Raw genomic sequence first — 51655 nt, 5'->3', positions numbered from 1 at the left:
GAGACAGAGTCTCGCTCTGTCGCCCGGGTTGGAGTGCAGTGGCACGATTTCGGCTCACTGCAAGCTCTGCCTCCTGGGTTCATGTCATTCTCCTGCCTCAGCCTCCCAACTAGCTGAGACTACAGGCCCCCTCCACCATGTCCAGTTAATTTTTTGTATTTTTAGTAGAGACGGGGTTTCACCTTGTTAGCCAGGATGGTCTTGATCTCCCAACCTCGTGATCCGCCCGCCTCAGCCTCCCAAAGTGTTGGGATTACAGGCGTGAGCCACTGCTCCCGGCCCTCAGTTCCTTTTACAACAGCATATCTGGGAGCAATGTCCAGCCCCATTTGACACATAACAAACTGAGGCCTGGAAAGGTCGTATCATTTACCTGAGATCATATTATAGTAAGAGTGGAGATTAGGGTTCAACACTGTTAGATGTCAGAGGTGAGGTGAGTAAGAGGCATGGAGAAGGGGCTGCTTCGCTCACCTCTGCCCTGATAGAATGGGCCCTTGTAGGGAGGTATGGTTTGTGCATTTCATTCCATTTCAACCAGCCCAAGGGCCACTCATGGTATTTGTTTGTTGTTGGCAGTGCCAAAAAATGCTTTACTGAAGTGTGCTCAAAAGGAGCAGGTCATCCGATGAAATCTGGAATTGCCTGGGCTGGAGTGCAGTGGCGTGGTCTCGGCTCACTGCACCTGGACCTCTGGGCACAGGTGATCCTCCTGCCTCAGCCTCCCAAGTAGCTGGGACCACAGGCACACACCACCAAGCCTGACTACTTTTTGATTTTTTTTTTTTTTTTTTGAGATGGAGTCTCACTCTGTTGCCCAGACTGGAATGCAGTGGTGTGATCTCGGCTCACTGCAACCTCCGCCCCCTGGGTTCAAGCGATTCTCCCACCTCAGCCTTCTGAGTAGCTGGGATTACAGGCTTGTACCACCACACTGGGCTAATTTTTCTATTTTTAGTAAAGATGGGGTTTCACCATGTTGGCCAGGCTGGTCTTGAACTCCTGACCTCAAGTGATCCACCCGCCTCGGCCTCCCAAAGTACTGGGATTACAGGCATGAGCCACGGTGCCCGGATAATTTTTAATTTTTTTGTAGAGATGAGGTCTCTCTATGTTGCCCAGGCTGGTCTTGAACTCCTGGGCTCAAATCATTTGCCCACCTCAGCCTCCCAGTATTGGGATGACAGGCGTGAGCCACCACAGCTGGGCCCCATTGTTTTCTTAACAGCTTTTATTGAGATATGGTACATATACCATATAATTCACCCATTTAAAACATAAAATTCAACAGTTTAGGATATTCACAGGCATGTGCAACCATCACCACAGTCCATTTTAGAACATTTTCCTTACCACAGAGAAACCTGCCATCCTTTGGCTCTGACCCTGCTATTCCCTCAGACCTAAGCAACCACTAATTAACTTTCCATCTGTAGAGATTTGCCAATTCTGGATATACAACAGGTGGTCTTGTGTGACTGGCTTCCTTCACTCACCATAATATTTTCAAGGTTCATCCTTTTTTTTTTTTTTTTTTTTTTTGAGATGGAGTCTCACACTGTCATCTGAGCTGAAGTGTGATGGTGCGATCTCAGCTCACTGCAAGCTCCGCCTCCCGGGTTCAAGCGATTCTCCTGCCTCAGCCTCCCGAGTAGCTGCGACTACAGGCACCCGCTACCATGCCTGGCTAATTTTTTTCTTGAAGGCTTCATCCATGTTGTTATATGTATCAGTACTTAATTTCTTTTTATGGATTAGTATTTCTATTGTATATATACATCACTTTTTTGTTTTTTTCCGAGACCAAGTCTTGCTCTGTCACCTAGGCTGGAATGCAGTGATGAGATCTTGGTTCATTGCAAACTCCATCCCCGGGTTCAAGTGATTCTGGTGTCTCAGCTCCTGAGTAGCTGGCATTACACATGGGCACCACCATGCCTGGCTAATTTTCGTGTTTTTAGTGAGACGGGGTTTCACCATGTTGGCCAGGCTGGTCTAGTCCTAAACTCCTGCCCTCAAGTGATCTGCCCACCTCTTGGTCTCCCGAAGTCTGGGATCACAGGCGTGAACCACCACATCTGACCTGCGAGCATCTTTTCATGTGCTTATTGGCCATTTGTATTTATATTATTTGGAAAAAATGCCTCTTGAAATCATTTGCTTTTTTTTGTTTGTTTGTTTGTTTTCTTTGACACACGGTCTCACCTTCTGAATAGCTGGGACCACAGGTGTGTGCCACCCAACCTGGCTAATTTTTTTTTTTTATTTTTTTGGTAGCAGTGAGGTCTTCCCATGTTGCCCAGGTTGGTCTCAAACTCCAAGCCCCTTAGATACATATGATTTGCAAGTATTTTCTTCCATTCTGTGAGTTGTCTTTTCACTTTCTTGATGGTGTTCTCGTTAGGCCTCTGAGCCCGAGCTAAACCATCATATCCCCAGTGACCTGAACGTATACATCCAGATGGCCTGAAGCAACTGAATATCCACAAAAGAAGTGAAAATAGCCTTAGCTGATGACATTCCACCATTGTGATGTTTCTGCCCCACCCTAACTGATCAATGTACTTTGTAATCTCCCCCACTCTTAAGAAGGTTCTTTGTAATTCTCCCTACCCTTGAGAATGCACTTTGTGAGATCCACCCACTGCCCACAAAACATTGCTCCTAACTCCACTGCCTATCCCCAAACCTGTAAGAACTAATGATAATCCCACCACCCTTTGCTGACTCTCTTTTCGGACTCAGCCCGCCTGCGCCCAGGTGAAATAAACAGCCTTGTTGCTCACACAAAGCCTGTTTGGTGGTCTTTTCACAGGGACGTGTGTGAAGTTCTTTGTTGCAGAAAAGTATTTCACTTTGATGAAGTACAATTTATTTTTCTGTTGTCACTTGTGCTTTTGATGTCATATCTAAAAAACCATTGCCTGGCCAGCTGCGGTGGCTCATGCCTGTATCCCAGCACTTTGGGAGGCCGAGGCAGGCAAATCACTTGAGTCAGGAGTTCGAGAGCAGCCTGGCTAACATGGTGAAACCCCAGTCTCTACTAAAAATACAAAAAATTAGCCGGGCTTGGCGGCACGTGCCTGTAATCCCAGCTGCTTGGGAGGCTGAGACAGGAGAATTGCTTGAACCTGGGAGGCAGAGGTCACAGTAAGCTGAGATCGCGCCATTGCACTCTAGCTTGGGCAACAAGAGCGAAACTCCGTCTCAAAAACAAAAAACAAACAAACAAAAACATTGCCTAACCAATGTCACAAAGCTGTACCCCTGTTTTCTTCTAAAAGTTTTCAGAATTGCCCTGGAAATGCAGTTTCCCATTCTTTGGGCACACCCCTGAGCAGGCCCCAAGCTACATCCCAGGCCATAACTCCCCACACAACTCCCACCCGAACCCCAAGCAATCTGCTTACATTTCAGTCTTTCAGTTTCAAGGTTCCATGTAGGGTGGGCAGCTGTGGACAGGCATCAAGGCAGCAGTTGGGGTCGGCCTGCAGGTTTAGGATGCAGGCTAGCAAGAGAAGAGTGCTTGACTCTGGGAACAAGGCGACGCCTCTGAGACAAGGGCTTCTGGGTTGAAGAAGTGTCTGCTGGGGCCAAGAGCACAACCTACCTGGACAGCTGTGGCAGGTCCTTAAGGGAGGGGCTGGGCCCACTGCTGGCCACTGCCACCCTAGTCCAGTTCTCCACTGCTAGGAGCTGTTGTGTGTTACCTAGAAAAGGAGCTTGTAAAATTGACTCTCTGGTCACCACCAAACTTGTCTGTCTTTTTTTGTTGTTGTTGTCAGACGGAGTTTCACTCTTGTTGCCCAGGCCGGTGGGCAGTGGAGTGATCTCAGCTCACCGAAACCTCTGCCTCCCAGGTTCAGGTGAGTCTCCTGCCTCAGCCTCCCGAGTAGCTGGGACTACAGGCATGAGCCACCATGCCCAGCTAATTTTGTATTTTTTAGTAGAGATGGGGTTTCTCCCTGTTGGTCAGGCTGGTCTCGAACTCCCGACCTCAGGTGATCCGCTCGCCTCGGCCTCCCAAAATGCTGGGATTACAGGCGTGAGCCACTGCGCCTGGCCCAAACTTGTCTATCTTTATCCCTACTTATAATGAGTGTCAGGTCACCCTCTTGGAAACCGGTGATCAGAGGCCGATGACCTCTCACAGCTGCTGGCCCTGGGGACCTAGGAGATCCCCTTGGGAATCCCAGGTCAACCGGGTGCCAGCTCCATTGCTCTGGCTGTGTGGGTGGTTGTGGGTGGTGAGGCACATAGAAAGTCACCAACGCCAGGGAAGGGCAGCTCAGAAATCCTGGTCATGCCAAGTGCCACTCAGGGCTATTCTCAGTCTAGTGAGTGCCCATTGGTTTTTCCCGAAGTCCAGAGAGAAGGACACCATCGGGGGCGCTGTATCCCACCCGGCGCCATCAGCCCCTGCCACCCACCACCCAGCAGCTGGATTCCAACGGGAGTTGCGGGTGGGGGCGGAACCGGCGGCGGTCTGGGGGCGGGGCGTCCGGGCGCGGGGCGGGGCTGGCGGGAATGTGCGCACCCCCGCGCGTGGCCCCGCCCGAGCATCCCGCGCCGACGGGGCTGTGCCGGAGCTGCTGTTCAGTGCTGCAGGCGCGCGTCATGGCTGCTTTGAGACAGCCCCAAGTCGCGGAGCTGCTGGCCGAGGCCCGGCGAGCCTTCCGGGAGGAGTTCGGGGCCGAGCCCGAGCTGGCCGTGTCCGCGCCGGGCCGCGTCAACCTCATCGGGGAACACACGGACTACAACCAGGGCCTGGTGCTGCCTATGGTGAGGGGCTGCGCGGCGAGCCCCCAGCCCGCCGCCGCCTGTCCCGGCCGCCGAGGAGGGCGGGCCTCGGGGGCGCTGGGGGCGAGTTCTTCCCGCGGGAGATGTGGGGCGGGCAGCTGCGCCTGGAGCAACGGCGCACGGAAGAGTCCCCGGGACGGGCTGTTCCCCACGTTGGAAGGGAGGAAGCGAGGAAGTGGCTGGGAGAGGGTGCGCGGCCGCCTCTTCGCTCAAGCCCGCCCTCTGTGGGCTGCGGCTCCTGGCCTTCAACCTGGGAGCATGTTCCCCTTAAACTGAGGCCCTGTGTGCCACGCAGAAGGGGACACTCCACGCCTCTGGCCACCGTGGGGCCCCAACTGCAGACTTGGGCGAACGTAGCCTTCTGGCCCAGCCCGTTCAATTCACAGTGGAGGAAACTGAGGCCCAGAGAGGCCCAGTGAACTGCTGGAGGTCACAGCAGGTTCTTGGCGGGGCTGCGACTTGGGAGTGAGGACTCCCAGCTTTCAGTGTGGGGCGCTTTCCGCCCCATATGTAGCTTGGGGAGTGCACAGGTACAGGGTGTCCAGGGCCACCCCAAAATGTAAAGGCTTTGGAGCTCCAGTGATCTGTTTTCCCTTTGGGCTAGCTCTCCCCCTTGCCCCACAGCTCAGGGCAGAGTCCAGGTCTGTGCTCCAGCAGCAGCCGCCCCGCCCCTGAAGACCCAGGGGGGCAGGGCTCAAGCCCCCAAGGCCAGCTGGCCCTCAGGATCTTCCCTGCGAAGCTGAACCTGGAAGTTCAGAACCTGATGACTGCGGAGGCATCAGAACCTCGGCTGGAGGCGGTGCCATTGGAGGGGCTTACTCCATCAGCCTGCGAAAGCCTCACCCACTGCTTGTCTGTCCTGCCAGGCCCTGGAGCTCGTGACGGTGGTGGTGGGCAGCCCCCGCAAGGACGGGCTGGTGTCTCTCCTCACCACCTCTGAGGGTGCCGATGAGCCCCAGCGGCTGCAGTTTCCACTGCCCACAGCCCAGCGCTCGCTGGAGCCTGGGACCCCTCGGTGGGCCAACTATGTGAAGGGAGTGATTCAGTACTACCCAGGTATGGGGCCCAGGCCTGAGCCAAGTCCTCACCGATACTAGGAGTGCCACCTCACAGCCACAGAGCCCATTCATTTGTCTGATACACTGTGGGGAAGACTCGCAGAGTGGAGCATCCCGTTGTACAGATGAGGAAACTGATGCCCCCAGAAGGTCGGGAACTTGCCCTGGGTTTCCCATGACCTGATTGGAGGAGCCAGGATTCAAACCCTAGCCTTTTTTCCCTCCAGAGCCCTAAACCAGGAGGACAATTAGAAGTGTCCCAGCAACCTCAGAGGGTGGGAAAATGGAGGGCAGTGGGTCCCTTAGACCAGCAGGTTGGTGGCTTCTGACAACTGAGGCACGCACCCTAGAAACAGCTGCTAGGCCGTTGCTGCCCTTCCCACCAGGACACATGCCCTTCCTGTGCCATCCTCCCAGGCAGCCCCTCTTACCATCACCTGTTCTTTCCCCTGCAGCTGCCCCCCTCCCTGGCTTCAGTGCAGTGGTGGTCAGCTCAGTGCCCCTGGGGGGTGGCCTGTCCAGCTCAGCATCCTTGGAAGTGGCCATGTACACGTTCCTCCAGCAGCTCTGTCCAGGTACCAGCTAGGCTGCAGCCCTGACCCAGCCCTCCTTCCCTGAGGTCTCCAGGTGGTCCCAGCTTCTACTATGCCTTATGGAGGGGGTGGCAGGGAATCTCTGGAGTGTCATTGGAGCCACTGCTGCTCCCACCAGCCCTAGCCTCCCCACCTCACCCTGTACTACAGACTCGGGCACAATAGCTGCCCGCGCCCAGGTGTGTCAGCAGGCTGAGCACAGCTTCGCAGGGATGCCCTGTGGCATCATGGACCAGTTCATCTCACTCATGGGACAGAAGGGCCACGCGCTGCTCATTGACTGCAGGTTGGGCTCGCTCCCCTCGTCCCCTCCCGCCCTGCACTCAGGTGCTCCTGGGTGGAGTATGCCCACTGCCTGGCGCAGCAAGTACACGCTGGGCCTTGTCATCTCCCCCATTGTAACTCCACCCCAGGTCCTTGGAGACCAGCCTGGTGCCACTCTCAGACCCCAAGCTGGCCGTGCTCATCACCAACTCTAACGTCCGCCACTCCCTGGGCTCCAGTGAGTACCCTGTGCGGCGGCGCCAGTGTGAAGAAGTGGCCCAGGCGCTGGGCAAGGAGAGCCTCCGGGAGGTGCAGCTGGAAGAGCTAGAGGGTGAGAACTGCCGGGGTGCTCTGTCCTGGAGGCGGCTGTGCTCCCTGCTGGCGCCTCAGTGTGGCCTTGACCCTGCCTGGGATCCCGATCTCCAGGGCCTTCTGCCATGCTCTCCCCAGTCCCTTCAAACGCTGCAAACCCAGGGTTCCAACCTCAGCAGGGCTGCTTGAAATCCTAAAATGGTCTTATCTAATCAGAAAAATCATATTTCCATTGTGGAAAATGTAGAAAAGTACAAAGTAGAAAATAACAAGCTATAAGGCCACTACCCAGAGACAGCCACTGTTGACATTTTCACATGTTTCCTTTCAGTATTTTTCCACATCTGTTTTCAAAGCTGAGTATATGTAATATGTCATCACTTGCCCCCCACCCTGCCCCCTTTTTTTTTAAGAGGCAGGGTCTTGTTCTGTTGCCCAAGCTGGAGTGTAGTGGTGTGATCATAGCTTACTGCAAATTTGAACTCTTGGGCTCAAGGGATCCTCCCAGCTCAGCCTTCCAAGTAGCTGAGATTACAGGTGTGCCACCATGCCCGGCTCATTTTTATTTTTGTAAAGACAGGGTCTTGCAATGTTGCCCGGGCTGATCTTGAACTCTGGCCTCAGGTGGTCCTCCTGCCTTGGCCTCCCAAAGTGTTGGGATTATAGGCATGAGCCACTGGGCCCAGCCTACTTGCCATGTTTTTTTGTTTTGTTTTGTTTTTTGTTTTGGACACAGAGTTTCAGTCTTGTTACCCAGGCTGGAGTGCAATGGTGCAGTTTCAGCTCACTGCAACCTCTGCCTGCCAGGTTCAAGCGATTCTCCTGCCTCAGCCACCAGAGTAGCTGGGACTACAGGCACCGCCACTACGCCTGGAAAATTTTTTGTATTTTTAGTAGAGACTGGGGTTTCACCATATTGGCCAGGCTGGTCTCAAATGCCTGACCTCAGGTGATCCTCCTGCCTCAGCCTCCCAAAGTGCTGGGATTACAGGTGTGAGCCACCGCACCGGCTTTTTTTTTTTTTTTTTCAACTTAACGTAATCTCAGAACCCTATCTTTTTTTTTTTTTTGAGACGGAGTCTCACTCTGTTTCCCAGGCTGGAGTGCAGTGGCGCGATCTCCACTCACTGCAAGCTCCGCCTCCCGGGTTCACGCCATTCTCCTGCCTCAGCCTCCCGTGTGGCTGGGACTACAGGTGCCCGCCACCGCGCCCGGCTAATTTTTGTATTTTTAGTATAGACAGGGTTTCACCATGTTAGTCAGGATGGTCTCAATCTCCTGACCTCGTGATCCGCCCATCTCGGCCTCCCAAAGTGCTGGGATTACAGGCGTGAGCCCCCGCGCCCGGCCTCAGAACCCTATCTTATGCCACAAAAGGCCCATCTCAGTGTGGCTTTTTCTTTTTTTTATGAGAGAGAGTCTCGCTCTGTTGCCCAGGCTGGCGTGCAGTGGCACCATCTCAGCTCACTGCAACCTCCGCCTCCTGGGTTCAAATGATTCTCCTGCCTCAGCTTCCTGAGTAGCTGGGATTACTGGCACCCACCACCATGCCCAGTCAAGTTTTATATTTTTAGTAGAGACGGGGTTTCACGTTGACCAGGCTGGTCTCGAACCCTGACCTCGTGATCTGCCTGCCTTGGCCTCCCAATGTGCTGGGATTACAGGTGTGAGCCACCGCGCCTGGCCTCAGTGTGGCTCTTTAAAGCTCCATAATATTTCAGCATTCAGGTGCCCTGTCATTTACTTAACTATTTTCTGATACACCTCACACTGTGATGAACTTTTTTTTTTTTTTTTTTTTTTTTTTTTTTGAGACGGAGTCTCGCTCTGTTGCCCAGGCTGGAGTGCAGTGGCGCGATCTCGGCTCACTGCAAGCTCCGCCTCCCGGGTTCACGCCATTCTCCTGCCTCAGCCTCCCGAGTAGCTGGGACTACAGGCGCCCACAACCGCGCCCGGCTAATTTTTTGTATTTTTAGTAGAGACGGGGTTTCACCGTGGTCTCGATCTCCTGACCTTGTGATCCGCCCGCCTCGGCCTCCCAAAGTGCTGGGATTACAGGCGTGAGCCACCGCGCCCGGCCTGTGATGAACTTTTTAAATAATTTTTTATATTTATTTATTTATTTATTTATTTATTTATTTGAGACGGAGTCTCGCTCTGTCACCCAGGCTGGAGTGCAGTGGCACGATCTCGCTCACTGCAACCTCTGCCTCCCAGGTTCAAGTGATTCTCCTGCCTCAGCCTCCTGAGTCGCTGATATTAGAGGCATGCGCCACCATGCCCGGCTAATTTTTGTAATTTTAGTAGAGATGAAGTTTCACCATGTTGGTCAGGCTGGTCTTGAACTCCTGACCTCGTGATCCGCCAGCCTCAGCCTCCCAAAGTGCTGGGATTATAGGCATGAGCCACTGCGCCTGGCCATCTTTTTTTATTTTTTAAAGAGATGGGTTCTGCTATGCTGCCCAGGCTGGACCTGAACTCTTGGGCTCAAGTCATCTCACCTAGTCTCCTGGGTAGCTGCGACTAAAGGCACCCGGTTTATCTGCATTCTCTTTTTTTTATTTGAGACTGAGTCTTGCTCTGTAGCCCAGGCTGGAGCACAGTGGCATAATCTCGATTCACGGCAACCTCTGTCTTCAGGGTTCAAGCAATTCTCCTGCCTCAGCCTCTCGAGTAGCTGGGACTACAGGCGCATGCCACCACAGCCAGCTAATTTTTTTGTGTGTGTGTATTTTTAGTAGAGATGGGGTTTCACTATATTGGCCAGGCTGGTTTTGGACTCCTGACCTCAAGTGATCCGCCTGTCTCGGCCTTCCAAAGTGCTGGGATTACAGGCACAGGCGTGAGTCACCACGCCTGTCCTATCTGCATTCTCTTAATAGTTTCTTAGGAATGGATTCTTAGGAGTAGGATTATAGAGTCAAGAGACACAAATATTCTAGGCTGGGTGCGGTGGCTCACGTCTGTGCCTGTAATCCCAGCACTTTAGGAGGCCAAGGTGGGCAGCTTGATTGAGCTCAGGAATTCGAGACCAGCCTGGGCAACATGGTGAAACCCCATCTCTAAAAAAATACAAAAATTAAACCAGGCGTGGTGGTGTGTGCCTGTAGTCCTAGCTACTAAGGAGGCTGGGGTGGGAGGATCGCTTGAGCCCAGGAGGTTGAGGCTGCAGTGAGCTGTGATTGCACCACTGCACTCCAACCTGGGCCACAGAGTGAGACCCTGTCTCCAAAATAAAAAAGATACAAGTATCCTTAAAGCTCCTGCTACCCATGGCCAGGAAGATAGTCTATTGGACAGTTTTAAGGTCATATCAATATTATTTAATTCCCCCCAAAACTCTGTAAAGCACATTCTGTTACCATAATTCTCATATTTTTGATGGGGGAATCTACAGTGAGAGGCAGTGCTGGGATCTGAACCCTATCTGGACAGATTAGCTCCAGGGCCCATGCCCTTGACTGCCTGGCCATGCTGCCCACACTGAGTTGTTCCTTCCTGGCAGTGTAGGTGTGCCTATCTCAGGGACATCAGACAGCTCCGAGGGACCTCCCTGTCCTTTTTCTTTGTGAACTGTGTCACGTTCTCCAGAGCAGCGCTCAGCCCTGCCCTGCCTGCTCCGTGCAGATGATCTTGGCCAAGGTTTTCACACTGGAACAAGTTGGGCCCTCCTCCCCACCCCAGCCTCCCCTTGCCCCTCCTCCAGGTCTCCTGCCTAGGAGCAGCTTGCCCTGTCTCCTCCAGAGTCCTGCCCTAGAAGCCCCAATCCCTCTCCTTCCATCCCCTGCCTGGCTGCCTGGCTCCTTCCCTCAGCCTCCAAGACATGCTCAGTTTTCTTCCCGCCTAAAACACTGCCCACTCTCTCATTTCCATTCATTTCTTTCTTTTTTTTTTTTTTTTTTGAGAGGGAGCCTCACTCTGTCACCCAGGCTGGAGTGCAGTGGCATGACCTCCACTCACCGCACCCTCTGCCTCCCAGGTTGAAGCAATTCTCCTGCCTCAGCCTCCTGAGTAGCTGGGATTACAGGTGCCTGCCACGATGCCTGGCTAATTTTTGTATTTTTATTAGAGACGGGGTTTCGCCATGTTGGCCAGGCTGGTCTGGAGCTCCTGACCTCAGGCAATCCGCCCGCCTCGGCCTCCCAAAGTGCTGGGATGACAGGCGTGAGCCACCGCGCCCGCTCATTCATTTCTTAGTCCTTTGCATCTACTTGCCCCTCTATCCCGCCATGCCACCTATAATAAGCTTCCCCCTTAAACCTGCGGGTTTGGCTGGGCGCAGTACACTGAGTCAGTACCGGTACTGACCCAGGTACCCCTCCAGCCTCAGCTCCAGCCAGATGGGATGGCCTGCTGGTCCCTGGCTGCTCCTGCCCCCTCTTCTGGAGTCCCAGTCCTCCAGGCTCCATGTAGCTCAGCAGAATTTCTCCTCCTGTTGTGGGGGCCTCTTGAGGGCAGCACTCACCTTGGGAAGCGTGGAGTGTTTCACCCTCAGTGCTCCCTGAAGGACCAAGGTGTCCCATTTTACAGTTGGGGGAGGAGGCACTGTGATAAAGGGGCTCTTCAGACCCATGTCTGAGAGAGCCAGGCTGCTGCCCCCGCAGCCTCCCACCCTTCACTGTCCAGCCAGGGCCACTGCCATCACCGCCTGCCGGCCCTCACAGGCGTCGCGGTCCCAGGCAGTGAGAAGGTGGCTGCTGACTCCTTTTTCCTCCCCAGCTGCCCGGGAACTGGTGAGCAAAGAGGGCTTCCGGCGGGCCCGGCACGTGGTGGGGGAGATTCAGCGCACGGCCCAGGCAGCGGCCGCCCTGAGACGCGGTGACTACAGAGCCTTTGGCCGCCTCATGGTGGAGAGCCACCGCTCACTCAGGTGAGGCTCTCTGGGCGCCCCGCTCCTGCCAGGCGCAGGCCGGCCCCAGGCCCACCCCTTCGATATCCTCTCTGCAGAGACGACTATGAGGTGAGCTGCCCGGAGCTGGACCAGCTGGTGGAGGCCGCACTCGCTGTGCCTGGGGTTTATGGCAGCCGCATGACGGGAGGTGGCTTCGGTGGCTGCACGGTGACACTGCTGGAGGCCTCTGCCGCTCCCCACGCCATGCAGCACATCCAGGTGGGTGGGCACCAGGGCCTGGGCGGGCAGGAGCGGCGGCTTCCCGGGGCCCTGCCACTCACCCCCAGCCTGCCTCTCACAGGAGCACTATGGCGGGACTGCCACCTTCTACCTCTCTCAAGCGGCCGATGGAGCCAAGGTGTTGCGCTTGTGAGGAGGCCCCAGGACAGCACACGGCGAGGGTGCAGGGCCTGCAGGCCAGTCCCATGGCTCTGTGCCTGGTGCCACCTTCCGTATCTGGGTGCTCAATAAACTTGTGCCTCCAACGTGGTACCTGCCTGCCTCTAGAGGTGGGTGTATGCTTGGGTGTCAGAGAATGGGGGATGTCAGAACCGCTCCCCCACCCTCGGCGAGCACCTCTCAGGCCCCAGAAGAATGGGCAAGGCAGGGCCTAGCAGTAGCAAAACTGTTTATTAAGTGCAGAACAAAGGCTGGGTCCTTGTGCTGCTCCCAGCTCTTTGGTTACAAATAGGTTTGGGCCCAGAGAGGGGGTCCTTGCCCCCTTCATGCCTCCCAGGAGACACCTAGCCCCTGCTCTGTGCATGTGGGTGGGCTGGGCGGCCAGGGGTGCAAGGATGGAGTAGCTGAGGAGGCTCTGGGAGAGGAGTTGGAAGGATGCCTAGTGGGACATGGCGGGGGTGAGGCAGGGTGGGATCAGGTTTGGAAGAACTGTTGGTCCACCTGGGTGCTGAGGGTTCCGCTGGTGGTCAGCGTCCGGCTCACAAACTCCTGGGTCACATGCCGGGTGAGGGAGCCGCCTGCCTCCAGGTGCTGGGCCCCCAGGGTCAGCCCATCTGTGGAGGAGGAGGCATTAGATGACCTGGCCTGGGGTCTGCCCCTCTCCCTCTGCTAGCTCCCTGTCCTGGGAGAGCCGGGACCCCCTGGCCCTCAGTGCTCACCCACTAGGAAGGGCTCGGTGGCGCTGGTGTGGGTGGTGGTGATGCTGCTGTACTCACTTTGCAGTGGGTGCTGGAAGAGCCCGGCATGGCTGCCCAGCTGTGGGAAGGGGCCTGGAGTGGGCAGATTGGCTGGTCAGAGGGTGGTGCCAGGAGAAGGCACGGCCCGAGGAGGAGTGGGAGGTGAAGGAAAGGACAGGTGCCTACCTCCATCCTGGGACTCTATGGTGATGATGCCCTCGCGCTCTGGCCCGAAGCCCTCAGTGGTCCTGGCCTGCACCTTGAACTTGTAGGGCACGTTCTCGCTGAGGCCCGGCACGGTCAGCCGGCTCTCGGGGCTGTCGCCATCCACCCGGAATGTAGTGGCTGGCCCTGAGCAGAGAAGATGCCTTCAGCCTCTGTGGCCCCTCTCTACCCCTCCCCTGGCCACCCCTGCCCCCGGGGCGGGCAGCACCTCCTCCTTGGGCCATCTCACAGGTCACCAGGTAGCCGACGATATCCCCATTGGGCCTCCGTGGCCGCTCCCAGCTCAGCTGCAGCGAGTCTGGGCTCAGGGCAGTGAACACCAGCGGACCTGGGGCGCTGGGAGTGCTCAAAGTGAAGGCGGAGCCTGGGGGCAGTAGAGGAAGAGCGTCAGCGTGTGGGTGGGTGGTGGGCATGATGGGGGCAGCTGTGGGGCTAGGGGAGGCAACTCACCTGGCAGGGGACAGAGTGGGCTCTGCGGGTGCACCTGGGATTCGATGGTGATGACACCCTCACGCTCTCGGCCCCAGCCTTCCTGGCTCTGGGCCCGCACGCGGAACACATAGGAGTGGTTGGGCAGGAGGTCTTCCACCACCACCGAGGTCTGGGCAGGGTTGGGGATGTTGAGCCGATGTAGCTCGCCTGAGGGGTCAGGTGGGGGCAGAGAGTAGTGCAGTGTTACTCCCACCCCTGGCCTGATCCCCCTCTTCCCTAAGCTGCCATCGAGACCTGGTTATCACCCACCCAGGACTAGCTGTGGTTTGGGTACAGGTTGGGTACAGTATGGTATGGCTGGTTGTTCAGGTTGTGTACTATACAAGAGTGGAGCCTGAGGCCGGGCGCGGTGGCTCAAGCCTGTAATCCCAGCACTTTGGGAGGCCGAGGCGGGCGGATCACAAGGTCAGGAGATCGAGACCACAGTGAAACCCCGTCTCTACTAAAAATACAAAAAATTAGCCGGGCGCGGTGGCGGGCGCCTGTAGTCCCAGCTACTCAGGAGGCTGAGGCAGGAGAATGGCGGGAACCCGGGAGGCGGAGCTTGCAGTGAGCCGAGATCGCGCCACTGCACTCCAGCCTGGGCAACAGCGTGAGACTCCGTCTCAAAAAAAAAAAAAAAAAGAGTGGAGCCTGTAATCCCACTCATGTTTGGGTAAAATCCTGCGCCCTGGTCATGCTGCTTTGAATGTGCCTGCCCAGGGAAGTGAAACTTCCTCGTTCCCCCCAAAGGCATCTCAGGCCAGCAGAGGCCCTAGGATCCCAGCCCAAAGAGGCCTTGTTAGGCAAAACCTAGCAGAGAATGACCAGGAGAGAGGCCCAGGGAGATGGGTGAGACGTCAGAAGAGGGGAGGCAAAGAAGTGGGGTGGGAGACCCTCTCGGGCTGGAGGGGGGCTTTAGCGCTCAAGGGATTCGGGTGGGTTCTGACACAGCTGGTGCCCTATGTGTCACCCTGGGGCCAGGCCTCACGGGGCTGCACCCCACAGCCCAGCAGCCACCATGTCTCACCGCCGTTCAGCAGCTGGTACTCCACGCTGTAGCCCTGCAGCGGCCGCTCGCACCGTGGCTCCTGCCAGCTCACTCTGAGAGATGTGGGTCCCAGGGCAGAGAATACCAGGCGGGTGGGCGTGTCGGGCACACCAGCGGTCAGGCGAGAGTCTGGGGACAGGAGGCTGCAGTCAGTCAGAGATGCAGGGCCTGGGGTCTCAGTGGGAGTCACAGTGCTGCCCCCTGACCTCCCTCCCTCAGCTGGCATGTCTACGCTGATCACCGGCTGGACAACTCACCCTGCAACACCCTATCCAGGCTGCCCAGCACCTACCGCACATCCTCCAGGAGGGTGCGGGCCCTGCCTGTGCCAAGAGAGGGTGAGCCCTGTGAGCCTGCCAGCCCCACCCCCTCAATTCCTCAGCTGGCCTGGCCCCTCTCCTGCCCCAGCCATAGCCCCGCCCCCTGGAAGGGCAGAGGCAGTGTTAGGCATCAGCACTGATGGTAGGGCAGGTGGTTAGCGCCTGTGGGCAGGCGGGGGTCCTGTGGATGGAATGGAGGGGAAGCAGTGGGCACAGCTGGCGGCTGCTATGGTGGCTGGATGACAGCTGGATGACAGATGGAGCAGGACAGCTGTGGAGACAGGATGGCCACCCCTGTACTACCTGGGCCCCAGGAGGGCGCTGCTGGCCTCCCAGCCAGGATTATAGAGTCTCGTGGGCCCCTGGAAGGGGGGAACCCTTTCATCTGAGCCCGACTCCGGGACCCCAGAGCCCAGGACAGCGGAAGCCTGCTCCTCCCGTGTTCCCAGATGGGAGGGAGGCCTAGGGCAGGACAAAACAAGAGTGAGAGGATCAAGGAGTGTGCATGCATAAGTGTGCATGCGTGCGTGTGTGCATGCATGTGTGCGTGTGTGTATGCATGTGTGTGTGTTGGAGAATGGACCGTCGGGACAGCAGGCAGAAGCCCGAGGCTCCAAGAGCTGGAAGAGAGGAAGGGTTAGTGGGCGAGGCAGGGTTGGCTGAGGTCACTCACCGTGGGAGGAGACGGAGGTGAGGGTGGAGTAGTCCCTGGGCAGTGTGGTCGAGTGTGAGTGTTCTGAGCGGGTCAGCGAGTGGTAGTCCCGTGTGAGGGTGGAGGATGTGCTTAGTCCGCGGTGGGGCACGTGGGGGCTCAGGTGGGTTCCATAGGCAGCGGCACCGGTCGTGGTCATCCTGTGCAGGGAGTTGGCACTGCCCGGGAAGGCAAAGTCCATCCGGCCATTCACTAGGTGCTCTGCAAGGGGAGAGCAGGGTCCCTTAGTCAGGCCTGCCCCAGACCCAGGCCCCAAGGAGCAGGTTGGCCCTGCGCATTCCTGGTCACCCACCCTCTGGGTGGCTTTTGCTTAAATACAACCAGTTTCCCTCAAACCACTAGGGACAGAGGCCCTCTGTCCCCGGAGGAGCCCAAGGGCCACCCAGGCTTCCACAGCCCATGTCCTCTGGCTGGCCACTATATCGGTATGAGCACAGCCCACCCTGGCAGTGGTGGGGGATTTGCTGCCCCTGCAGTCAGTCCTGCCTTGGGGAAATCCCAAAGCCTTCCCTCCTGTCCTTTGAGGCCCCTGAGCAGTCTACTTGGGTGCCAGGGTCCGCTCCCCGAGCAGACTTCTGAATTTGCACCCCCTGGCCAGGCAGGCACCATAAGGGCCCAAGCGCCTGCCTCGGGTGTCCTCTGGCACTTGGCCCTGCCTCTGAGCAGCTGTGTCCCCAGCCGCCAAGGCCCCAGCCTGGCTGAAACTGGGGCCCCGAGGCAGCGCAGACACCCACCCCAGGCCCCCAGGCCCGCGGGCATGAGTGAGGCTGGTTGGGCGCGGATCGGGGCGCGGCGGGTGAGCCTGTCACCTCCGGGGGGCCCGGGTGTCGCACTGCGGGGCAGGCTGCCCCCCTTCCCGCCCGCGCCGCCGTCCTCCGGGGGCCCGTGGGGCGCCTCGGCGTCGGAGGAGCGCCCGCTGCTGGCCGACAGGCGCGGGATGAGCTCCGGGGGCAGCCGCCACGTGACGCGCCGCAGGTCCAGCTCCTCCCCCAGCAGGGGCTCGAACTTCCAGCCGCAGCCTTGGGAACAACGAAGGGCCGCGTTGGCACCGCCTAGGAGCGCCAGGCCGAGCAGGGCCAGGCAGGGGAAGGCCGGAGGCGCTGCGAGGGGAGCCTGTCTCCAGCCCCCGGAATCGCAGGGAGCTGCGAGGGTAGATGCGCAAGGCCGGATGGGGAAGGCCTGCGGCAGGTGAAACCCTCGCGCGGCTGGAGGCTTTCCAGATGAGCAAGTGCAGCCTTGGCACAGCTGGGGAGGAGAGACCCCCTGACCCGCCAGGAGACCTGGGGGAAGCCTGGGCTCTGTCACCAGCTGTGAGGTCTCCCTTGCCTTACTTAACCTCTCTGAGACTCAGTTTCCCATTTGTACAATGGAGAGAGGACTCTCGCCCCTGCCTGCCTCCCAGGGACTGTTCCGCAAGCCACCGAGCGCTTCGCAGGTAGTGTCAGAAGCAGCTGAGCTGGGGTTCCAGAGTCACACCAGCTGCGCTCCACCTGAACCCCTCAAAATGGCTCCTTAAGCCCAAGCTCAGCCCCGTGGGGGCCAGTATGTGTCCACTGGGGGCAGCTTGAGGCATAGGCAGGGACGGAAGAAAATACAAATGATATACGTGCCCCGGAGGCTTTTCCACTCATGGTACTGTGTGATTGGTATCCCATTATACAGAGCAGAAAACTGACACAAGGAGAGGATAAGTGATTCATCTGATGTCCCACAGGTGGAGCCAGAGCTGACACTGAGCACTCAGGAGGCCCAGCTAAGGGCTCTGCACCACTTTGTTCTGGGAATCAAGGAGGAAGGACAGAGCCGTTGGGGGGTGTTCTTGTCTCCTTGGCTCCCCTACCCCTGCCAGGTGGCCACCTGGTGGCTGCCCAGGGCTTCTGGGCCTGGCCCCGGGGGGTGGCCTGAGTGTCCTGTGTGCATGGCAGAGCTGCTCAACCTTCAAGTTGTGAAGTTGTGTTTCTTCATGGTCCCGTGGGCATGAACTCGTGTGTGCTTGCACAAGGCTGTGTGTGTCTGTCCCCCAGGCACTGGTTCCTGTGCCCCGTGCACAGATGTGCACACCATTGCATCTGTCCAAGGCTGTCTTAACCTCCATGTCCTCTAGTTGCTGGCCCCTTTGCCCTCTCTCTGGACCCAGTGGACTCCCTCTGTACCCAAGACCCCCACTGTCTTCTTGTGGGTCCCAGGTCTCCACTCACCGGTGTCATCAGAGACGCTGGGCCTCTGGCTGCCAGATGGAGAGCGTAGAACATCATCGCTGTACATAAGGAAGCTGTCGTAGTCCTCCCCGCTCTGGGCGTCCACGATGGGGATGTCAGGGATGATGGGGACTGCAGGGTGGGGGAGTGAGCCAGGGCCCTGGCTGCTGCCCTCTGTCCCCCTACCCCGTCTGCCCCTCACCTCCCTGCCCACCACTCACTGGACATGGGCCGCTTGGGTTGGGTGGCCAGGTTGATGATGGCCTCCCGCTCGGGCCCCCAGCCGGCCCCGTTGCGCGCCTTCACCGTGTAGCGGTAGGGCTGGGACTCCCGAAGGTTCTCAATGAGCAGCATCCGGTTCTTAGGATTGTCAACCAGCACCTTCTTCATGGGCCCGATAGGTCCTGGGGCAGGGAGAGTGCTTCAGAGGGTCACCCAGGTCCCAGCCTGGTCCCAGCACCAGCCCTGACACAGTAGGACAGTTGTGCATCCCCTGGATAGCACCCAGGGGCTGGGGAGCAAGGCGAAGCCAGCCACTGCTGAATTGCTGCCTGTGGAGCCCCGAGCGTCAGCATGACTGGTGTGGACATGTGTCACCAGCCCTCCAAGGGACTCTGCTGAGTAAGTGGCAGAGCCAAGGCTGGAGTCAACATCAAGTTGGCCTCGATGCCACCTCTACCTATATATCCACGGTGCCTCCACACGAGGCAAGGGCACGCATAGGGGGTTGCTCACCCCGCCCCCCTTCCAGGACTGGAGAAATAACTGTTCTGCCAGGCACTCTGATCTCAGGCTGCCAGATAAAACACAGTATAAAATAATCTTTTTTTTTTTTTTTTTTTTTTTTTTTTTTGCGGCGGAGTCTGGCTCTGTCACCCAGGCTGGAGTGCGGTGACATGATCTCGGTTCACTGCAACCTGAGCCTTCTGGATTCAAGCAATTCTTTTGCCTCAGCCTCCTGACTAGCTGGGACTACAGGCATGAGCCACCATGCCTGGCTAATTTTTAGTAGAAACAGGGTTTCACCATGTTAGCCAGGCTGGTCTTGAACTCCTGACCTCAAGCAGTCCACCTGCCTCAGCCTCTCAATGTACAAAATAATATTTTAAAGTGCTATCTGAAATTCAGAGCCTCCTGTATTTCTGTTTGCTAAATCCAGTAACTTTCTTCTTGCCCTAAGAAAACCATGCAAGTGTGAGCTCCCTGGTTACCTGCATGGGGAGGGGTACCCCTGAACCTGTGACCCCACTCCACATAGGTAACCACCCACCCTGCAACCTTCTGGGTTTGGTCTTAGAATGCAACCCAGCCCAGGCCGGGCGCGGTGGCTCAAGCCTGTAATCCCAGCACTTTGGGAGGCCGAGACGGGCGGATCACGAGGTCAGGAGATCGAGACCATCCTGGCTAACACGGTGAAACCCCGTCTCTACTAAAAAATACAAAAAAACTAGACGGGTGAGGTGGCGGGCGCCTGTAGTCCCAGCTACTCAGGAGGCTGAGGCAGGAGAATGGTCTAAACCCGGGAGGCGGAGCTTGCAGTGAGCTGAGATCCGGCCACTGCACCCCAGCCTGGGCGACAGAGCAAGACTCTGTCTCAAAAAAAAAAAAAAAAAAAGAATGCAACCCAGCCCAAAATCTGGCCAAAACCCTAACGATGCCTCAGGCTTATCCAATAACCAGGATGAAGGCCTCGAGTGCCCTGCACAGCAGGTCCAGGAAGTGACCCAGAGCTCCCTCCCGCTTTGTCCCCTCCCTTCCATGGCTGTTCTCTCTGCGGGCAGGAAGGAAGATGTGGTTCTTACGGTTGTCGTCGTTGACCAGGCCATAGCAGACCTCGTAGGCTGTGATCTCACCGTTGGTCTCAGCCGGCTCGGCCCAGCTCAGCTGGGTCACCGTGGAGGAGACGACATTGAAGGCCAGACGCCCTGGCTCGCTGGGCACTAGGGAGCGGGGGATACAGGAAGAGTGCTGTCAGTGGCAGAGGGGAGGGCTGGGCACACTGGCATCAGGGCAGCCAGGGGACAAATGGACAGACATGGCGAGGCCTCACCTTCCTGGTGGGTGCGGCAGGACACTAGGGAGCTGTAGGGTCCCTCGCCCTGAGCCCCGTAGGCGCACACCTTCATCTCATAGTCGCAATACGGGTACAGGTTGGTGAGCTCCACTGAGGGCACCTTGCTGTCGAGCAGGTGGGCTTCGGACTCAGAGTCACCCTGAATCCAGTACTTTACCTGCCCCCAGGGACAGGGGTCCTGGTCAGCAGGGAGCAGCAAGCACCCAAGCTGCCTGTCCCTCTGCTGACCTCTGCCCTTACTGTTCTCTTTGCACAGATGAGAGACACTAAGGCCTGAGGGAGGGGCTGAAAGATCTGCCATGGGCACACATCGGGACTGGGGCAGAGCAGGTGGGGGTGTCTCCCATGCGGGGGTGGGAGGGGGCCCCATTTTAGGAAGGAGGACAAATGTCTAATAAGCTCGGGAATGGGTCTTCCCTCTTCCCCAGCACAGACCGGGTTTCCCTCTGACCACCTGTGCTAGGTTCCACTGTCTGCTCTCTCTCAGCGGGCCCTGGCCTCAAACGGCCCACCTCTTCCGTGAGGGCTGGTACCAGACCGCCCATCCACCTGCCGTGGCCCTCAGCCCCCCGCCTTACCCTGTACCCCATTGGCTTGCCAGAAGGGGGCAGCCAGTTGAAATGGATCTTCCTGGACCCAGCGGCCTTAGCGTTGGGGTTCTGCGGGGCGCCCAGGTCACCGTGAGAGGGTGGCTGTGATGACACCATCTGACTCGTGAGGCTCCGGTCCAGCTCATCTAATGGGTCAAGCCGGGTCAGGGCAACCATTCAGATCCTGCTTCGCCACCAGGGGGCGACAGAGACCCACTTAAACACCCAGGGCGCTCTGCCCAGCGCATTCAACTCAGACCTGCCCACCCGCGTCTCCGGACACCTGGTGCCCCATTGCTGCCACATAGAGCATCCTGCCAAGCTTGGCGGAGGACCCAGGAGAGTCACTGGAGGAACAGAAGGAGGAGGGAGTTGGTCTGCCCCTTTCTCCCTTGGCAGCTCAGGGAACATTCCACATGAGAACATTTGCTCCCCGCCCCATCTCCACACCATACCCTGAGTATCTCACTCCTCTCTCATCTTCCTGGCAGGCCTTCTCCCAGTGGGGAGGCTGAGGGCTGAGAGGAACTAACTGGCCCACCTCTTCCAGAAGCACCTGCATATTAGTTGGAACTGAGGCTGAAGCCAAAGGGCCAGGGTCTGATGGGAGAATTCCTATTGCGTGGTGACAACATGACCTCAGCCTCTCTGGCTGTCGGGTTGCCGGATAAAATGCAGATGCCTAGTTACATTTGAATTTCAGATAAACAACAGCCTTTTCTTTTGTTGTTGAGGGGCAGGGTCTCATTCCATGGCCCAGGCGCTGTGCAGTGGTGTGATCACAGCTTGCTGCGGCCCAGACCCCCTGGGCTCAAGTGATCCTCCCACCTCAGTCTCCGGAGTGGCTGGGACTCTAGGTGCACACCACTACGCCAAGCTAATTTGTTTATTTTTTATTTTTTATTTTTTTGAGGCGGAGTCTTGCTCTGTCGCCCAGGCTGGAGTGCAGTGGCGCGATCTCGGCTCACTGCAAGCTCCGCCTCCCAGGTTCCCGCCATTCTCCTGCCTCAGCCTCCCGAGTAGCTGGGACTACAGGCGCCGCCACCACGCCCGGCTAATTTTTTTTTGTATTTTTAGTGAAGACGGGGTTTCATTGTGTTAGCCAGGATGGTCTCGATCTCCTGACCTCGTGATCCGCCCGCCTCGGCCTCCCAAAGTGCTGGGATTACAGGCTTAAGCCACCGCGCCCGGCCTTGTTTATTTTTTGTAGAGACAAGGTCTCACTATGTTGCCCAGGCTGGTCTAGAACTCCTGGGCTCAAGTGATCCTCCCACTGCAGCCTCCCAAAGTGCTGGGATTACAGGCATGAGCCAGTACACCCAGCCCATTTTGCAAAAATAGGATAAGTACGTTCCAAATATTGCATGGAACATACTTACCCTACCAACGTGTATGTTGTTATCTGAAATTCAGATTTACCCAGGAGTCCTGTGTTTGGATTTGCTAAATCTGGCAGACCTAGTTGAGAGACCCCCAGTCTTCCCTCTCCCCCTGCTTAAGCCAACCCCCAGGCTCTGCCTACCTGGGTCCCTGATGATGATGGTGGTGGAGTGGGGCTGGCCCAGGTGGGCCCCAAACTTAGGGTTGCTGAGCTGTACGTGGAAACGGCGGATCTGGCGGCCCCGCAGAAGGGAGTCGACCTCTTCCAGCTCCAGGAGCTTCACCTGCAGCTCTTTCCAGGCCTCTCCAGGCTGGAACAGCAGCTCACCCTCCACAGGGATGTAGTCCTGGGAGTGGAGGGGTCAGGGTCAGGGTCGTGGCCGGGGGCTGAGGCAAGAGTCACGGCCACATGCTCCCTCCCAACCTCATGGATACCACAGAGATCATCCCTGCTTGCTGGGTGGAGTACTTATATCAGCTTCAGGTTTTTGTGGGTTTTTTTTTTTTTTTTTTGAGGTGTAATCTCACTCTTTCGCCTAGGCTGGAGTGCAGTGGCGTGATCTCGGTTCACTGCAACCTCCACCTTCCGGGTTCAAATGATTCTCACACCTCAGTTTCCCAAATAGTTGGGATTACAGGCACCTGCCACCACGCCCGGCTAATTTTTGTCTTTTTAGTAGAGATGGGGTTTCACCATGTTGGCCAGGCTGGTCTTGAACTCCTGACTTCAAGTGATCCTCCCGACTTGGCCTCCCAAAATGCTGGGATTACAGACGTGAGCCACCATGTCCAGCCATGTTTTTGTGTTTTTTTTTTGTTTTTTTTTTTTTTGAGATAGGGTCTCACTCTTGTCACCCAGGCTGGAGTGCAGGGGCACAATCACGGCTCACTGAAGCCTTGACCTCCTGGGCTCAGCCCATCCTTTCCCTCAGCCTCCTAAGTAGTGGGACTACAGGTGTGCACCACACCTAGCTAATTTTTTCTTTTTTTGTAGAGGCACGGTTGCCCTATGTTGCCTAGGCTGGTCTTGAACTCCCAGCCTCAAGCGATCCACCCACCTTGGCCTCCCAAAGGGCTGGGATTACAGATGTGAGCCACCCAGCTTCCTTTCAATGCAGTGGAGCTTGCCTGAGCTTTCCAGAATAAAAGAACTGGGAGGAAAAAAAAGAAAATCCTTCACATAGAAGACCACTAGGTGGCACTTCAGGGCAAGATTTCAATTCCAGGCTCAGCAGCCAGGGCCATGGCTGGGGAGGCAACCTCATGCCACCCAACTCAGAAAGTGAGGCCCATAGTTGTAAAACAAAAACAAAAACAAAACAAAACAACAACAACAAAAAAAACCAGGGAGCTGCCTGCAAGCAACCTACATAGATATTTCAAAAATGTCAGTGTCAGTGTCATTAGCCCAGCATGGTGGCAGGTGCCTGTAATCGCAGGTACTTGGAAGGCTAAGGCAGGAGAAATGCTTGAACCCGGGAGGTGGAGGTTGCAGTAAGGCATTGCACTCCAGCCTGGGCAACAGAGCAAGATCTTGTCTTAATAAAAGTCAGCGCCACGGAAGACAAAGCCAGGAAGCTTTTCTAGATAAAAGGAGTCAGGACCCGTGAAAAAATTCAATGCCGAATCCTTGATTGGTTCCTGCATTGGGAGGAAAAAAGCTATAAAGGACATTATTGGGACATCCAAACAAGGGGACATCGGAATATGGACCAATTTTATTTTATTTTATATATATTTTTTGGAATAGAGTTTTGCTCTTTTGCCCAGACTGGAGTGAAGTGGTGCAATCTCAGCTCAGTGCAACCTCCACCCACTGGGTTCAAATGATTCTCCTGCCTCAGCCTAGCTAGTAGCTGGGATTGTAGGCACCCGCCACCATGCCCGGCTAATTTTTGTATTTTTCGTAGAGACGAGGTTTCTCCATGTTGGTCAGACTGGTGTCAAACTCCTGACCTCAGGTGATCCACCTGCCTCGGCTTCCCAAAGTACTGGGATTAAGGTGTGAGTCACTGGTGATGCCCAGCTGGAATATGGACTAATTTTAGGTACTAGTATAATCAATGTGAAGATACAGATGTCCACATCTGTATCTCTATTTCTGTGTTGCTATCTATATAGAAAGAGAGAGAAAGCAAATATTAGCAATTGGTGAATCTATGTAAAGGGTAAATGGGTGCTAGTTTTATTGTTCCTTCCATTTTTCTGTATGTTTGAAGTTTTTCAAAAATAAAAAGATGAGAAATTAAAATGTTTTTAAAAATAAATATCAAAGCCTTTTTTTTTTTTTTTTTTTTTTTTTGAGACAGGTGTCTTACTCTGTCACCCAGGCTGGAGTGCAGTGGCACTATCTCGGCTCACTGCAACCTCCACCTACTGGGCTCCACCTCAGCCTCCCAAGTAGCTGGGACCACAGGTGCACACCACCATACCCAGATCATTTTCTGTATATTCGGTACAGACAGGGTTTTGCCATGTTGGCCAGGCTGGTCTCAACCTCCTGATCTCAAGCGATCCGCCCACCCTGGCCTCCCAAAGTGCTGGGATTACAGGCATGAGCCACTGCACCCAGCCTCAAAGCATCTTTATACAAATGTAACAGGATAGCCAGAAGGCAAGGCAAAAGGATCATGTTATCCCAGGAGTTCGAGAGCAGCCTGGGCAACATGGCGAAAACCTATCTCTGCTAAAAACACAAAATGGCCGGGCGCGGGGGCTCACGCTGTAATCCCAGCACTTTGGGAGACTGAGGTGGGTGGATCACGAGGTCAGGAGTTTGAGACCAGCCTGACCAACATGGTGAAACCCCATCTCTACTAAAAATATGAAAATTAGCTGGGCGTGGTGGTGCGCACCTGTAGTCCCAGTTACTTGGGAGCCTGAGGCAGGAGAATCACTTGAACCCTGGAGGTGGAGGTTGCAGTGAGCTGAGATCGTGCCAGCCTGGGCAACAGAGCGAGACTCTGTCTCAAAGAAAAAAAAAAAAACAAAATTAGCCAGTGTGGTGGTAGACATCTGTAGTCCCAGCTACTTGGGAGGCTGAGGTTGAAGGATTGCTTGAGTCCAGGAGTTTAAGATTGTAGAGAGCTAGGACTATGCCACTGTACTCCACCCTGGGCTAGAGGGAGACCTTGTCTCTTAAAATAAAAAAAATTCGGGCCGGGTGCAGTGGCTCAAGCCTGTAATCCCAGCACTTTGGGAGGCCGAGATGGGCGGATCACGAGGTCAGGAGATCGAGACCATCCTGGCTAACACGGTGAAACCCCGTCTCTACTAAAAAATACAAAAACCTAGCCGGGCGAGGTGGTGGGCGTCTGTAGTCCCAGCTACTCGGGAGGCTGAGGCAGGAGAATGGCGTGAACCTGGGAGGCGGAGCTTGCAGTGAGCTGAGATCCGACCACTGCACTCCAGTCTGGGCGACAAAGCGAGACTCTGTCTCAACAACAACAACAACAACAACAAAAAAAAAAAAAAAAAAAAAAAAAAAAAAAAAATTCTTCTTTGGAATTTTTATGGGGGACATTGGAAAAATAATGAGAACAGTTCCTATCAATAAAAAGAAGTAAATAAAAATAGGATGTGGCCAGGCAGCCTGGGCCTGCTGACTACACGCTCCCCTATGTTTGCCAAACGGGCCTCTGGGCCCAGGGAGATGAGACTTTATTACTTTTGAGATAATTTTTTTTTTCTTTTTTTGAGATGGAGTCTCGCTCTGTCGCTCAGGCTGGAGTGCAGTGGCGTGATCTCAGTTCACTGCAGCCACCACCTCCTGGTTTCCAGCAATTCTCCTGCCTCGGCCTCCCGGGTAGCTGAGATTAGAGGCATGTGTCACCGTGCCCAGCTAATTTTTGTATTTTTAGTAGAGAAATGTTTTCACCATGTTGGCCAGGCTGGTCTCGAACTCGTGACCTCAGGAGATCCACCCGCCTTGGCCTCCCACAATACTAAGATTACCGGCAGACGCCGCCTCGCCTGGCCTTTTTTTTTTTTTCAGTAGAGACAGGGTCTCACTATGTTGCCCAAGCTGGCCTCCAAATCCTGGGCTCAAGGGATCCTCCCACTGTGGTCTCCCACAGCGTTGGGATTACGTGCATGAGCTACTGCACTGAACCAGGTTTTGTTTCTTTGTTTTTTTGTTTGATTTTTTTTTTTAATTAATTTTTTTTTTAAAGAGGGTCTTACTCTGTTGCCCAGGCTGAAGTGCAGTAGCATGAACATGGCTCACTGCAGCCTAAACCTCCTGGCCTCAAGTGATCCTCCTGCCTCAGCCTCCCAAGTGGCTGGGTCCACAGGTATGCACTACTGTGCCCAGCTCATGTTTACATTATATGTGTAGACAGGGTCTCGAACACCTGGGTTCAAGTGATTCTCCCACCTTAGCCTCCCAAAGTGCTGGGATTACAGGTGTGAGCCACCATGCCTGGCCTTTGTTTTTAATTATGGATTTGTTGCCAACATTTAAAAACTAGAAAAGCCAGGTGCACTGGCTCACACCTGTAATCCCTGCACTTTGGGAAGCCGAGGTGGGCGGATCACTTGAGATCAGGAGTTTAAGACCAGCCTGCCCAACATGGCAAAACTCCATCTCTACTAAAGATACAAAAACTAGGCCAGGCATGGTGGCTCACTCCTGTAATCCCAGCACTTTGGGAGGCCGAGGTGGGTCGATCACTTGAGGTCAGGAGTTCAAGACCAGCCTGGGCAACATAACAAGACCCTGACTCCCCAAAAAAATAAGCAGCAAAAAACCCCACACGAAACAAACAAAAGAAACAAAACTATGAAGCCTAAAACCCAGTCCAGCCTGTGTGCACCTGGATTTGGCTGTACCCCAGCACTGGGGCTCAGCAGTGAAGGTGATGCTGGCCCAGCCACGGCACTCCCTGCCTTGAATGGTTGCTCCTGCTGCTTGGCCCAGGGGAGGGCAAATCGTTACAGCCCTTGAGGAGTCTGGCCCGGGGACACGGGGTCTTTGATCCCAGCTCAAGAAGCCCAAAGCCCCCAGGACTGGGGCATATAGCGGGAGTTTATCTCCAAGAGGTTTGGCTGCCCTGTGGATCCTGGGTTGCAGGAGGGGACAGGAATGGTCTGGGCAGGTCCCTGGTCCATGAAGGAAAGAGCCCTCTTGGCCTGAGTCCCTGGCAGCAATGGACCCTCACCCAGGGTGTCACTGGCACCCTGGGCAGGTGAGACTCCCCTACCACAGGGTGGCAGGAGCAGGTGAACATATCCTTGGGAGGCCAGCCAGGGGCATGGCCAGCATCCAGGGACTCAAGCAGCTGCCATGTACTGCTTTGTCCTGGGAACCCAATGCAGTGCCCACGCAGCCCCCCAGGCTGCACCCTCGACCCCATGGCGGAGCCTCACCCGGTTGCCCTGTGCAGTGCCATCCTGCGTGCGGTAGGAGACCTGAGACTTCCCGCCGTCCAGGACGCGCCGGATGACAGGGATGCGAGCCACCTGGTCCCCACGGCTGACCGAGTACTCAGGCTGCTCAAAGGACACCACATCTCTGGCTGCAAGGAGCCCGGGCACTGGTCAGAGCTGGGCCCAGTCCCTTCCCACCTTCTGCTCTCCTGCAGCCCGGCCCAGCCCAGCCCAGAATCCATGAGTCCACTTGTTTGCCTCCATGCACTGCCCTCTGGGAAAAGCACAGGAGCGAAACGGAAAATCCTTCCAGAAAAATGTGAGGGACTGGGTGCAGTGGCTTGCGCCTGTAATCCCAGCACTTTAGGAGGCCGAGGCAGGTGGATAACCTGAGGTCAGGAGTTCGAGACCAGTCTGGCCAACATGGCGAAACCCCATGTCTACTAAACATAGAAAAATTAGCCGGGCATGGTGGCCAGCGCCTGTAATCCCAGCTACTCGGGAGGCTGAGGCAGGAGAATCACTTCAACCTGGGAGGCAGCTGTTGCAGTGAGCCGAGATGGCGCCATTGCACTCCAGCCTGGGTGGCAGAGCGAGACTCCATCTCAAGAAACAAAAAAAAGTGGGTCTGGAACAAAGTGTCCAGCAGACATCCTGGAAGGGCCAGGCAGAGGAGGGAGGCCAGGCACAGGCAGGACCAGAGACGGAGCCCTCAGCCCCAGGGCTGGAGCAGAGCAGGAACAGGCCTGAGGCCCGTGGCTTCCGGCACAGGTGGCAGGAGGGGTCAGATGTCCACGGTGCCATGCCTTGGCCAACCCCTCCTCTAGATAGAGAGGAGCAAGGGGCTGGCCCTTATGAGGATGCAACAGAAGCTTCCATTTACTGAGCGCTCACCACCAGGCACTTTGGCGAGGTGAACAGCCCCGTATTCCATAAAAGAGCTCTTACCCATTTTACAGATGGAGAAACCAAGGTTTGCAGAGGTTAAGTGACTAGCGTTGCCAGGTCGCAATTCCACTTACGCAGGAGGAACCAGTGCCCCTGAGCCCCCGTCTGCCTCCCTCACTCTCCCCACCCTGACCCACCTTGCTCCTTGATGATGGTGATGTTTACCAGGCGGCGGCCAAGGGTGGCAGTGCCCGCAGGTACATCGATGGCCTCCACCAGCAGCTGCTTCTCCTCGTCGTCCTCAGGCCGGATAAAGAGGGGCACCCGTACGTCCACCAGCTCCACACCCTCCTGGAACTCCACCATGCCCCGGGCGTCTGGGTGGGTTGGGAGGTGGTCAGAGTGGGTCACGGGGCCACATGGGCAGGAGATGCGAGGCAGTGGCACAGGGGACCCGCCCTCCTACCCTGGTCTGCAGTGAGGGTGTAGTAGCCGGGGGCCACCTTGAGGTCATGAAAGGCCCTCTGTTCCACCTGCTTCTCTGTAAGCTTCAGCAGGGCCGGCTTGGCCGAGCGGGGCGCCATCAGCACTGTGTCCACAATGGTGTGGTCTTGCCTGGGTTGAGGGTGGAGGGTTCAGGCAGGGGAGGGGTCAGGCTGGCACCTGCTGCCCTGTCCCTCCTGCCTGTCCTCTCCCCTTCAGGGGCCAGGATGTAAGACAGCAAGAAGTGCAGGGTCTTCAGAGGCAGGCAGTGCTCCAGGCCCATGCCAGCCCTATGCCCTTTACCCTGCAGCCTCAGCCCAGCCATGGCACCTCCTTGTCCTCAGCATCCTCCTCTGTGAAATGGGCTTCTCTGCCCACCTCATCAAGGGCTGGACTGCAAAGATGCTAAGGGTGTGAGTGCTCAAGCCAGGCTGCTGCAGCCCCAGCCCTGGCTCTAGTTCTTGATAGCTGGATAACCTTGGGCAAGTCACTTAACCCTTTTGAGCCTCAGCTTCCTCATCGGCAAAATGGGAACAGCAGTGATATCTACCTCACAGGCTTGATGAGCGGGTTGGATAAGATAACCACAAGATAACCACACACGGAAAGCCCTTAGGACCATGCTTGGCCGGTAGCAGGATCAGAAATGCTGGTCAGCCATTCTTTTTTTTTTTTTTTTCCCGAGATAGTCTCGCTCTGTCGCCCAGGCTGGAGTGCAGTGGTGTAATCTCAGCTCACTGCAACCTCTGCCTCCCAGGTTCAAGCGATTCTCCTGCCTCAGCCTCCCGAGTAGCTGGGATTACAGGCGCCCGCCACCACGCCTGGCTAATTTTTGTATTTTTAGTAGAGATGGTGTATTCACCATGTTGGCCTGGCTGGTCTTGAACTCCTGACCTGAGGTGATCCACCCGCCTCAGCCTCCCAAAATCCTGGGATTACAGGTGTAAGGCACACACCCAGCTAATGGTTCTTACTGATGGCCGTGTGCTGCGATTCTAGCTCTGCTGTCCCTGCATTGAGACCCCCTCCTCACTCCCTGTCTCTCCCCGTGAAGGGCCAGGACTCGGAGTAGGACCTGGGGAAAAAGGTGTGTAACCTGCCTGGCCTCCAGAGGTACACCCAGGATCCAGGTCTTGGACCTTGGAGCGGATGGAGATGTGTACCTGCTATCGCTAGTACTGGGTGGGGGGCTGGATGGTCACCTGTATGAGGGCAGGGACTGGGTTGATTTGCTTTTGCCTGCTCTAGTCCAGGGGCCACTTCATAGCAAGCACTTCACGTTAGCATTTGTTGAAGAAATGGTCAAAGGAACGAATGAAGGTCCAAACCCGACGGACACATCTGGCCCTCCCTTCCTATGGGATGGAGATGGAGCAGGGACGGACGAGGCAGATGGCTGGGCTGGGGACAGGTGGGCAGGAAGTGGGGGCTGTCTCACCCACCAGTCTTCTACTCACTTTTTCCCAGCATTGGGCTGCTGCCTGTGGGGACAAAGAGGGTGCTGTGAGCCAGAGAGCCCTGAAGTGGAGGCCTGATCTGCCTGGAGGCTTCAGCTCCTGGAGTCGGCGGTAGGAGTGGCTCCCTCACCCAACCTGGGCACCCTAGGACTCACCGGAACTTGGTCTGCTGGAGCTTGTGTACACCGGAGATCTGCCTGTAGACTTCGTTCAGCTGCCAGGCAAGGGAGGGGTGTGAGGCTGGGCCTAGGCCACCCCATGGTAAGCCCTCAGGCTGAGGACCCAGGCAGCCTCTGTACCCAGAGGCCCTCAGGGTTGGCTGGGGCCTGAGGTTGGCTGATGCCCCGTGGGGCCGCATCCTGGGCCCAGGCTCTGGCCTCCTGCCCTCTGGAAACAGATACCAGGATGGCCCTGCCAGGCACAGATCCAGAGAGGCCCCTCTCCCCTAGTGAACGAATCTTGGTGCCACGACTGTGTTCGCTCTGCCCTGCCCACCCCCCCCACCCTCATACCCACATCTCTGGCCAGGCCTAGCTCCTGGGTCCTTACGTTCTCCTCCACCTCCTGGCGCAGCTGGGCACACTCCCGAGTGTCAGGCTTTAGCAGGTTCTCGGTGCAAAGGCGGGCCAGGCGCAAGGACAGCCCGTAGGGCACTAGGGAAAGGCGGTGGGAGGGGGTGAGATGGATGTGGTCAGCTCCCTGCATGACGGGCACCACAGAGCATCCCTCCAGCAACCATGCTAGGATCCGGGGATGCCCGGCCACTAGGCCACGCACACTGAGGCATGAGGTTCATAGCACCATCAGGATAGGGCAAAAGGTGACTGAGCCCTGTCCCTGCACCCCACACCCAGAGAAGAGGCGTGCTGTGATCCCAGATCTGGAACAGAGGGCCCGAAGAGCACTGCCCAGAGCTGTGGCGCCCAGCCCTGCCCTCACCCAGTTCTGTGGGGTTGATGCTGGCGGCATGAGTGGCAAAGCCAGGCCGCTGCACGTTGTTGGTGACCTTCCAGCGGACCACGTCACGGCCCTTGAGGTTCCCGCTGCGCAGCATGGGCGTGTCCAGGTGGTCTGAGGCCATCAGGTTCTCCCGCAGCATGTAGTGGTCTTCCTTAAAGCCCACCATGTGACCTGCAGGATGGGGTCCTCAGCACGGCACCCCTCCCTAGACCCGCACAGCCCAACCTCATCAGATGGGACCCCACAGCCTCCAGCCTCTGCCGTTCCAGGTTCAACTTCCCTCCATCCCAGCTCAGAGAAAGAGAGCAGTCAGAGCCCATGCTGCCCCTGCGATGCCAGGCCCATACCTCGGTTGCAGCAAGGGAGAAGTGCCAGGCAGGCCTAGGAGACAAGGTGGGTGAGGGTGAGGCCTGAGACAACTGCCCTGGCCCAGGTAAGCCCTTCCAGCCACCCTGCCCCATGCCAATGGTCCAGAGGGGTGACAGTGCCTCCCCAGACACCAGAATATCCAGGTGTTGGCAGGGTGTAAGCATGGCACACAAGGGCATAGAGGGGGATGGGGGCAGAGGGCTCCCAAAGTTTGTGCTGTGGAACCCTCATCCTGCCAGGTGCCCTGTAAAGGTTCTGTGGTCAGATTCACTTGGGAAGCACTGAATTCATTCCCCATGCCCCTCCTGCAGGTTCATTAGGCACAGGACTATATCAAAGCCTCTGAGAAGTCCTGCAGAGAAGAAACTTGTTTCTTTTCTTTTTTTTTTTTTTTGAGACGATGTCTCACTCTGTTGCCCAGTCTGGAATGCAGTGATGCGATCTTGGCTTACTGCAACCTCTGCCTCCCAGGTTCAAGCAATTCTTCTGACTCAGCACCCCCAGTAACTGGGATTACAGGCGCCCGCCTCCATGCCCAGCTAATTTTGTATTTCTTTTTTTTTTTTTTTTTGAGACAGAGTCTCACTCTGTTGCCAGGCTGGAGTGTAGTGATGCGGTCTTGGCTCACTGCAACCTCCGCCTCCTGGGTTCAAGTGATTCTCCTGCTTCAGCCTCCCAAGTAGCTGGGATTACAGGCACACGCCACCATGCCCGGCTAATTTTTGTATTTTTGGTAGAGATGGGGTTTCACCATGTTGGCCAGGCTGGTCTTGAACTCCTGACCTCAAGTGATCCACCCACCTTGGCCTCCCAAAGTGCTGGGATTACAGGTGTGAGCCACTGTAACTTAAATAAGTTTAAGAAACTTGTTTCTCAAACCCCATGCTACAGGTTTAAGAAACTTGTTTCTTAAATCTTTTTTTTTTTCTTTTTGAGATAGAGTCTCACTGTGTCACCCAGGCTGGAGTGCAGTGGCATAATCATAGCCTCAAACTCCCAGACTCAAGCGATCCTCCTACCTCAGCTTTCCAAGTAGCTGGGACTACAGGCATGCGCAACCGTGCCTGGCTCAAACCTATTTGATCACATAACTCCTTTCCTATGTAATGCACACTAATATCCCACAATACTGGTGGTTACTACGGAGTGTGGTCTGCTGCCTACAGTCCCCACTCGGCCATGCCATCCTCCACACTTTCCTCTCTCTTATCTGTTCTCCCCAAGGACCACCAGCTCCTGGTGGGCAGGGCCCTCCCTTCCCTGTTGTGGCTCCCAGGCCCTTTGCACGTGGCTGACCCCAGAACAGGTGCTCTCAGGGATCTGCCCATTGATGACTGATGGAGTGGGGGTCCTGGGCAGGCGCTAGAGCTGGGGAAGATGTGGGCTCAGCTTGCCTCAGCCCCTTCTGAGGACTGTGCATTTATCACCTGCCTCTCAGCCCCAATTTCTCCATCTGTCATAGGGCATAGTGACCTTACCCCACTGGCCTCATGGGGTGATGGGGGCGGAGAAATGGAGTCACATGGACATGCTGTGGCGACAGCACAAAGAAGAACGCTGAGCTAAGCAGAGAGCGGACGCTGGCAAGGGCTGAGCTGGGGGCTGGGGCTCCAGGATGACTCGGGCTAGGAGCTCATAGGCGTCACCATCATGACTGTCACTTGGGAAGCTGGATGGGGTTGGTGTGGGTCTTTCCAAGCAGGGCGGGGGCGATGGTACATGCTACAGGTCAGTCCCTTCTGAACTTCACTAATTTAAGCTTCAGCTCCATTTTCTGAGGTCAATTCTATGACCTTCATTTTACAGACGAGGGAACTGAGGCATGGAGAGAGTAAGTAATTTGCCCAAGGTCACACAGCTGGGACCAGAATCCAGACAGCTGGGCTCCACGGGCTGAAGGCTCTGGCTAGAAAGCTGCAGGAGTGGGGATGGTGGTGGGCTGTTGGGGGAACCACAGGGAGGCCGGGGACCCTGAGGGGGGTTGGGGACCCTGATGGAGGGTGGGGACCCTGTCAGGGAGGGGACCCTGGTGAGGTGGGGACCCAGGATGGGGTTGCGGATCCTGGTGAGGTGGGCCCAGGATGGGGTTGGGGACCCTGGGGAAGCGGGGACTGTGATGGAGCATGGGGCCCCTGTTGGGGTGGGGACTCTGGGGAGGTGGAGACCCAGGAGGGGGTTGGGGACCCTGGTGGAGGGTGGGGGCCCTCTTGGGGTGGGGATCCTGGGGAGATGCGGACCCAGGTGGGGGCTGGGGACCCTGGTGGAGGGTGGGGGCCCTGTTGGGTGGGGACCCTGGGGAGATGCGGACCCAGGCGGGGGCTGGGGACCCTGGTGGAGGGTGGGGGCCCTGTTGGGGTGGGGACCCTGGGGAGATGAGGCCCTGGGAGGGGCCCGGGCTCTTACCTTGCAGCAGGCGCAGTACTTCCAGCAGAGCAGCAGCAGCAGGGCCAGGAGCGGCAGGAGGAGGAGGAGCAGGGGGATGAGCCACCAGAAGGAGCTGGGAGGGCAGTCTGGAGAGAAGAGGCAGCGGGAGGTGGTGCCTGTCCTCCCCACCAAGCTCTGACAACATGCCCCTCCCTGCAGCCGGCCCCACCAGCTCACCCTTCTTCTTGTGCACCAGGACGGTGCTGTTGGGCCCAGGGGCGCCGTCGCCTTCCATGGTGTAGCTGTAGGTGCAGTCATCGTCCTCGTCCCGGAAGGAGCAGCGCACCACCACCTCCTCGGCTGTACCCACAGCCGGTCAGCAGGGCACCCCAGTCACACCCCTCCGCCCCAGAGGACCCCAGGGTCTGGTGAGGGGGCCCCTACGCTGGGACCTGCCTCACCCACAGCAGGGCCTCCTGGGGAAGAGTGGAAGTCCTTGCAAAGCCGTGCTCTCACCTGGCACAGGGACGGGTGGGGGCAGGGGCTCCCCTGATCAGGAGCATCAGAGTCTAGAAACCGACCTCCCCCACTTCCCTGACCTGGATGTCACCCAGAAGCTCAGTGTCCAGAAAACATATCTGACCTCGAGGAGGGGAGGCTGCGTGTCTCCAAAGCGTGACCATGTACCCCTGCTGTGTGCATGCCCCTGCCCAAGTCAGGTGCCCCCCACCATGACTCTTGGTACCTTCCTGGGCCAGACTGTGTCCCATCGCCTGGGTTCTGTGCCTCCTGCTCAGGCTTTTACCCTTTTCTGGGACTCAGTGTCCTCTATCTGGGTTCTGTGGTCCCTCCCAGCTCTGGAGTTCCTGTCCGGACTGTGTGGCCTTAGCCCAGACTGCAAACCCCTGTCCAGGTGATGACATCCTTGCCCCGTTGGATGCCCCCTGCCTAGGCTCTCAGCACCTCCAACCCTCAGCCCCTGCCCCTACCTCTCTTAAGCTCGTCCACCATCTTGACCTTGAAGTTGCATTCCTCACACGTGCGCCCCTTCTTCTCCCCGGTGCCCCATGCCTGGCACTGCACGCAGGAGCGTAGGTCCTCGCAGAGGCCCGGGTGGATCTTGGCGGGGAAAGGCAGGGCAGATAGGCACTGTGTTGGGTGGGCTTCTGCCAGATCCCCGCTGCTCCCCAAACCTCTTGCCCTTGGCCAGCTCCTGTGGCATCAGGCTTAGCCCCTCCTGCCCACCCTCGCCTGTGCCTTGGGTTCCCACGCCCACACCCCGTAGGTCCTGGCCTCACCGCTGAGTAGTTGATCTCGCAGATGGTGTCCGTGTAAAGCGACTGCTGGTGGCAGTGGCAGCGGCCACACTCACAGTGGCCACGTCCATTACAGATGCCCTGGGGTAGAAGGGGGCACCAGTGAGCCAGCTGTGCCCCATCCCTGCCTGTTCCCTCTCCTCTCTCCATAGGGTTCTCTCTGGAGAGGGTGGGTTGTCCTGACAGACACTGTCTTATGCCCAGGCCTACCCCATTGCTGTCGATGCAGGTGGCATTGCTGAGGGGACAGTCACAGCTTGGGCCTGTCCAACCAGGCTCACACACACACTGGCCCATGGAGCAGCGTCCTCGGTCTGCAGAGAGGGACAGGGAAGGGAGATGAGAGCTACATCTGTGCCTGTAGTCCAGGCTGCCCACCTGGCAAGGAGGACCTGTGGGAGCAGAACTGTGGGAGCTAGGATGCCACTACCCTGGGGTAGAAGTCATCTCTTCCTCACTTTCCTGGAATCTCCTTCCCTGGAGATTCTGCCTCCATCCTGCCTACCTTCCACTCTGCAGCCAGAGTAATCATCTCAAAACAAATCCAATCATGTGGCTCCTGCTCCCCTGACTGAGAACCTCTAATGGGTCCTGGCCAATGCAATAAGGTCAGAAAAAGAAATAAGATGTATAAGCTTTAGAAGGTGAGAAATAAGGCCAGGCAAGGCCGGGCACGGTGGCTCACACCTGTAATCCCAGCACTTTGGGAGGCCGAGGCCGGCAGATCATGAGGCCAGGAGATCAAGACCACCCTGGCTAACAGGGTGAAGCCCCGCCTCCACTAAAAAATACAAAAAAATTAGCCAGGCATGGTGGCGGGTGCCTATAGTCCCAGCTACTTGGTAGGCTGAGGTAGGAGAATGGTGTGCGTGAACCTGGGAGGCAGAGCTTGCAGTGAGCGGAGATTGTGCCACTGCACTCCAGCCTGGGCGACAGAGTGAGACTCCATCTCAAAAAAAAAAAAAAAGAAGACCAGGCAAGGTGGCTCACGCCTGTAATCCCAGCACTGGGAAGCTAAGGCAGGCGGATCACAAGGTCAAGAGACTGAGACCATCCTGGCCAACATGGAGGAACCTCATCTCTACTAAAAATACAAAAATTAGCTGGGCGTGGTGGCGCATGTCTGTAGTCCTGGCTACTCAGGAGGCTGAGGGAGGAGAATCGCTTGAACCCGGGAGGCGGAGGTTGCAGTGAGCCAAGACTGCACTCCAGCCTGGTGACAGAGCAAGATTCTGTCTCAAAAAAAAAAAAAAAAAAAGAGAAAAAGAAATAAAACTGTCAGCTGGGCGTGGTGGCTCAAGCCTGTAATCCCAGCACTTTGGGCGAATCATGAGGTCAGGAGATCGAGACCATCCTGGCTAACACAGTGAAACCCCGTCTCTACTAAAAAATATAAAAAAACTAGCTGGGTGAGGTGGCGGGCGCCTGTAGTCCCAGCTACTCGGGAGGCTAAGGCAGGAGAATGGCATAAACCCGGGAGGCGGAGCTTGTAGTGAGCTGAGATCCGGCCACTGCACTCCAGCCTGGGTGATAGAGCAAGATTCCATCTCAAAAAAAAAAAAAAAAAAAAAAAAGACCAGCCTGGCCAACATGGTGAAACCCTGTTTCCACTAAAAATACAAAAATTAGCTGGGTGTGGTGGCAGGCCCCTATAATCCCAGCTACTTGGGAGGCAGAGGCAGAAGAATTGCTTGAACCTGGGAGGCAGAGGTTGCAGTGAGCTGAGATCATGCCACTGCACTCCAGCCTGGGTGACAGAACAAGACTCCATCTCAAAAATAAATAAATAAATAAAATTGCCATTATTTGCAAGTATCAGGAACATGTCACAAAGTATGCAGAAGAATCTACAGATAAATTATTAGGTTCCATAAGTGTGTTTAGCAAGGTGGCTGGATACAAGGTTAATATACAAATAGTTAGAAAATGAAATTAAAACCTCCAGTGACTCCCTTTTGTCCAAAGGATGAAATCCTGCTCTGAACTAGAACTGAAGCCCTTTGTACTCTGGCCCTGCCTCCTTCCCCAGAGGCACCTTCCTCCCTTCTTCTCTCATACTTCCCTCTGTGCCACTTGTCTGCCTTTTTCCAGTGGTGCCCAGTTTTCTCTTCTGTTTCTCTGAGCACACTCAGGAACAGACAGTTGAAGAGAATAAAAGGTGAACAAAAGCAAGAACAGAAGAAAGAGTAGAAAAGCAGGGGCTTGGAAAGTATACAGTGAGGGCTTCATAAGTATTTGATGAGTAGATTTTCATTCATCTTCCTCCATTCAACTACCAATCCTTCCACATGCCGCCGTATCTGAGTTCTGTGACCCTGCCTAGATCTGATGTTCCTGGCCAGACTGTGTGCCTATGGCCTGGACCCATGGGAATACAGAGGAAGCTCCAGGCCCTCCAGCTAGAAATTTAGCATCTTTGGACTGGGTGCAGTGGCTCACGCCTGTAATCCCAGCACTTTGGGAGGCTGATGTGGGCAGATCACCTGAGGCCAGGAGTTCAAGACCAGCCTGGCCAACATGGTGAAACCCTGTCTCTACTAAAAATACAAAATTAGCTGGGCATGGTGGTGCATGCCTATTGTCCCAGCTACTAGGGAGGCTGAGGTAGGAGAATTGCCTGAACTGGGGAGGCGGAGGTTGCAGTGAGCCAAGATTGTACTATTGTACTCCAGTCTGGATGACAAGAGCAAAGCTCTGTCCCAAAACAACAACAAACACACACACACACACACACACACACACACACACACACACACACACACACACACAAATTTAGCATCTTTGGAGAGAGGAAAGATCATAATGCCATATATCTGCCAGCCATTGGAGGACTGAGCTGGGGGCACCCACTCTAATGAGCTAGGGGTGTGGAGAAGGGGGGTGGGCATAGAACTGAACTGCCAGAGAGAACCTCAGGGGAGTTGGACTCTTAAAACCAGGGGAAATTCCTGCCAGCAGTGGCCTTGGGCATGGACGTTGCAGATAAGGGAAGTGAAGCCCAGGTTGGGGCAGGACTCGGGGGCAGCCCTCAGGGCATCCAGAGTGGGCTGGGCCTGAACTTGGGGATTCTGATTCCAAGCCTGGCTCTCCCAACCCGGGTCATGACGGGAAGGTCATGCTCGCTGTCCACCACCTACCCCACCATCAGCATTGGCCGCAGCTGTTGTGCTCACCATTGCAGAGGAACCCAGAAGTGCGGGGACACTGGAAGTTGTCATACTCGCAGAACTGACCCTCGTAGCGGCCTTCGCCGTAGCACACACAGTGCCCGCACTGGCACTCCCCACGGCCCGAGCATGGCTTGTCCTCACCCTCCCGCAGGCAGGGCTGAATGTCACTCAGAGAGCCGGTGGAGCAGTTGCAGGTCTGGCCACTCCTGAAGGAGGAACTGGTCACTTCCCCGAAACAGCCCAGAAGGAAAGCTGGGGCTTTTACTGTCCCATTTTATTTTATTTTATTTATTTATTTTTTATTTCGAGACAGAGTTTTGCTCTTCTCACCCAGGCTGGAGTGCAGTGGCATGATCTCAGCTCACTGCAACCTTTGCCTCCCGGGCTCAAGCAATTCTGCCTCAGCCTCCCAAGTAGCTGGGATTACAGGCATGCACCACCAAACCCAGCTAATTTTTTGTATTTTTAGTAGAAATGGGGTTTCACCATGTTGGCCAGGCTGGTCTTGAACTCCTGACCTCAGGTGATCCACCCACCTCGGCCTCCCAAAGTGCTGGGATTACAGGCGTGAGCCACCTTGCCTGGCCTGCTGTCCCATTTTACAGATGAGGAAGCTGAGGCAGCTCCTAGTCATGCAGACAGAAGTGGCTGAGCTGAGACCTAAACCCCGGTGCCCTGTCATGTCATCCCTTCCAGTGTCCTTTCCTCATTGCTCTGCCTCAAGTGGTGACAAGCTCGTCCAGTGTCGTGAAGCTAAAGTCCTTACTGCCATGTGTTTATGAGCTCTCTTCTGATCAGGCAATATGACACAGGACTCAGAATACCAAAGGCACGGAGCGAAAAGGAAGTCTCCCTCCTGTGCCTGTTCCCCAATATCCAGACTCCAGCCCCAGCAGCCACCCCCGTCTCAATCCTTGCATCTCTTTCTAGAGACAGCCCCATATATCTCTCTATTTGAAAGTGCTTTGAGCTGGGTTTGACCAACAACTGGGTGTGCCCCACCCTTAGCCATTTCTTTGATTGCTGCCCCACCCCCGGCCAGGTGTACAAGGTGCACCCAGGGTGAGGTCCCTGCAGGAGCCCAGCCTTCCCATCAGGGGCCACTGGTGTCCTCAATGCCCACCTCTCTTCCCCACTCACCAGCCCTCACTGCACACACACTGTCCACACATGAAGTCTCCATTGAAGTTGCAGCGAGCTGACCGCACCTCTTTTTGCTGGAATGAGAAAGACCGTGGTGGGGTGTGTTGGGGGCGCAGGACCGGGACCACTGGACACTTCTGCTGCCCTGTGTGCCTCAGGACATCCCACAAGGGAGATGGGGCACAGGAGTCCCGCTTCATTCCTCGGGCCCCCAGGGTGCTTGGCTCAGCTCTCCCCTCCCGCCCAGCGGGGCTGCGTCATACCAGCTCGCAGGGGCACACATCACAGATGATGCCCGCGTCCATCTTGAGGCCATCAGAGAAGGAAGGTTTCAGATGGATGTTGCCCTTCTGGTCCTCCTTCGGCAGCTGGCACACGTGCGTCCCATCCACGTGCTCAATGGCCCGCAGCTGCACCTGGTATATGCCCTGCAGGGGCCCCGTGGTCAGCCAAGGCAGGCCCAGCCCCAAGGACCAGAGGGCCACTGATGCCTGAAGGCCCTCAATCACCAAGTTCCTAGATGTCTGGATCCCTGATACGAGCTCCTGCTCACCTCCCTCAGGGCTGAAAACTCCCTCCTTCCCAGCCAGTCACAATCACAGCGACAATGACAGTGGCCAGGGCCTCTGGGCTTCGTGACACTAACCCATTTACTGCCCCAGCAAGCCTCGGGGCTCGACGCTCGCCTGCCGAGGAAGCCAACAAGCAGAGGAGCATGCCAGGCTCATCCAAGCGGCCAGGCCCAGGGATCTGCACCCAGGCCTGCCCGACTCCAGGGACCGCGCTCTTGACTGCTCTTTTAGACGATTCCACTCCGTGCGGGGCGCTATGCCTGTCCCCCACCCCGCTACCCCCACGGAGGCGTACCACTTCCCCCCGCTGGATCTGAAAGGACCCAGTCTTCATCTTCTGGAACATCTTGGAGGTGACCTCTGTCCGAAAGCCTCGGGGGCTGTCTAGGGCCCGGATGTCCAGGTTGGAGCGGATTCGCTAAAGGAGGAAGGAGGTTGGTCAGTGCTCTGTGGGGGGCCTGGCTGTGCTCCACCCCAACCCCCAAGTGCGACTGGCATCATGTGGGGTGCTACAGAGCCTGCAGCAGCCAGGGCCAGGCCCAGGTGGCCCCTCAGGGCTTCAGGGATAACCAGAGACCCTTCCTCACTGGCCTGTCCCAGACCCCTTTTGCAACCATGACCCAAGACACCTCTTGCCCACCCTGTCCACCTCCTGCCCTGCCCCAGAAGGGCTCAGACTCTGGAGCCCGAGCTGCCCTCACATTGAAGGCCTCCTCCAGCAGCTCCACGATGTTGGACGAGTCCTCCTGCAGCACCCCCAGCGAGGAGACAGGGAAATAGGTGTGAAGCTTCTGTGGGAGAGAAGGCCAGGCTAAGCATCTCCATGAATCTGAATAGCTCTAGGATTCTTCGTACTTTGAGGATGGGGAAACTGAGGCCTAGAACCTGCTGTGGTGTTGCAGAGCCTGCCCTGTTAGCCCCCACCTGCCTGGGAGTTGGGGTGGAGGATGGACACATGACTTCCCCTTCCCACCAGGGCCCACTTTTGGTGGGGTCTAAAAGCTTTGGGAAAGGAAAAAGGAAAAAAGGGAGAGAGGGAGGAGGGGAGGGAGGGAGGGAGGAAGGGAGGGAGGGAGGGAGGGAGGAAGGGAGGAAGGGAGGAAGGGAGAGGTGTCTGAGAAGCTCCATGGACCCCCTGCCTTGACCACCTCCCGCCCGTGGAGCCCGGGCCCCGCACCTCGTAGTAGCTGTAGGAGTAGTTGGTGACAGCAAAGATAGGGATGATGTTGTGCTTTGCGAGCAGGCGCACCAGGGTGGGCACCGACGGGTAGTCCTGTGTCCTGTACTGGGTGTAGGTGCCCGTGGCGTCCAGGTGGCACCGTTCATCGTTGCGGCTCATGATGCCAGCCAGCACATTGGCACCGTCAGCCTCATAGTGGAAGGCCGACTCGGTGGAGAAGACCAGCAGGTGGGTGCTGTCCGGGCGCCAGCCAATGTCCCTCTGGGGAAGGCAAGGCAAGGTGTGCCCACTCAGCAGGCTGCCTGCTGACACGCGTCACGGCGTTGCGTAGGACGGGGAACGCAGGTCCCAACATGGGGCTGGGCTTAAGCCACTGGATTCACAGCAAGTACCCTCATGAAAGATGCATGTGATGGCACATGACTGAGTGACAACGCTGAGAAACAGGAGCCGAGGATGCGGCCCCCCAAGGAGCTGGGGCCACAGGTGTGCATCACATCCAGCTAATTTTGGTGTTTTCTACAGAGACAGGGTCTTGCCATGTTGCCCAGGCTGCTCTCAAACCCTGGACTTAAGCAATCCACTCACCTCAGCCTCCCAAAGTACTGGGATTACAGGTGTGATCCTTGCTTTTTGTTTTCTGACGTAAGTAATATGAGTATGTTATTTTAAAAATGAACGGCCGGGCGCGGTGGCTCAAGCCTGTAATCCCAGCACTTTGGGAGGCCGAGGCGGGCGGATCACAAGGTCAGGAGATCGAGACCACAGTGAAACCCCATCTCTACTAAAAATACAAAAAATTAGCCGGGCGCGGTGGCGGGCGCCTGTAGTCCCAGCTACTCAGGAGGCTGAGGCAGGAGAATGGCGGGAACCCGGGAGGCGGAGCTTGCAGTGAGCCGAGATCGCGCCACTGCACTCCAGCCTGGGCAACAGCGTGAGACTCCGTCTCAAAAAAAAAAAAAGGAACAAATGGATGTACATATCAAAGGTAATGGCTTCTTTGGATGCCCAGAACAGGCGGAGACTGGGCAGCTGGTGGGTTCAGGGTACTAAAGATTCCAGAACCCTAAAGCCCAGTTGATACAAAACCAGGCTGTGACTGCTCAGGCCAGGGGACTGTGGCTCCCGGCACATCTGAACTCAGATTATAACTGAGACCTACTCACAGAGTCTGAGCTTGTCTTAGGGCAAAGGGGTTGCAGGCTCCCAGGCTTTCCGCAGGGCCAGTGAGCCTGGCGCCAGAGCAGGCCAGGGGGCAGCTCAGGCCCTTGCCCAGAAGTGCTCGCCCCTGACCTGGGCTGGCAACGCCCTTCCCAGTGCCCACCGTGCACACGGCCGTCTGCAGGATGGCATCGAAGCCGCCCTCAGGAGCATCCAGGTTGCCTGAGATCCTCTCCCCCTGCAGTTTATTCCGGAACTCATCCACATCTTCTGTCAGGCTGATGACGTTCTTGAAGGAGAAGGGGGGGTCACTGTTGGGCCAGGGCTCCTTCAGCCTGGGCAGAGGTGGGAGGGACAGAGAGTGTCACAGGGGGAAGACACTGCAGACCGCAGTGCCCCCAGCTCGTTTCAACTAGAAGGAAAATTTATTTTTTATTTTATTCTATTTTTTGAGACCAAGTCTTGCTTTATCGCCCAGGCTGGAGTGCAGTATGCACGATCTCAGCTCACTACAACCTCTGCCTCCTGGGTTCAAGCGATTCTCCTGTCTCAGCCTCCTGAGTAGCTGGGATTATAGGCGTGCCCCACCACGCCCAGTTAATTTTTTTTTTTTTTTTTTTTTTTGAGACAGAGTCTTGCTCTGTCACCCAGGCTGGAGTGCAGTGGCCAGATCTCAGCTCACTGCAAGCTCCGCCTCCCAGGTTCACGCCATTCTCCTGCCTCAGCCTCCCGAGTAGCTGGGACTACAGGCACCCGCCACCTCACCCGGCTAGTTTTTTGTATTTTTTAGTAGAGACGGGGTTTCACCGTGTTAGCCAGGATGGTCTCGATCTCCTGACCTCGTGATCCGCCCATCTCGGCCTCCCAAAGTGCTGGGATTACAGGCTTGAGCCACCGCGCCCGGCCAGTTAATTTTTTTTTTTTTTGGAGACGGAGTCTCGCTCTGTCACCCAGGCTGGAATGCAGTGGTGCGATCCTGGCTCGCTGCAAGCTCCGCCTCCCGGGTTCACACCATTCTCCTGCCTCAGCCTCCTGAGTAGCTGGGACTACAGGCACCCGCCACCACGCCTGGCTAATTTTTTGGTATTTTTAGTAGAGACGGGGTTTCACCATGTTAGCTAGGATGGTCTCGATCTCCTGACCTCATGATCCGCCCGCCTTGGCCTCCCAAAATTCTGGGATTACAGGCGTGAGCCACCGTGCCCAGCTGATTTTTGTTTTTTTTAATAGAGACAGGGTTTTGCCATGTTGCCCAGGCTGGTCTTGAACTTCTGACCTCAGCTGATCTGCCCACCCTGGCCTCCCAAAGTGCTGGGATTACAGGTGTGAGCCACCATGCCAGGCCGTAGAAGAATTTTAAGTTGTGGATGAAAGAGGAGTGGGGATCACATGGCCTGGACCCTTGCCCACCCATGGGGCGGACCCAATCACTTACTTCTCAGGCCTCATGTCTGTCTGCGGGACGCTGACTTTGTCCACAAACTTGCCAAATCCAATAGTGTAGTCACTGGTGAGCTGGCTCAGGACCTGAGCTGGATGTCAACAAGACAGAGAGGGGATAGCTGAGCCCTGATGCCCGGCATAAACATGGGCTCCCCCACCAAAGGCTGGCTCAGAAGGGAGGAAGAGGGAAGTTAACACTTTGCATGCTGGACAAAGGTTCATGCTCACAACATCGTCTGTTCCTATTTACGGATGAGGGAAATGGGCCTGGGGGTCTGGAGTTACACACACGGCAAGGGCAGGGTGGCTGGGAATGCAACCCAGCTCTGAGGAGCAGAAGCTTCCCCACAGCCTCTTGGCAGGGGTACCCTCCTTGTCAGGGCCAGATGGCTCCACTGCCTGCTTGCCCTGGGCCTTCTCAGAAGTCCCCAGTGGTGAATAGGGTCTGGCTGAGATTATTCCCCTGAGAATGGAAGGGAAGGTTTTGGGGGGCTCAAATGTCCTGTGTTTCCTTCTGGGTGGGTACAGCTGTCCTGAGTCCTGGCCTCCCAAGCAGACGCCCACCCTGTCCCCCTCCTGTCCTGCTGTCCTCCACTCTGGCCCTGCTGTACCCAAGTTCTGCCCCATCTTCTTGAGGTTGTCCAGATCATCGGACATGGAGTTGGAGAAGTCCATGAGGATGTACAGGTCCACGGGGCTCTCCCGGGGCTCAAACACCTCCAGCTCAAAGTGCCGCTCCTCACCGGGCCGCAGCCGGACCCGCAGGCCCTGGGGGGACATCTGGCTGCGCCGCAGGGTGGTGTCAATCTGGGTCTCCTGCAGCCAGTGGAAGGGGACAGCTGGCTGGAGGGTCACTCCAGAGGCCCGATGGGGGCCCAGCCCAGCCAAGGGGCACTATACACCCCCATAAATAGCCAGGCTGAGCATGGGGAGCCCCCACCCCAGTCCCCCCACCAGGCACCTCTGTAATCTGGAAGCTGCTCTCCATGACCACGATGCTCTCGCGCTGACAGCCTGCGGCCAGCAGCTCCGCCTGGGTGTTGCAGCGCCGGTCCCTGAACATCTGGCCAGAAGGACAGAGGGTCAGTGGGGGCAGCACCCATTCCCTGGCTGCCCCAACCCCAGATTCATTTCCACCAGCTATTCCTGACCCTTGCCCGTTCCACACCGACCCAGGCCAGGTCCTCACCTCGTCCGTGCAGTAGGCGCAGTCCTTATCCACACGGACACACTCCGTGCAGCTCTTCACTGGGGCCTTCTTGCAGCGGTTTGCTGGGGGGCGGAGGTGGGCACATGAATGGGGAGGCACTCAGCAAAGGCAAGCACTTTCCCACCTGCACCCTCACCTGGAGAGGTGGGGATTCCCTCGCTATGTTATTTATGTATTTGTGTATTTATGTATTTATTTATTATTATTTTTTTGAGACGGAGTCTTACTGTGTCACCCAGGCTGGAGTGCAGTGGCGCAATCTCGGCTCATTGCAAGCTCCACCTCCCGGGTTCATGCCATTCTCCCACCTCAGCCTCTGGAGTAGCTGGGACTACAGGTGCCCACCACCACACCCAGCTAATTTTTTGTATTTTTAGTAGAGATGGGGTTTCACCGTGTTAGCCAGGATGGTCTCGATCTCCTGACCTTGTGAGCTGCCCGCCTCAGCCTCCCAAAGTGCTGGGATTACAGGCGGGAGCCACCGTGCCTGGCCTTACGTATTTATTTTGGTTTGTTGTTGTTGTATTTTTATTTTTTTTACTTTTTTTTCAGACAGAGTCTTGCTATGTTGCCCAGGCTGGAATGCAGTGGTGTGATCTCAGCTCACTGAAACCCCCGCCTCCCAGGTTCAAGTGATTCTCCTGCCTCAGCCTCCCAAGTAGCTGGGATAATAGGTGGGCACCACCATGCCTGGCTAATTTTTGTATTTTTAGTAGAGATGGGGTTTCACTATGTTGGCCAGGCTGGTCTCGAACTCCTGACCTCAAATGATCTGCCTGCCTCAGCCTCCCAAAGTGCTGGGATTACAGGTGTGAGCCACTGTGCCCAGTCTGCATTTCAATTTTATTTAGTTTTGAGATACGGTCTTGCTGTGTCACCCAGGCTGGAGTGCAGTGGCATGACCATAGCTCACTGCAGTCTCGACATCCTGGGCTCAGGCAATCCTCCCACTTCAGTCTCCCAAGTAGCCCAGCTAATTTTTTATTTTTTGTAGAGACAGGGGCTCCCTGTGTTGCTCAGGATGGCCTCAAATTCCTGGGTTCAGTCAATCCTCCCACCTTGGCCTCCCAAAGTGCTGGGAATTATAGGTGTGAGCCACTGCACCCAGCCCTTCCCTATTTTACAGAGGCTAGGGTGTGTGGTCTACCCCAGGTAGCACAGCTAAAAACAAGCTGTGGTTTCAAACCTGGGACTTCCCACTCAAGCCAGAAGGACAGAAGGTGGGGACTGAGTCAGTGGCACTGGCACATTCAGTGTTGGCACACCCTGGCCAGCCCCTGGCCTGCTGCCTCCTCAGGTCCAGCAGGCGTTCCTCAGCCTTCCCCATTACCTTTGATGAGCTGCATCTAGCACTGGGCCCTTTCCAAGTACCTCCTCCATCACAGCTTGTGCTTTAGAGCAAGACCACTGCCACACGGCCTGTCTGTCCTCTGAGCCTCCTCTAGGGTGAAGGGAACGATGTCTTGTTTATCATGGTAGCCCTAGCACCCAGCACACCCGGCACACAGTGGGTCCTCAGTAACGAATGAAGTAAAACTCTAGATTGCCCCATTGACTCTGCTCAGTTAAAAATCACAGTGAGGACCTACTGTGTGCACCCGGTGTACACAGTAAGAGGTCTCCTAGGTTTCAGGCAATGGTGTGCTGGTCAGTGTTTAACAATAGCTCTGGTGGCTGGTGAGGTGGCTCACACCTGTAATCCCAGCACTTTGGGAGGCTGAGGTAGGAAGATTACTGAAGCTCAGGAGTTTGAGACCAGCCTGGGTAACACAGTGAGACTGTCTCTACAAAAAAAAAATTGTTTTTAATTAGCCAAGCATGGTGGTGCACGCCTGTGGTCCTAGCTACTCGGGAGGCTGAGGTGGGAGGATTGCTTGAGCCTGGGAAGTTGAGGCTGCAGTGAGCCATGATGGCATTACTGCACTCCACCGGGATGACAGAGTGAGAGCATGTTTCTACATATACATTGAGTTAAATAAATAATAAATAAATAAATAACAACGGCTCTGGTCTCTGGTGCTTGACCTATAGCGTTTGCCAATTTCTGTGGTGTAAACATTTCTGTCATGGTCTATTTCTTTTTTTTTTTTTTTTTTTTTTTTTTGAGACGGAGTCTCGCTCTGTCGCCGGGGCTGGAGCGCAGTGGCCGGATCTCAGCTCACTGCAAGCTCCGCCTCCCGGGTTTACGCCATTCTCCTGCCTCAGCCTCCTGTGTAGCTGGGACTACAGGCGCCCGCCACCTCGCCCGGCTAGTTTTTTTGTATTTTTTTAGTAGAGACGGGGTTTCACCGTGTTCGCCAGGATGGTCTCGATCTCCTGACCTTGTGATCCGCCCGTCTCGGCCTCCCAAAGTGCTGGGATTACAGGCTTGAGCCACCGCGCCCGGCCTATGGTCTATTTCAAGCCACCAGCAGGACCCCCTCTGACAGACAAAATTCAAGTGGTAGGAGCTGGCTCCAGTGATTTGTCCACTAGTGACACTCAGAGAGCAGGTGACACGTCAGCAGTCCCTCTCTTCTCCAAATTCCTATAACCCTCTCGACTCTACCTCTGAGGCCTCAGTGCATCCTCTGGGTGCCTCAGTCCTGGGTGGGCATCTGCTGTCTCCTCTAGACACAGCCTCCTTCCCTCCTATTCTCAGGCCCTGTGGCCAGTGCTCAAGATTCTCTAGGCTGAAGAGCTTGGAGCCTCAAGTTTTCCTGAGGTGAGCAGTGCTCTGAAGGTGGGCAGTGGTCAGTTGCTGAATGGCCAAGAGTGTTTAGGTGAGACCCTGTGAGAACCTGTGCAAGGGCAATGCCTGCCCAAGGTATGCCAGGAAGGGGCTGCAGGGCAACGTGGACTCACCCAAGGTCCCAGAGAGGCTGATGCTGATCAAGGCTGCCAGTAGCAGCCTGGCCCATGGGCTGGGGCGTGGCCCTGCCATCCTCTTCCTCCTGCAGAACAGCAACAATTGACACATGAGGCCTCAACAGCCATGGTCGGTGCCTTCAGCTCCCTCTCACTGCACAGCTGTGGGAACTGAGGCTCTGAGCGCCGGTGATGGGACCAAGGGCCCCCAGCTGCGAGAGGTAGGGCCCTGGGCCTCTGACTCCTGCCTTTTCCACTGCCTTGTTCCGTGCCATCTCTGCAGTGGCCGGATGCCCTGCCCAGGGAGGCCCCCTCCAGCCCTCAAGGACTTTGGTTTGCAAGTTTGTGCCAGCGCTGGGCCTGTCAGCGCTGGGCTCCCTGAGGGCAGATCCGAGTTTATTCTTCTTTGCCTTTTAGCTCCCAGTGGGCCTGGGTCAGGCTTGGCCATGACAAGCCCCAGTGAGGGCTCACCCTGAGAGGCGGCCACGGTTCTGCCTCCTGCTCCTTTTGTCCTGGCCCACTTACCCTTTGGTGAGGGTGGCACAGCTGGGAGGAGAGGGGCCCCTCCCAATATCTGGGGCCTGGGGCTGGGCCACAGCTGCGCGCAGTAGCTTACTGCACCGGGTTGGGTTCTGCGGTGACTGCCCGGCCCATCAGGGTGGGGTCTGAATCCTCTGCCCTACCCTGTACCTCTGCCTGCCCCAGAGTTAAGTTTTCGGGGCCCCTGAGCTGTTCACACTTTCACAAGTTAGCCCAGAGTGAGACACACACACACACACACACACACTGTGGCTCGCCCCGAGGCATCCCCGGCGGCTGTGGGTTCAGTATTAAACCATCCCAAGTCCTCAGCAGATTTCAGGGCAGGCCTGGGCATCCCTGAGGCCCTCTAAGAGATGCTCAGCCTGAAGCCTGGACAAGAAAAGAGGCTGGCAGCAGAGCCACCCAGGCCTGCAGGGCCGGGGCAAAGGTGAGCACCTTGCCTCTTTCTCTAGGGCCAGGTCTCCCAGGGGCCCAAGCCTCTGCCCTGCCCACTGGCCCTCCCCATTGAATCCTTTCTCAGCCTGGCTTCTGGGGCACTGGCCGCCCCAGGGTCTGGGGGCTGCAGTCCCCGAGTTGCTGGAGAAGACTTTCTCAGGCCAAGGGCAGGAGGGTGTAGCCTGCCTCTAAGGTGTGCAGCCTGGAGGAGGCCTCAGCAGTGACAACACAGGTAGGGCAGTTGTGGCACAGGGGCCAGGAGGCAGCCCTGAGCCAGCAGGGAAAGGCTGGGGACAGCAGGGTTCCTAGAGGGAAATGACTTCCTTGCGGCCTCGGGGTGTAGGCGCCACACCCACATGCTACACAATACAGGCTGCAGGCTCAGGCCTCCCAGGCATCATTACACAGGCAGGTACAGGCCCGGAGAGCTGAGCCCAGCTCTTCCTCCCACTGCCCCGGCCACACCCCCGCAGGCAGTGCTGATTCGCACACCCTGACCGCCACATGTGCCCAGGGCTTCACGGAGGTGACTGCTCAGCACAGGAGCCCGGTGGGGAGACGCTTACATTCTGCCCGTTTCCCAGATGAGAGACCAGGCACAGAAGGCTGTGGAGCTTCCCCATCCCACGGCCCGCACTGGGAGGGCCAGGATAGGGCCCTGCTCTGCAGGCCCTGCCTTCAACCTCCATGGCAGCCTCCATGCAGAGGCTACAAAATGGCAGTTAGAGGGTTGGCGAGGCACCCAAGAGTGTTTGACTTGACTTAACTTGTTTAGAAAGTTTTAAAAGTAGGAGCCAATGTTAGAAACAACGAGATTTCCCATAAAAGTCAGGAATTCGTGTTTATCATTAGATGCGTCATAATGGGCTGGGCCCAGTGCTCAGGACACCCACTCTCCAGGCGGCCCGGACCCCACCAGGCTGCCCCAACTGTATGTGCCAGCAGTTCCCTGGAGTGTGTGACTGCCACCCTGAATGCCATCACACTGCAGCACAGGCAGCTTCCCACACACAGGGACACACACACATACAGGCCATGTCCACCCACCCACGGGCTCAGAGCTCCCCTGGCCCCCCATCCCAATCCCTGGGGACCCCTCTGGGCACATCTGCTCCTGCCCACCATCCCCTCTCACTGTCACATCTCCTTCCCTCAGGGACCCAGGCCAGTCCCTCGCCCCCCAGAGGCAGCTGGCCAGAAGTCTGGGGACCCTAGGCCCTTGGCTGCTGTGTCATCCCCGAGAAATCAGGGTCGAGTAGACAGACATACCTCCCCTGCTGTCCCTCCTGCTGTCCTTCCCTCGGTCCCCAGGATGGAGACTCCAAGCCTTCACTGCCAGCTCTGTTGGAGACAGCAACAACCATGCCACCTGTGCCTGGTCCTTGTCCTCAGGGTGTGGCAAGGCCATGGGGTGGAGGAGGAGCCCTGTCCCTGCCCCTGGGAGTCACTAGGAGCCCCAGAGCCCCAATTCCAGCCAGAGGGCCACCCCAGAGGCCGAGCCGTGGGAAAAAGGGCCGATGCTGCAGGAGGTGGCAGTGTTGGGCACAGCCCCAGGGCTGGTGGGTGAGGCCAGTAGAGCTTCCTGAAGGAAGGCGCCTAGGGCTGACTTTGGAAGGAAGGCAGGCCTGTGCCTGGCCAAGAGAAAAGGAAAATCAGGGACTCCCCAGCCCCAGATGGACTGTGGCACCGCACAGAGCAGGCCCTGCCTGGAGCCGGGAGGGCATCTGCCTCTCAGGGTGGCTTTTAAAAGTAGCAGTCAATGTTAGAAACAAGGAAACTTCACATAAAAGTCAGGAATGTGGGTTTATCATTAGATGCGCCATGATGGGCTGGGCCCATCGCTCAGGGTAGCTTCTCCTCCACCTTCTTTGCAAACCCCAGAGGGACCCAGCCCCAGAGGCCTGCCAGTCACTGACCTCTGCCCACTTCTCCCGCAGGCGCACCCAAGGCGCTCCTCTGGCCTGGAGGTCTGATGGGCACCACCCTTCTCTAGCTGCCCTGCCCCTCAGCTCCCAGTTGCCCCCGGCACACTCCAGGGAGGCTGGACCCCTGTCCTGGGCAGCGTGGACGAAGGGACCCGGGCCTGCCAGCCTTCAGGGAGGGGAAGGGGAGATAAAAGCCACCTGCCCTGCCCGACTAGCTCCCCTGCGCGGCTGCTCAGCTGGCGCGGACACTCACCCTCTCCCGGTCAGCCTCGGCTGCTGTCGTGCGTCCGTCCTGGACCTGCCTCGGAGTGGACTCGCTCCCTCTGCGCCTGGGCTGCCGCTAGGAGATGGGGCTGCAGCGCGCGGGCGAGCCGGGACGGTCCGAGGGCGGGCACGGGGGTTGGGGGGGAGGACGGGGCGGGCAGCACTTTATGGGGCGGGCGCGCAGGTAGGAAGGAGGCGCTGGTGAGTCAGGCGGGCCGCATTCCTTCGCGCGGCGCGCACCTGTCGGGGCAGGAGCTGGGTGCCGCCGTTGCCGGGTCCGCCCCCCGGAAAGGGCTGCGGCTCCCGCGGCGCCCGCCCAGCGCTCCGATCGGCCAGCGGCGGGGGCCGGGGGAGGAGCCACCGCTCTCCCTCTGCCTCCAGTTTGGTCCCGAGCTCGGGGCCCCTTCACCCTTCCAGGCTCCGGGCTCCAGGCTCGGGTGCACGGGATGCCCCGGGCTGGAGGCGGCCTCTTAGCCTCCCGCC

At 56.7% G+C, this 51655-nt stretch overlaps 2 protein-coding genes across 26 annotated transcripts; one reads left to right on the top strand and one right to left on the bottom strand.

The window, feature by feature from the left end:
- The first annotated feature begins 4561 nt into the window (after positions 1-4561).
- Positions 4562-12408, top strand: GALK1 (galactokinase 1). Of its 2 annotated transcripts, XM_005584980.5 has the most exons (8): positions 4562-4782; positions 5667-5856; positions 6314-6433; positions 6602-6737; positions 6865-7046; positions 11747-11897; positions 11975-12137; positions 12220-12408. In XM_005584980.5, exons 1-8 carry the CDS (start codon positions 4618-4620, stop codon positions 12289-12291), a joined length of 1179 nt encoding a protein of 392 aa, XP_005585037.3. In that variant the 5' UTR covers positions 4562-4617; the 3' UTR covers positions 12292-12408. The 2 variants fall into 2 exon arrangements, with proteins under 2 accessions (XP_005585037.3, XP_073876631.1); XM_074020530.1 differs by lacking the exons at positions 6314-6433; positions 6602-6737; positions 6865-7046.
- Positions 12409-12529: 121 nt separating this feature from the next.
- On the bottom strand, positions 12530-51436 carry ITGB4 (integrin subunit beta 4). Of its 24 annotated transcripts, none has more exons than XM_045376670.2 (42): positions 51162-51436; positions 50253-50324; positions 48003-48091; positions 45138-45220; positions 44910-45011; positions 44560-44764; positions 43941-44037; positions 42669-42840; positions 41342-41605; positions 40866-40955; positions 40460-40582; positions 39856-40020; positions 39590-39666; positions 38453-38655; positions 35490-35593; positions 35262-35360; positions 34953-35082; positions 34201-34323; positions 34003-34109; positions 31578-31611; positions 31210-31401; positions 30820-30923; positions 30426-30484; positions 30271-30294; positions 28797-28945; positions 28528-28707; positions 27443-27591; positions 22218-22422; positions 20684-20841; positions 20082-20262; positions 19834-19971; positions 18253-18435; positions 18032-18163; positions 16568-16852; positions 15795-16034; positions 15425-15583; positions 14781-14930; positions 13730-13918; positions 13488-13643; positions 13241-13405; positions 13037-13147; positions 12530-12931 (listed from the first exon to the last, which is right to left on the bottom strand). In XM_045376670.2, the coding sequence occupies exons 3-42, from the start codon at positions 48079-48081 to the stop codon at positions 12792-12794; spliced, it is 5706 nt and encodes a 1901-aa protein (XP_045232605.2). In that variant the 5' UTR covers positions 48082-48091; positions 50253-50324; positions 51162-51436; the 3' UTR covers positions 12530-12791. The 24 variants fall into 24 exon arrangements, 19 of the variants coding, with proteins under 19 accessions (XP_045232605.2, XP_045232606.2, XP_015294339.3 ...); XM_045376671.2 differs by having other exon boundaries at positions 13094-13147; XM_015438853.3 differs by having other exon boundaries at positions 16643-16852.
- Between the last annotated feature and the right edge of the window lie 219 nt (positions 51437-51655).

This window comes from Macaca fascicularis, chromosome 16 (genome assembly GCF_037993035.2).
Source record: "Macaca fascicularis isolate 582-1 chromosome 16, T2T-MFA8v1.1".
NCBI lineage: Eukaryota > Metazoa > Chordata > Mammalia > Primates > Cercopithecidae > Macaca > Macaca fascicularis.
Note: the sequence above shows the minus strand (reverse complement) of the source record. Positions and strands in the feature narration are given on the sequence as shown.

What these genes read in the sequence shown, in the direction of transcription:
- GALK1 (XM_005584980.5), top strand. Translation starts at nt 4,618, where the DNA reads ATGGCTGCTTTGAGACAGCCCCAAGTCGCGGAGCTGCTGGCCGAGGCC. An exon ending in AGGGCCTGGTGCTGCCTATG is followed by an intron (nt 4,783 to 5,666) that starts GTGAGGGGCTGC and finishes CTGTCCTGCCAG; the next exon opens with GCCCTGGAGCTCGTGACGGT. An exon ending in CCTCCAGCAGCTCTGTCCAG is followed by an intron (nt 6,434 to 6,601) that starts GTACCAGCTAGG and finishes CCTGTACTACAG; the next exon opens with ACTCGGGCACAATAGCTGCC.
- ITGB4 (XM_045376670.2), bottom strand. Translation starts at nt 48,081, where the DNA reads ATGGCAGGGCCACGCCCCAGCCCATGGGCCAGGCTGCTACTGGCAGCC. An exon ending in ATGTGTGCCCCTGCGAGCTG is followed by an intron (nt 39,667 to 39,855) that starts GTATGACGCAGC and finishes TTCTCATTCCAG; the next exon opens with CAAAAAGAGGTGCGGTCAGC. An exon ending in ACCCAAGCGGCCCATGTCCA is followed by an intron (nt 18,164 to 18,252) that starts GTGAGTGGTGGG and finishes CCCACCCTGCAG; the next exon opens with TCCCCATCATCCCTGACATC.